This window comes from Scyliorhinus torazame, chromosome 1, assembly GCF_047496885.1.
Source record: "Scyliorhinus torazame isolate Kashiwa2021f chromosome 1, sScyTor2.1, whole genome shotgun sequence".
In the NCBI taxonomy this organism is placed as follows: Eukaryota; Metazoa; Chordata; class Chondrichthyes; order Carcharhiniformes; family Scyliorhinidae; genus Scyliorhinus; species Scyliorhinus torazame.
In genome coordinates this window covers 176,677,250-176,728,666 of record NC_092707.1, presented here as the reverse complement: position 1 = coordinate 176,728,666, position 51,417 = coordinate 176,677,250, and the positions used below count along the sequence as shown (strand labels likewise).

The 51,417-nt window shown below is 45.0% G+C and overlaps 1 protein-coding gene across 2 annotated transcripts; it reads right to left on the bottom strand.

Annotated features, from left to right (window-relative positions):
• Nucleotides 1-24,967: 24,967 nt before the first annotated feature.
• On the bottom strand, nucleotides 24,968-46,567 carry LOC140417668 (zinc finger and BTB domain-containing protein 8A-like). Of its 2 annotated transcripts, none has more exons than XM_072501224.1 (4): nucleotides 46,446-46,567; nucleotides 33,813-34,777; nucleotides 33,142-33,320; nucleotides 24,968-27,550 (listed from the first exon to the last, which is right to left on the bottom strand). In XM_072501224.1, exons 2-4 carry the CDS (start codon nucleotides 34,744-34,746, stop codon nucleotides 27,188-27,190), a joined length of 1,476 nt encoding a protein of 491 aa, XP_072357325.1. In that variant the 5' UTR covers nucleotides 34,747-34,777; nucleotides 46,446-46,567; the 3' UTR covers nucleotides 24,968-27,187. The 2 variants fall into 2 exon arrangements, with proteins under 2 accessions (XP_072357325.1, XP_072357326.1); XM_072501225.1 differs by having other exon boundaries at nucleotides 33,142-33,317.
• Between the last annotated feature and the right edge of the window lie 4,850 nt (nucleotides 46,568-51,417).

The window sequence follows — 51,417 nt, the reverse complement described above, 5'->3', positions numbered from 1 at the left end:
ACCTTGCCTCGAATACCATGGGCCCTTATTTTACTCAGCAGTCTCCCGTGAGGCACCTTATCAAAGGCCTTTTGGAAGTCAAGATAGATAACATCCATTGGCTCTCCTTGGTCTAACCTATTTGTTATCTCTTCAAAGAACTCTAACAGGTTTGTAAGGCATGACCTCCCCTTACTAAATCCATGCTGACTTGTCCTAATCCGACCCTGCACTTCCAAGAATTTAGAAATCTCATCCTTAACAATGGATTCTAGAATCTTGCCAACAACCGAGGTTAGGCTAATTGGCCTATAATTTTCCATCTTTTTCCTTGTTCCCTTCTTGAACAGGGGGGTTACAACAGCGATTTTCCAATCCTCTGGGACTTTCCCTGACTCCAGTGACTTTTGAAAGATCATAACTATCGCCTCCACTATTTCTTCAGCTATCTCCTTTAGAACTCTAGGATGTAGCCCATCTGGGCCTGGATATTTATCAATTTTTAGACCTCTTAGTTTCTCGAGCACTTTCTCCTTTGTGATGGCTACCATATTCAACTCTGCCCCCTGACTCTCCTCAATTGTTGGGATATTACTCATGTCTTCTACTGTGAAGACTGACGCAAAGTACTTATTTAGTTCCTCAGCTATTTCCTTGTCTCCCATCACTAGATTACCAGCGTCATTTTGGAGTGGCCCAATGTCTACTTTTGCCTCCCATTTGTTTTTAATGTATTTAAAGAAACTTTTACTATCATCCCTAATGTTACTGGCTAGCCTACCTTCATATTTGATCCTCTCTTTCCTTATTTCTCTCTTTGTTATCCTCTGTTTGTTTTTGTAGACTTCCCACTACTCTTTGCCACATTATAGGCTTTCTCTTTTGCTTTGATGCATTCCCTAACTTCCTTTGTCAGCCATGGCTGCCTAATCCCCCCTCTGATAACCTTTCTTTTCTTTGGGATGAACCTCTGTACTGTGTCCTCAATTACTCCCAGAAACTCCTGCCATTGCTGTTCTACTGTCTTTCCCACTAGGCTCTGCTCCCAGTCGATTTTCGTCAGTTCCTCCCTCATGCCCCTGTAGTTACCTTTATTTAACTGTAACACCTTTACATCTGATTCTACCTTCTTTCTTTCAAATTGGAGATTGAATTCTACCATATTATGATCACTGCCTCCTAAGTGTTCCCTTACTTTAAGATCTTTAATTAAGTCTGGCTCATTACATAACACTAAGTCCAGAATGGCCTGTTCCCTCGTGGGCTCCATCACAAGCTGTTCAAAAAAGCCCTCCTGTAAACATTCAATGAATTCCCTTTCCTTGGGTCCACTGGCAGCATTATTTACCCAGTCCACCTGCATATTGAAGTCCCCCATGATCACTGTGACCTTGCCTTTCTGACATGCACTTTCTATTTCGTGGTGCATTTTGTGCCCCCGGTCCTGACCACTGTTAGGAGGCCTGTGCATAACTCCCATTATGGTTTTGTTTGGCCACATACAGTCTGAATTCTGACCATCTGACCGTTAGAGGGCCATGTCTGTGAGCATCTTGATCTTATTGCATTTTGCTTCTCAATCAGTGTTGCGTGAGGACATCATTTATGTTAGTTTCAAGTTTAGGCCGTAGCAGAACCTTAGCAATAGGGATCGTGGTCCTGGTGCGCCTGGAAAAGAGTCATTGTGCTGACGAGAGCAGGCCCTGTCATTGTAGACTTCACAAGCTGAGAAGTGCAGCAGAGTAACCTGTGCGAACCTGTGCACATTTCTCTAGAAGATGCTTAACTGGGCATACTGCCCGTTATGTCAGACCGTTTGACTGTGGGTATAGGGGGCTACTCATTTGCTCAAAGTCCCATGTGTGTGTAAAGCTTTGAAATTCTGTGGAGGTGAGTTGGTGAGTGTCGTCTGTCATGAGTCTCTGCGGGGTGCCATATGTGGCAAATGAGCTTGATGATGACTGTGGTATTTGTCATGTTTGGCAGAATCAAGAGACCCACGGAAGAGCGATTCAGGAGGTGGAGAAAAAGGTGTCCCAGCACGAGGAGTACATAACCGTGCTGGAGACCAAGGTGAAGATGATGAACGACCACTAGAAAAGAATGCAGGAGAAGCTGGAGGACCTGGAGAACAGGTCCAGGAGGCAGAATATTAGAATTGTCGGCCTCCCTGAAGGCAGTGAGGGATCGGATGCGAGGGCTTATGTGACGGACATGTTGGCGAAGTTGATGGGGGCTGAGGTGTTCCCTCGGCCCATGGAAGTGGATAGAGCGCACAGAGCCCTCGTGAAAAAGCCCCGAGCGAACGAACCACCGAGGGCGATGGTGGTACCTTTGCACCAATTCCTGGACAAGGAACACGTTCTGCGGTGGGCCAAGAAGGAACGGAGCAGCAAGTGGGAGAATTGTGAGCTGCGCATTTATCAGGACCTGGGCGCGGATTTGGCCAAGAGGCGAGTTGGGTTTAATCGGGCAAAAACGGCCCTCTTTAAGAAGGGGGTGAAGTTCGGGATGTTGTACCCAGCCTGTCTGTGGTTCACACATGAGGAACGGGACTTCTACTTCGAAACACCAGACAAAGTATGGACTTTTATTAAAGAAAAGAGGCTGGAAGCGAACTAAAAGACACTGAAGCCTTGGAGAGTACTGTGGTGGCGATTTGTTGTGCTGGGCTGTATAAGTATAAGTAGTGTTATGTGTAATAAGGGGCTGTTTGGATGGCTAAAGGTAACTTTGTCTTGCAGGGAGCTGGTTAGAGAGGGGGTGGTCTTTGGGGCTGGTTCTGTTTTTGGGTGTTTTTATTCTAAAGTGGCTGTTTCTTCACTGTTTTTTCTGATGTTTGTTTACTGGGGAATGTGATGCTTTTAATATGTTTGTCCAAGTGGGGGGAGGGGGAGAGAACAATGGGGAGACAGACTGCTTGGTGCCATGGGCGGACGCTATCAAGTCAGCATGGGTCAGCTGACTCACGGAAGCACAGTGGGGGGCGAGCAGGTGTTAAGCTGGAGCTTGACTTGGGGGATTGGGTTTCTAGTGTTGTTGCTAGGTGGGGAGGGAGTGTGGGGGGAGCTGCTTTGCTGACAGGGGAGGAACTGTTACTAGGGGACAAATGGGGGGTCGGGAACGGCGAATGCCCCAGGGGGGGCTCGAGGAGGCGGAGGGTGCGAGCTAGAGGCTGGCCTAAAAAGGATGGCTAGTCGGCGGGGGGGGGGGGGGGGGGGGGGGGGGGGGGGGTGCCCCCGACCAGGCTGATTACATGGAACGTCAGAGGGTTGAATGGGCCCATCAAGAAGGCTCGCATGTTTGCGCATTTGAGGGGGCTGAAGGCGGACGTGGCAATGCTACAAGAGACACACCTAAAGGTTACAGACCAGACGAGATTGAGAAAGGGGTGGATTAGCCAAGTATTCCACTCAGGGCTGGACTGAAAGACCAGAGGGAGTAGCGACCTTGATCAACAAGCGCGTGGCATTCGAGGCAGGGAGAATTGTGTCTGACAAGGGGGGGTAGGTACATAATGGCGAGTGGGAAGCTGGAGGGGGTGCGAGTGGTACTCGTGAACATATATGCTCCGAATTGGGACGATGTGGAATTTGTGAGGCGGGTGTTAAGAGTCACATAACCTGATACTGGGAGGAGATTTTAACACAGTCATTGATCTGTAATTGGACCGGTCAAAATCCAGGACAGGGAGGAGGCCGGCCGCGGCAAAGGAATTGAAGGGGTATATGGAACAGATGGGGGGAGTAGACCCATGGAAGTTTGCACAGTCAAGGACGAATGAGTTTTCTTTCTTCTCACATGTCCACAAGGTATACTCTCGCATCAACTTTTTTGTTCTGAGCAGGGCGCTAATACCGGGGCTGGTGGATACGGAGTACTTGGCAATCGTAGTGTCGGATCATGCCCAACATTGGGTGGATCTATGGGTTAGTGTGGAGAGAGGGCAACACCCGCTGTGGAGACTGGATGTGGAGTTTCTAGCGGACGAGGCGGTCTGTGGGTGGGTTAACAAGTCCATCCAGAACTACCTGGAAACAAATGATCTGGGGGAGGTCGCTGCAGCGACGGTTTAGGAAGCTTTGAAGACAGTGGTCAGAGGGGAATGAATCTCGATATGGGCCCACAGAGAAAAGGCGGAACGGGCTGAGAGGGATAGGTTAGTGGAGGTGGACAGGAGATACTCGGAGGCCCCGGACGGGAGCCTCGGAGCGGCAGAGGTTAAAGGCGGAGTTTGGGCTGTTGACCACAGGGATAGCGGTGGAACAGTTGAGGAAGTCAAGGGGGGCGATTTATGAGTACGGGGAAAAGGCAAGCAGAATGTTGGCGCACCAGCTCAGGAAAAGGGAGGCAGCCAGGGAGATAGGTAAAGTAAAGAGTAGAGGTGGGAATACTGTCCTGGACCCAGTGGGGGTGAATGAGGTGTTTAAGGACTTTAATAGTTAATTATATGAGCCGGAACCCCCGGCTGGGGTGGAGGGGATGAGGCAGTTTTTGGATCAGTTGAGGTTTCCAAGGGTAGATGAGGATCTATTAATGATTTGGATGAGGGAACAAAATGTAACATCTCAAAGTTTGCAGATGATACCAGATTAGGTGGGATGGTGAATTGTGACGAGGATGCAAGGATCCTACAGCAAGATCTGGACAGGTTGGGCGAGTGGGCAAACCAATGGCAGATGCAGTATAATTTGGATAAGTGTGAGGTTATTCATTTTGGAAGCAAAAACAGGAAGGCAGATTACTACCCGAATGGTTGTAAATTGGGAGAGGGTGTGTGCAGAGGGACATGGGTGTCCTTGTGCACCATTCGCTGAAGGTAAGCATGCAGGTGCAGCAGGCGGTACAGAAGGCTAATGGTATGTTGGCCTTCATTGCGAGAGGTTTGGAGTATAGAAGCAGGGATGCATTGCTGCAATTGTACAGGGCCTTGGTGAGGCCACACTTGGAGTATTGTGTGCAGTTTTGGTCTCCTTCTCTGAGGAAGGATGTTCTTGCTCTCGAGGGAGTGTAGCAAAGGTTTACCAGACTGATTCCAGGGATGGCGGGACTGTCAAATGAGGAGAGATTGACTAGGTTGGGATTGTTCTCGCTGGAGTTCATAAGAATTAGGGGGGATCTTATAGAGACTTATAAAATTCTAACAGGACTAGACAGGATAGATGCAGGGAAGATGTTACCAATGATGGGTGTGTCCAGGACCAGGGGTCACAGCCTGAGGATTCAGGGTAAACTATTTTGGACAGAGATAAGGAGAGATTGCTTCACACAAAGAGTGGTGAGCCTGTGGAATACATTACCACAGGAAGTAGTTGATGCTAAAATTTGAATATATTCAAGAGGCGGCTGGATGTAGCACTTGGGGAGATTGGGACCAAAGGCTATGGGGAGAAAGCAGGATTAGGCTATTGAGTTGGATGATCGGCCATGATCGTGATGAATGGCGGAGCAAGCTCGAAGGGCCAATCGGCCGCCTCCTGCTCCTATCCTATGTATCTATGGTGGAAGGGCTGGGAGCCCCAATTGAGATTGAGGAAATAATCGAGGGGCTGGAGGGCATGCAATCGAGCAAAGCCCTGGGGCCTGACGGCTACCTGGTGGAATTCTATAAGAAGTTTTCTGAGAAATTGGGCGCGATTCTCCACTCCCGCGCCGGTTGGAAGAATCGCCTGGCGCGCCATTTTTCCCCGCGACGCTGGTCCGACGCCCTCCCGCGATTCACCCAAGCGGCGAAAACGGCCCCGTCGAGTTCTGCACGGCGCAGGCCGGAGAATCGCCCGGGACACCCAAAATAGCGATTCTCTGCTACAACCGCTATTCTCCGGCCCGAATGGGCCGAGCGGCCTGCCCAAAACGACGGCTTCCCGCCGGCGCCATCCACACCTGGTCACTGCCGGTGGGAACAGCGCAGGAACGCTGGGGGTGGCGGCCTGTGGGGGGGCGAGGGGGGTTCTTTCACCGTGGTAGGACTCAAAAGGGGTCTGGTCAACGATCGGTGCCCACCGATCGGCGGGCCGGCCTCTCTGAAGGAGGACCTCCTTTCCTCCGTGCCCCGCAAGATCCATCCGACATCTTCTTGCGGGGCGGCCTCGGGGAGGACGGCAACCACGCATGCGCGGGTGACCAGTTACGCGGCGGATGAGGCGGCACCGCTTTTATGCGGCGCCAATGCCCGGCGCGCGCTGACGACACTGCTTTCGTGACACGCCCCCCCGAGTTTCTCGTGGCCCAGATCCTAGCCCATTTTCAGGCCCTGAATCGGTCGAGATCGGGGTCGTTTCGCGCCGTCGTGAACCTCGACGGCGTTCATGATGGCGTGGGCACTTATTCGCGGGAGCGGAGAATCGCGCCCATTGAGTCCACTGCTGGTGAGGACATTTAATGAAGCAAGAGAGAAGGGAGTCCTCCCCCCAACAATGTCGCAGGCCTCGATTTCATTGATCCTGAAACGGGAGAAGGATCCGGAGCAATGCGGGTCATACAGGCCAATTTCTCCACTGAATGTGGACGCCAAACTGCTGGCTTCGATACTGGCCACAAGGATAGAGGACAGTGTCCCGGGGGTGATGGGGTAGACCAGACGGGATTTGTAAAGGACAGGCAATTGAAGGCCAATGTGTGAAAGCTTTTGAATGTTATTATGATACCCTCAGAAGGAGAGGAGATGGAAGTGGTGGTAGCAATGGATGCAGAGAAGGCTTTTGATCGGGTGGAGTGGAATTACATGTGAGAGGTGCTGGGAAGGTTTGGGTTTGGTGAGGGCTTTATTGACTGGGTGCGGTTGCTCTATCAGGCACCAGTAGCGAGTGTGCGTACGAACCTGCTGAGGTTGGGGTATTTTAAACTACACCGAGGGACGAGGCAAGGGTGCCCCCTCTCCCCGTTACTGTTTGCCCTGGCCACAGAGCCATTGGCCATGGCGTTAAGAGCCTCTCGGAATTGGAAAGGGCTGGTTCGGGGGGGGGGGGGGGGGGGGGGGGGGGGTGGAGCACTGGGTCTCACTTTACGCAGATGACCTGCTCTTGTATATTGCAGACCCGTTGGAGGGGATCGGGGAAGTAATGCAAATCCTGGGGGAATTTGGCCATTTTTCGGGGTATAAATTGAACATGGGGAAAAACAAGATGTTCGCGATCCAAGCAAGAGGACAGGAGAGGAGACTGAGCGAGCTGCCGCTTAGAATTGTAGGAAAGAACTTTTGGTATCTGGGAATCCAGGTGGCCTGGGAATGGGAGGCACTGCACAAGTTAAACCTATCCCGGCTGGTAGAACAAATAGAAGGGGACTTTAAGAGATGGGACATGCTCCCGCTATCATGGGCGGGAAGGGTACAGACCGTGAAAATGACGGTCCTCCCCAGATTTCTGTTTGTCTTTTAGTGCCTCTCCATTTTCATCCCAAAGGCCTTTTTCAAGCGGGCGAATAAGGTTATTTCGGGCTTTGTGTGGGCTGGTAAAACCCCGCGAGTGAAGAAAGTGTTGCTGTAGCGCAGTCGGGGGGAGGGTGGGTTGGCGCTGCCGAATTTCTGCAACTACTGTTGGTGGTACCGAATCATCATGTCTCATGTTGTATCCAACTGGTAGCTGACCAATGATGTCACAGTTGAAGAGGTCTCTGTATGCTACCATTTCTGCATCCTGGTGTTGTTAAGCATGCATTTCTGGACCAAGTAGAATGAGCCCCAATGTAATGCTGTCCCAAAGACCTTATGGTGACCTTACGTTCTGGTCAACTATATAGAAACTTGAAGTTGCCCTGTGTGCAGTGGAGACTGGCTATAACTTTGGTTGCGGATTGCTTGTCCGCCATAAGCCATGAGGTCCACTTGGTGCTGCATATCGGTCTAGTTCCCATGGCATTCGGTTGGTCAATACATTACCCTTTGCTCCAGTGTCAATCTTTACCTTCAGTCTTGTGTTGCTCCAAATCATGTTGAGAGTGATGAAGGTCTCACCCTTTCTACAACAGTGTTGACACTCTAAAGGAATAGAGTATATAAGTAAGGAACTGTTGTTGCAACAGTAGACTACATTGGTGAGACTGCACCTGGAGTACAGTGTACAGTTTTAGTCCCCTTATTTGAGGAAGGATGTAGTGGCAATAGAGGCCATTCAGAGGTGGTTCACTAGATTGATTCCAGAGATGAAGGGTTTGTCTTTTAAAAAGGGTTGAACAGTTTAGGCCTAAACTCTCTCAAGCTTCGAAGAATAAGAGGAGATTTAATTGAGGTATGTAAGATGATAAAAGGTATTGACAAAGTAGACCTAGAACAGATGCTTCCTCTTGTGCGGCAATCTAGATTAAGAAGTCATAGTTGTAGGATAAGGGGCAGCAGATTTAAAACAGAGATGATAATAAATTACTTGTCTCAAAGGGTCATGAATTTGTGGAATTCACTACCCCAGAGTGCAGTGGATACTGGGACACTGAGTAAATGTAAAGAGAGATAGACAGATTTTTACTTTGTAATGGGATGAAGGATTATGGAGCACGGACAGGAAAGTGGAGTTGAAGCCGAGATGAGATCAGCCATGATCGTATTGAATGGCGGAACGGGCTCGAGGGGCTGAATTTCCCACTCCTGCTCCTAATTCTTATTTTATGTTCTTCCAATAGAGTGCTGTAGGAGGATCTGTGGTTTTGCTGCTTTGTCTCCAGTTCATTCACCTTGCTGACCCTCCTATACCTGGAAGACTGACCGGCTGCTGTGGCCATTGATGGCAGAGGAAGGTTGTTGTGGTTTCCATCTGCAGCATTTAGCAAAATGATTCGACTTTCCACATTTAGACTATAAGACATAGAATTAGAATTAGGCCACTCAGCCCATCGAGTCTACTCTGCCATTCAATCATGGCTGACATGTTTCTCATCCTTAATCTCCTGCCCTCTCCCCATAACCCCTGATCACCTTATTAATCAAGAACCTTTCTATCTCTATCTTAAAGACTCTCAGTGACTTGACCTCCACAGCCTTCTGCGGCAATGGGTTCCACAGATTCACCACCCTCTGGTTGAAGAAATTCTTTCTGTTCGCTGTTTTAAAGGATCATCCCTTCAGTCTAAGGTTACTCACACTATGTGTAACAACAGGACTGCTGACTGGGTGCTGGCGTGTAGCTTTGCTAACTGATGGGTGGATCCAAACTCAGAGTAAACCAGACCAGATTAAGGGACTGTGTGTAGAGAGAAGTGCATTATCTCGAGGGACCCCAAAGGGAGCGACACATTGTTCCTCCCTAGAACATTGTGAGGAGTGAGATGCTCTGCCGAGAGAAACAAGTGAGACCCCAAAGGGAGCGACGTACTGCTCCTCTCTAGAGTGGTGGGGGGAGTGAGTTGCTCTGCCTAGAGAAACGAGATAGAGTGGTGAGGTTTCCTGTGAAGGGGAAGCCCCAAATGCGCACAACCTTTCCTTTTCTATAAATCATTCTATCACTGTTAGATACTGCTTGGTCTTTTGACTGGGAATAGTGAAAAAAAATAGACATGTCAGAGTCAGCAAAAGCTAAATCCGGAAAGGTAGAACTTATGTCTGCGATTGTCCCTTTTCTGAAATCATTCTAATTGATAAAATTTAAAAAACAGGGTGGATTCCAACAAACATTCCACTGTGCACATTTTAAAAAGGGCTAGAAAACACAAACAAGCCCTTTCAGGAATATCTAGTGATGCAGTTCTCCTTGGGGTCCCCGCAGTTGAATGATTCCTCCCAGAAATACCAATGATTATGACTTTGAGGGAGAGGCAGCCGGTCTCTACCCCTTGGTACACATAGCCCCTTTTCAACTGGTGGTGAAAGCTCTGCGCAAACATACCCAGACAAGGAAGGGTCGAAACAGTGCCAAATGTCAAAACAAAATTGATCAAGTACAGAATTAATTAAATTGTAGATGAAATCAAGCTTATGTTAAAATATTCTTTAATTCAGTTCTGAGTCAAGGCCAGATTATAAACAGCGGCGGCCCAATTTTCAAAACAAATTAAAAGTGAACTGTGAAGATTTCTTTTAAACTCGGTTAAATAACTGTGGTAGTATGCATTAGGGGTCATGTGGGACTGTGAAGCCGTGATGTCATTGGCTGACAGATCCCGGGTCCTGGTTGGCTGTTGACCTCTAGCTCCGCCCTGAAGGCGGAGTATAAGAACCAGGAGTTCTCCCCCGCAGGCCAGTCTGCTACTGAACATCGGGGAACAAGTCACGCTTAATAAAGCCTCATCGACTTCATCTCTATTCGTCTCTCGTGAGTCTTTGTGCGCTACAATTTATTAAGCGTGCTTAAAAGAACTATGGAGCTCAGGATCATCCCGGAATGCCTGAGGATCAGCCCCAACGCAGTGAACTCAGCAGCAGTTTTCAAACACTGGCAGACTTGTTTCGAGGCCTACCTCAGAACGGCCCCCGGCCGGGTCACAGAAGACCAGAAACTACAGGTCCTGCACTCGACGGTAAGCCCGGAAATTTACCCTCTCATCGAAGACGCAGAGGATTACCAGACGGCGTTCGCAGCACTAAAAAGCATCTATGTTCGCCCAGTGAACCAGATCTACGCACGCTACCAACTCTCAACGAGACGGCAAAGTCCCGGAGAATCGCTAGATGATTTCTACGCCGCGCTACTAATTTTGGGACGGGCCTGCAGCTGCCCACCGGTAAACGCGATGGAACACACGGACATGTTGATGCGTGATGCTTTTGTGGCTGGTATGAACTCTTCCCAAATTCGCCAAAGACTTTTAGAAAAAGAGTCGCTAGGACTCTCAGAGGCACGGGCCCTTGCAGCCTCACTAGATGTGGCCGCGCGAAACGCCCGCGCCTACGGCCCCGACCGCGCGGCAGCCCCTTGGGCTCCGTGGACCCCCGTCACGACAAACCCCCCCCCCACCCCACAGGCTTGCGCGGTTCAGACGCCAAGTCGTCCCGGGGGAGCCCGCTGCTATTTCTGCGGCCAGGCGAAACACCCCCGGCAGCGCTGCCCGGCCCGCGCAGCGATTTGTAAGAGCTGCGGGAAAAAGGGCCATTTCGCGGCTGTGTGCCGGTCCCGGGAGGTCGCCGCTGTCCCCGGCGAACAAGGATTCCTGCGCGCTTCTAACTCTCCCCCAACCCCCCCCCCCCCCCCCCCCCCAGCGCCCCATGTACGACCCGCAGGCGCAACCAGTTTGAGAGAATTTTATTGTGTTATCAAAATCACCCCAGTTGGAGAACAAAGATTCTGTCGGTAGTGATGTGTTTTCATGAGAATATTTTTGAGATTTTCAATCAACAGAGAATAAGTGATGCTCACAAATCCGACATTGGATTAAGTTAAGTTTTATAATGAAGTAGAATGGAGGATTTTATTTTTTATTTTAGTAAAGAGATTGTGAGCTTGCAGCGCTCAGTCTCGTTAAGAGTCTGTAGCTGCGAGAGAAAGCTGATGATTAACTGTTTGAAATTCGTGAGCAGTAAACATCTGTGTGTTAGGCAGCACAGTGGTTAGCACTGCTACCTCACGGCACTGAGGACACGGGTTCAATCCCGGCTCCGGGTCACTGTCTGTGTGGAGTCTGCACATTCTCCCCATGTTTGTGTGGGTCTGACCCCCACAACCCAAAGGTTGTGCGGGATAGGTGAATTGGCCATGCTAAATTGCCCCTTAATTGGGAAAAAGAAATAATTGGGTACTCTAAATTTATTTTAAAAAAAGAATAGGTGTGTTTCATTTGTTTTATGCGGGCGGTCATATAATTGTGTTACCATTGTTTTGGGCTACGTTTGTTAAGGTTCATCTTTCTGGGGAATCAACCTTGTCTGGAGTTTTTAATTACAGACTGAAATTTACAACAAAACCATAGGACGCTTACATAATTCAATTTTGCTGATTGATGTTTTAAAGCAGTTGATATGTTTTGCTGCTTGTGTATGAATGATTTTGTGTGTTTGTTTCAAGTTTTAATGTTTCTGTCTGAAATTGTGATCCTTGAGATCATAGTTTAAGAGATTGAAATCAAACAGTTGACAAAACCTGGAGTGTTTTTCTGCCCTGAGGCACGATTCCAGGATATTTTTGATAAACCTGTGGGGATTTTAATCCAGATGCAAATTCACACATGTAAGAACAAAGATATTTTTAATTCAATAGTGTTGATTGGAATTTGGGATATCTAAAATGATTGTGGCCAATCCTGTGTTGGAGTGATCTTGTGCCAAAACCTCTTGACAGGTTCAAATAAAAATTATTCCTGACAAAGCTGACTCAACAAGAAAGAAAGACAAGGGGGAAAACAATTCTGAGATCGAAAGGAAAAGTGTAAAATAGAGAATATTGAATAAAGGGGTCCACCCCGATTGAATCGCTGCTTGGGTCGAAACAGAAAGGTAGAGGATGACGTAATGACGTCCAGTTGAAACGTTTTACTCCACTCATTTTCAAACGAGCAGCGATTAACCCTTGCCTGGCATCAGCTGAGGATATATTCATATTTTTACAGGAATTGGGAATTACAAATTTTAAGTTGGAATTATCAGATATGTTCCAATTAATTAACCCAATTTGCCCCAAGTAGAATGGATCTTTGTGTTTTGTTTTACAGGTAACTGAAAGTGCAACAAGATTTGCAGCAGCTTCAGGAATTTGATAATTTATTTCATAGAATCATAACATCATAGAATCGCTAGTGAAGAAGGAGGCCATTCGGTCTATCGGGTCTGCACCGACCTTCTGAAAGAGTACTCTGTGGCCACCTAAAATGGCCGCCCGTGGAGATCGATGGGAAATTTGGCCAAAGTCAGAGCACAGACAGGCTGCAGTCTGCAAATATACAAAAGCTGCAGCTCAAACATATGCAGAAACTGACACAGGAAAAGGGCCATTAAAAGGCCATCCCGGCATAATGAGCTCCAGGTAGAAACTGACAATAAGTATCGGTGGATCCTGTTTTCCTTATTTGGGAAGGCCTACACGCCTCGGACACCAACAACCATGGCCGAACGGGACCCGCCCAGCCATCAAGGTGTCTGCCCCCAATTGGTTGAGATCAATCAGGGTGATGGAGACTTGATCGATCCACTGGACCTTCACCTGGGACACCCTAAAGCGCGCAAAATTCCTAAGGGATAAAAGGTGCTGCGCAGCCCACCACTCGCTCTCTCGACTGCAGTCTTCAACAGCCAACAACAATGGTGAACCCTTCACCAGCCAAGAGGAAGACCATCTATGCCATCCACAGAGAGACCAGAGCCGAGAACACAGACGACCAGCAACAGACATCCAGGACTGCCAGATTACAGGAGTCAGATAAGGCCATATCTGCTCTGTACTTGCCAGTCACCTGGAAGTTAAGTTAAGGTCTTTCTAGTGTATTAGGTTAGAGTTCAGCTTGTATGTGTGCATGATTGACTAATATTAACTTTGTGTGTGTGCAATAAATATTATTGTATTAAGCAACTTGTGGTCATTTGTCCATCGTATACGGGTTAAATACACACTGTGGTTTAGAAGATACAACAACCCTACCAAGGCCCGCTCCCCCGTTCGTGACCCATAAACCCACCTAACCTACACATCCTTGGACACTATAGGGCAATTGATCATGGACAATACACCTACCCTACACATTTTGGGGTTATGGGAGGAAACCCACACAGGATGGGGAGAAAGTGGAAACTCCCTACAGACAGACACCCAAGGCTGGAGTTGAGCCGGGGTTCCTGGCACTGTGAGGCAGCAGTGTTAACCACCGTGCCACAACCTTTGTAAGAGTTTCAATTTTGCAGCAATAGTCTGCCTGACTTAACATTTAGTGAAAGGGGAGGGGTGGGTGGGCATTTAGTGAGCAGTTATTAAAGACAAAATAGATGGAGAAGTGTGAGATCGCATTCACCATTCTTAGACAAGTCCTAGCAACATCCTCAGCATTAAGGTCGCCAGATTTGACTTGCCCCCTTCCACACTTATGGCCAGAATAATTGCAGTACATAACATTGCAGTACTGAACCAACAATATAGAGATTATACGCGACCTGTAATCGGGTATATTATGTTTTTTAATATCTTGTTATTCATTTGCTTTCTGCCAGAATGGTCGTATGCTTGATGCTCAGTAACACTCGAAGTCTTCAAATGAAGCAAATACTGTTTATTGAGTAATGATAATAAATTAACTATGAGTTTGTTCACTCTTCAATAACTATAACTGTAGATGAGATTAAAAAGATTAAATATATGTCATGATGATTAACTACACCTGCACACTAAGCTATCTCTCTCTAACTCTGTTCACTAGTCACTCCTAACACAAAGAGGCGGGAACTCTCTCTGAGTTTACCTTTTATACCTATATCTGGTGCTGCCATCTAGTGGATATCTAGAACTTGCTTATGGATGTTAACCTTTTACATACATTGAGATATACAGATCACTTCATCCGCCCTTTTTTTTTCAACACATTTTCTATGTTATAAAGAAAATTGTATAACAAATTAAGCATAAAGAATGGTATGTATCTGTACAAACATAATGGTAATGATGACTATACATAGTGAAATCATATTTATAAGTTCATAATGTATAAGTTAAGTCTGTTGGGTTGTCGTCTCCTTCTTGTTGATCTTCTCAGTTGTTGAAGTGGTGAGTTTGAAATTTTGATATTTTTGTGCATGTCATCTGGTTTCTTGTCATGAAGTAGATGTTGTTGAAAAAGTGATTCATTGACAGTTAAGGTCGGACAAATCTGTGGTTGAAGTTTAATTTTCAGCAAATCTCATCTCTTGTGATGAAAAATTGCTCCATCGGCAGATTTGGCGGTGTAGGATCCTGGTGCTGCTTACCTTATTATAGTAGCTGGAGCAGACCATCCTCCTTCTGGATTCTTGATTCTGACAATGTCATCTTTTGTCAGTGGGTCTAATTGAATTGTGTGTTGGTCATAATATAATCTTTGTTTTGTACGTTGTTCATTGATTTTCTTGAACTGGTAGATGATCAGGATTTTGATCGCTGGTAATGTAGTTCTAATATCTCTGTTGAATAACATTTGAGCTGGTGAAGGTCCTGAAACTAATGGAGTTGCTCAGTATGATAATAAAGCTAAATGTATGTCAGATTGCGAATCATTCGCTTTACTGATTGGTTGTTTAATGATGTGAACACCTTTTTCTATCTTTCCATTGGATTGTGGGTAGTGTGGGCTGGATGTCACATGACGAAAATTGTAGTTGTTTGAAAATTCAGACCATTCCCAACTAGCAAAACATGGACTATTATTCGACATTACTGTTTCCGGAATTCCATGTCGCGAGAATGTTTCTTTACACGCCTTGATGACTGAAGACGATGCAAGATCTGGAAAATTCATAACCTCTGGGTAGTTTGAATAGTAATCCATGATGTGAACGTAGTCACGACCAGTTGCATGGACGAGGTCGACCCCTACTTTTGTCCATGGTGATGTGATGAGTTCATGTTGTTGAAGTGTTTCCTTGCATTGTGCAGGATGGTGTCTTTTAGAGGTTTTGCATGTTATTACCATGTCAATGATATCCTTGTTGATCTCATGCTCTCCTTTTACATTTTTCGATACCGAGGTGTCCCTCATGAATTTTCTGTAGGATTTCTGAATGAAGATTTTGCGGGATAACAATTTGATCTTGTCTTAACATCAGACCATTAACTATTGTTAAATCTGTTTGAATATTGCGGTATTGAGGAAAACGCTCTTTCGGCCACCCATGTTGTAAATGGTGCATTACCCTCAGCAGAGTTGCATCTTTCTTTGTTTCTTGCTGTCTTAACTTCAGTTTTTCATCAGATGCAGGAAGATTCTCCGTGCATGGTTGAGCCTGAACTTCTATGTCTCTGATGAATTCCATTGGTGTGCTCTCTGTGGCAATGGAATGTGATAGAGTGTCTGCAATGATAAGCTCTTTCCCAGGTGTATATATCAAGTTGAAATCATACCTTCGGAATTTCATCAAGATAGGCTCGAGTCGAGGTGTCAATGTTGTGGACTAACGGCCTATGATCTGTCTCCACAGTGAAGGTTGGAAGTCCGTAAACATGGTCATTGCATTTAAGTATTCACATGAGTAATCCGAGACATTCCTTTTCTATCTGTGCATATCTGCACTCTGTTGCAGTCATAGCTCTTGAAGCATATGCTACAGGAATCCAATCAGAGTGTTCATCTTGCTATAAGAGAACTGTGTCTATTCCATCCTGACTTGCATCAGTGGATATTTTAGTTGCTCTTTTTGGGTCGAAGAAAGCGAGTATTGGTGCAGTCATAAGTTGTTGTTTTAGATCTGTCCATTTGTTTTGATGACTTTGTGTCCATTTAAAAGTGGTGGATTTTCTGATCAGATTTCTTAATGCAGATGTTTTTGATGACAGGTTTGATATCAACTTGCCTAAAAAAAGGGCAGCGCAGTGGTTCGCCCTGCTGCCTCTTGGCGCCGAGGTCTCAGGTTCGATCACGGCTCTGGGTCACTGTCCGTGTGCAGTTTGCAAATTCTCCCAGTGTTTGCGTGGGTTTCACCCCCACAACCCAAAGATGTGCAGGGTAGGTGGATTGGTCACGCTAAATTGCCCTTTAATTGGAAAAAAAGTTACTTAAAAAAGCTTGCCCAAAGATTGACCAAACCCAGAAACCTCAGAACAGCTTTCTTATCTTCTGGCGCTTTCATATTTTGAATTGCTGCTATATTTGTATCATCAGGTTTGACACCTTGAGAGAATATTGTATCTCCCAGGAATTGCAATGAGGATTGTGCAAATGTGCACTTTGCCTGATTCAATTTTAATCCGAACTTATTGATTCTCTCAAAAACTTTTCTTAAGCGATCGATGTGATCTTCCTTGATCGTGGACCAAATGATGATGTCGTCAACGTACACCCTCACACCTTCAATTCCCTCTGTCATTTGTTCCATGATCCTATGGAATATTTCGAATGTGGATATCATTCCAAACGGCAAACGGTTGAAGCAAAAGTGTCCAAATGGAGTGTTGAAAGTACATAATAATCTGTTCGAGTCGTCAAGTTGCATTTGCCAAAATCCCGTGAAGCGTCGAGGTTTGTGAAGATGCGAGTATTCGCCATCTCACTTGTGATTTCTTCGTGGATAGCGTTCCCAACGAATATTTTTATTTAAATCTTTCGGATCTATGCAGATTCAAAGATCTCCAGACGGTTTTTTAACGCAAACCAATGAGCTAACCCAGTCAGTTGGTTTTGCGACTCGAGATATAATACCTTGTGATTGAAGTCGGTCAAGTTCTATTTTTAACCTTTCTTGCAAAGGAGCAGGATTTCTCCTAGGCGGATGAATTACTAGTTTGGCATCCTTCCTGAGTAAAATTTTATACTGAAACGGTAATGTGCCCATACCTTTAAATACATCAGGGTACCGTTATTGGATTTGCTGGATTTCTTCCTCCATATTTGATGTATCTTGAGTAGTTGTGTATATTCTTTGAACAAGCTGCAAGTCTTTGCAAGCTTGTGCGCCTCACAATGAAGATTTTTCAATCGTAACAATTTCAAATCGTAGTGTTTTCTTAATTCTTTTGTTGGTGACTTTCAGATGGCATGATCCCATTGAAGCGATCTGATTACCATTGTAGTCATTTAGTCTACATGCAGCTGGAAGCATCTCATGTTCTCCTGGAATCTTATTGAGATCCAAACTTGTCAGTAGATTGGCTGAAGCTCCTGTGTCAAGCTTAAACATTATGAGATAATTGTTAACTTGAACTACAGAATTCCATTCATTGTTGGAATTTATTGTGTTGACTGGTTCAGGATTGCTTCACATCTTTCAATGATTCCCATGAAAAATGTATTTTCGAGTGAGAAGTTGTCTTCTTCTGACGAATAATTTGCTTTGGTTTTCTTCTCCACTGAATCCAAACTTCGAACGTTGATGTTCCTGTGTTTTTGTTTTAGGGTTTGAAATTGTACTGAAGACCTGCATTGTGATGCATAGTGATTGAGTTTTCCACACTTTAAACATTGTTTGCCTTGAGCTGGACATTTCCTTTTTAAGTGGGCAGTTCCACATCGGTATCACGTCATGACATCATCTCTCTGACGCATGAGACACGTATGCGCATGCGCAGATCTTTTTTCTTCCGTCTCACATTTTCTGGCGAAGTGTGCATGTGCAGGGTTCGAGTGCATGCGCGCAAGATGGCTGCCATCCAAAACATGCTTTTTCATTGCTTGCGACACCATTTTAATACACTCAACCTCGTGGTGGATTTTTGCACCATTTTCACGGTGATAATATTCGTTGTACTGGTTTTTACTTTGTTCATGAGCTAAACATTTTTCTATAGCGATTTTTAACGTAAGATTTTGCTGTCTTAATAATTTCTCTCTTAAACTCTCATCACTTATGCCACACACAATTTGATCACAGATTAGCGAGTCATGCAATGCTGCATTGTTACAAGATTGTGCTAGTAATTTTAAATCAGTGACAAAGTTGGTAAACGATTCCCCATTTTTCTGCAAACGTTTGTTGAATCTGAATCTTTCAAAGATTTCATTCATCTAAATTTTGTAGTGGTCATCAAATTTGTTTACTTTAACATCGCATTTGCTTTTGTCCTCTCCTTCAGAGTATAGAAATGAATTATAAATTTCAATTACATGTTGCCCTGCCATTGATAAAAGCAATGCAATCTTCCTAGCATCAGTAGCGGTGGTTAAATCAGTAGCCTCAAACTAAATTTGAAACTGTTGCTTGAACAATTTCCAATTGGAGTTAAGATTACCGGTTGTCTTGAGTTGACGTGGAGCTTGTGCTTGGTCCATCGAGGTGAGTTTTTCTGTGAAGAATCCGATTGCTGCGAAGCTTCCCCAGTTGAATAGTTGCAATGAATTTGTTCTTTTCTTGAATTTTCTAATCAAACTAGTTAGTTTTTCTGAAGCCAAGACCTGGTACCATGTTGTAGCGCAACAATTACTCACTCAAGTCGAGAAGAGATGAAATCAATCGAGGCTTTATTAAGCAAGACTTGTTCCCCAGCAGCTCAGTCACAGAATGCGGCTGCTGGGAGAACTCAAGCTCTTATACTCCGCCTTCAGGGCGGAGCCAGCAGGCGGCAGATCCAACCAGGACCCGGGACCTGTCAGCCAATAGCCTCTCGGCTTCACAGGTACCATACTACCCCTAATACATACCACCACACATGTTATACTACATTTTTAAATATCTTGTTACTCATTTGCTTTCTGCCAGAATGGTCGTATGCTTGATGTTCAGTAACACTTGAAGTCTTCAAATAAAGCAAATACTGTTTATTGAGTAACGATAATAAATTAACTATGAGTTTGTTCACTCTTCAATAACTATAGCTGTAGATGAGATTCATAAGATTATTTATGTATATATATATAAAAAGATGATTAACTACACCTGCACACTAAGCTATCTCTCTAACTCTGTTCACTAGTCACTCCTAATACAAAGAGGCGGGAACTCTCTCTGAGTTTACTTTTTATACCTATATGTGGTGCTGCCACCTAGTGGGTAAGAGCACTTGCTCATGGATGTTAGCCCTTTACATACTCTCAGATATACAGATCACTACATACTCTATTGCTCCAACAGGCAATCAGCAGTTTCTGCTGGATATAGGAAATACATACAGAACATCCCTTAGTGCAGATTCTGAACATGGGAAGATTGAAAAAGAAATCTCAGTTGTAGAATGGCTCAAGGGGAGTTGAGGAATTGAAGAGAGTAGCAGAAGAGCGATTAGAGGAGACCATTGTGACACTGTTTGACAACAGGTTACGTCAGAGTGAAAGAAGAGCCAAGAACAGGATGGACAATGGTTGAACAGAGCGGGATGAAATTAAAGGTGGAATCTATTTAACGAGAACGATGATGAAAAAAATGATATTTAAAGGGATTTTAAGAAGACAATGAAAAAACACACAGTGTAGGTGGCTTCCATGGACATAAGGGCAAACATTCTGTTGTATCTGTCCAATTCAGATACTTCAATCAGCTCCTTAATCAAAGTTTACCCAGGTGTCTTTATTTATGAGGAGAACAAAGTACGGACATAGATATAATGCAACACACTTTATTAAATATAGTTAACCCGTAAATTACCCACCATATATACAAGAAATACCCAGGATTCGACTATACTACTCACAAAGGTGGTTTGGTATCCTGTAGATCCGATCCCCGAATCCCTCTGATTCCTCTTTGCAAAGGTCATTCTCCATGGCTGTTTCTTCCTTGCTTGCTTCCTTCTTTCCTTTCTGGTGTGGTCTGCTCTCGGTCATGTGCCCCCCCCCCCGCCCCTAATAGGAGAACAAGCTTTAAGGCTGATTAACGCCCCCCCCCCCCCCCACCTCGAGCCTCTGCTTCGAATCTTCGCTTCCTGGATGTTCAGACTGCCTATATTTAACCCCCCTGTCGCCACCCACCTCCTTTTCAACAGCCCTTGGCCTTCTGCCAATGGAGTTTCGGGAGGCAGGGTCTTAGCGCCCAATGGTCTAGTTGATGACCTGTTGACAGGGCATCTGAGCCCGCCCTAAGAGGAGCGATGATTGCTTGATGGGTTATCAGGAACTGTGGACAATAGGCCAATGCATCTGAAGTAGGAGCGATAATTACTTGATGAGTTATCAGGGGCTGCTTCAGACATTTTCCGCAGCTTGTCTGAGTTCTGGTACATTCGGACATTCAGATTAGAGTTGGATATTCTGCAGGATTCTCGCTGGAGCGGACTGTAGTTTTAATTTAAAGTGCCCGATTCTTTAATTTAGAATATCCAATTTAATCGGCCTTAAAACTGATTATATTACCACACTTCTTTTGAAGAACGTAGAACAGCACAGCACAGTACAGGCCCTTCGGCCTATGATGTTGTGCCGACTAATCTAAGGTTAACCTAACCCCTTCAATTCACTGCTGTCCATGTGCCTGTCCAAGAGTCGCTTAAATGTCCCTAATGACTCTGACTCCACCACCTCCGCTGGCAGTGCATTCCACGCACCCACCACTCTCTGTGTAAAGAACCTACCTCTGACATCTCCCCTATATCTCCTTCCAGTCACCTTAAAACTATGTGCCCTCGTGACAGCCATTTCTACCCTGGGGAAAAGTCTCTGGCTATCCACTCTATCCATGCCTCTCATCACCCTGTACACCTCTATCAAGTCACCTCTCTTCCTTCTTCACTCCAGTGAGAAAAGCCCCAGCTCCCTCAATCTTTCTTTATAAGACATGTACTCCAGTCCAGGCAGCATCTTGGTAAATCTCCTCTGTACCCTCTCCAAAACATCCACATCCTATAATGAGGCGACCAGAACTGGACACAATATTCCAAGTGTGGTCTAACCAGGGTTTTATAAAGCTGCAGCAAAACCTTGCGGCTCTTAAACTCAATCCCCCTGTTAATGAAAGCCAGCACACCATACGCCTTCTTAACAACCCAATCAACCTGGGTGGCAACTTCGAGGGATCTATGTACGTGGACCCCAAGATCCCTCTGTTCCTCCACACTTCCAAGAATCCTGCCTTTAACCCAGTATTCAGCATTCAAATTCAACCTTCCAAAATGAATCACTTCACATTTATCCAGGTTGAACTTCATCTGCCACTTCTCAGCCCAGCTCTGCATCCTGTCAATATCCTGTTGTAACCTGCAACAGCCCTCAACACTATCTACAACTCCCCCAACCTTTGTGTCATCGGCAAACATACTAACCCACCCTTCCACTTCCTCATCCAAGTCATTTATAAAAACCACAAATGTCCCAGAACAGATCCCTGCGGGACACCATTGGTCATCGACCACCAGGGGGAATACTTTCCATCTACTACCACTCGCTGTCTTCTTTCGGCCAGCCAATTCTGTATCCAGAGAGCCAAATTGCTGTCCTCGACTTCCCTTGTCAGCCATGGTTGGCTTGTTCTCCTATTAGCATGTTTCCTCCTCCTTGAGATGAATTTCTGTTGTGCCTCCCGAATAACCCACAAAATCATCTGCCACTGATGTTCCCCTTCTAATCAACTCTGGCCAGCTCCTCCCTCATGTCTTTGAAGTTACCTTTATTCAATTGTCAAGCCATTACATCTGATTGCAGCTTCTCCCTCTCAAGCTGCAGGGTGAATTCTATCATGTTGTGGTCACGGCTCCCTAAGAGTTTCTTCACATTAAGTTCCCTAATCAAGTTTGTCTCATTACACATCACCAAATCCAGAATTGCTTGTTCCCCAGTGGGCTCTATCACAAGCTGCTCTAAATAAGCATCTGTAGACATTCCACAAATTTGTTTTCATGATCTCTAGATCCCAGCCCTGGTCACCTTGCAGCCACGTCTCTGTGATGCCCACAACATCGTACCCGCCAATTCCAATGTGTGCAACCAGCTCATTTACCTTGTTTTGTACACTGCACGAAATTAGGTATAACACCCTCAGTGTTGGCTAAGTAGTGGCGGATAGGATAGAAGGATGCAATCAGGATTGGTCGCAAGGGACCAAATGGGGTTTTGTAAAGGGCAGGCAGCTTTCCAGCAACATTAAGCGGTTATTCAGTGTGATCATGACTTCATCGAAGGGATGGGTACCCAAGGTAGTGGTCTCGATGGACGCGGAGATGGCTTTTGACTGGGTGGAGTGGCAGTACTTAGGTCTTCATCCAAATCATTAATGTATATTGTGAACAGCTCGGGTCCCTGAACCCTGCAGTACCCCACTAGTCACTGCCAGCCACTCTGAAAAGGATCCGTTTATTCCCATTCCTGTCTGCCAACCAGTTCGCTATCCACGTCAATACATTACCCCCAATACCACGTGCTTTAATTTTGCTCACGAATATCTTGTGTGGGACCTTGTCAAAGGCACAACATTCTTTTGTGCAAACTCCACACAGACAGGGACCCGGGGCCGGGATCGAACCTGGGACCTTGGTGCCATGAGGCAGTAGTGCTAACCGCTGCGCCACCCTGCTGCCCATACCGCTGGATGTTGAGTTCCCGTCCTTGGTCACCCTGGAGCCAGGTCTCCGTGATCCCAATGACATCATATCCGTTAATGATTGTCAGCTCAGTTAATTCATCAACCTTATTACAAATGCTCCTCGCATTGAGTCAAAGAGCCTTCAGGCTTGTTATTTTGCCCTTTTAGAATTAATGATATAATGTGGCCCTTTTTGATTTTTGTCTTTAGTTTCTCTGCCTTCCACTTTTCCATTTACTGCCTTTTGTTTATGCCCTCACCTTGCTTCCCTCTGACTTCCTGCATCGGTTCCCACCCCCCTGCCATAGTAGTTTCCTAGGGGGATGTTGGGGAGAAAGTCTGAGAAGAATAGAAAAGCAGCATATTATTTAAATGGAGAGAGATTTTATAGAACTCTGCATGTCCTGGTACATGACATCACAAAATGTTAGTATGCAGGTACTGCAAGTGATTAGGACGTTAAGTAGAATGTTGTAATTTAAAATAAGGAAAATTGGCTAACGATGTAGGAATGTTTTTCTACAGTTGTACAGGGCATTGGTGAGACCACAACTAGAGTACGGTGTACTGTTTTGACTCCCTTATTTAAGAAAAGACAGAATTGCATGATAAGCAGTTCAGAGAAGATTAACTCATCAGATTCCTGCGATGAGGAGGTTATCTTATGAGGAAAGGTCAGACAGGCTGAGCCTGTGTCTATTGGAGTTCAGAAGTTGAGAGGTGATCTGAATTAAATATATAAGATCCTGAGAAAAGATTAAAGAGTGGATGCTGAAAGGCCATTTCCCCTCGTGGGAACGATCGGGGCTGGATTCTCCTATTCTGGAGCTATGTCCCCAAGCCAGCGTGGAAACGCCAGGAAAACTGGCACAAAACGGCCACCGATTCCCCGTTTTGCTGGGGGCTAGCAGGACGGCAGCGTACAGCTGACCTGCGTGCTTCATGGCGGGTGAAGCCCGCGGACCCAGCCCGCAAAATGGTCCCTCCCTTCGGCCGGCTCACGCGCCCCGGACCAACCCCTCACAGTGTCCTCAGACCCGAATAATGCCCCACCCTGCCCCGCGTATCGGCCCTCCCCCGACTGTTGCGGCGCTGGACTGCCGTAGCCACGCTGAGTTCCCGACGGGTGAGACCATGAGAGACCCACAACGTCGGGAACTCGGCCGGTCGGGGGCGAGGCAATGTCCTGAGGCCATCGATACGTGGCACGGCGTACTCGCAGAGTACACCGCTTTGGAGGGGGCGGCGCATCGCGAAAGTGGCGCTGCCACAATTTGGTCAAAAACCTGGATTCTGCAGCCGTTCGCCGAAAGCGATTTCGGCGTTGGCGGCCGGAGAATCCAGCACCAGAACAATGGGGCACTGTTTAAAATTTAGGGATCTCATGGTTTTTTTTTAAATTTAGAGTACCCAATTAATTTTAATTTTTTCCAATTAAGGGGCAATTTAGCATGGCCAATCCACCTACCTTACACATCTTTTGGGTTGTGGGGGCGAAATCCACGCAAACACGGGGAGAATGTGCAAACTCCACATGGACAGTGATCCAGAGCCGGGATCGAACCTGGGACCTCAGTGCCTTGAGGCAGCAGTGCTAACCACTGTGCTGCCCTCGGGGAGCTCACATTTAAGATGGAGATAAGGAGAAATGCTCCTCTCTCAGAGTCATAAGTCTGTAGAACTCTCTTCCCAAGAGAATGGTAGGGTCATTGAATATTTTAAAGGCAGAAATCGATTCATTCTTCACTAACAAGGGGGTCAAAGGGTATCGGGGTAGGCAGGAAAGTGGCAATGAGGCCACAATCAGCTCAGCCATGATTTTATTGAATGGGGGAGCTGGTTCGATGGGCAAAATTGCCTACACCTGCTACTAATTCATATGTTGGTATATACAGAGGATTAAGGAAAGCGGCACTAAAATAAATTTGAATGAGGTTTACTCTAAAATGTTTCCCTGTCCACTTGCTGGTTTAAAAGTGTCATCTCCAAAGTACAGAAAATTTCCAGTGACTGAAACAGTTTGTGAAAAGTGTTCCATTTTATTTCATTTCTGGTATTTACAGTTGTATTATTTCCTGGTCCACAAAGTACAAAGAAAATCATTTGGGACTTACAACTTGGACATGATTTGAAAACACTGTTGTTCTTAAGCTAATATAATACATTACAAGTCTCAGCTATTAAACTCATACGTATGTAACCATTTAAAACATATCACCCACTCGATCCATACCTTAATTAAATAATCAGTCCCACAACCGAACCTTACTTTTAATTCTGAAGATTTAAATTCAGAACAAAGTACAGTCACACAGAGTAATAAACCATTTTGTAGTGGAGCAAGCTTATCAATGCTTTTAAAATCGAACGTGCCAAACATTTATAAAATACATTTTTTTAAATTCCATTCATTTCAATAGTATACAACTATTCTGGATCGGTCTTATTTAAAAATTTGGACCGTGACATTTTAACCCATGATCATTTAGAAGCAAATCCTGTGTCTTCCTTTTCACACACCTCTGTGACTGGTTCCTCTTGGCACGAAGGCTATTTAATAAATTATACAAAACATATAACCCAGTGCCTACTGGTCGTGGAAGGCAGCCAGTGAGTCAGTAGACACTGCACACTGGTGCTCAAAGTGTCACCTGAACCTGCACCAGAATTGAAAGGTTAGGCATGAGACCACTTCTAGCAATCTTCTACATCTGGGAGGTGGCAGAAAAACTGATAATACCTTGATAACCTTGGATCATGAAGAGGAATTGAGGGTAGTGGTAATAAATCAGTCAATAACGATCTTTGTAGAATGAGTTACTGATTAAGAAGGCAAACCTAGTTTAACCTTGTTAGGCAGCACGGTAGCATTGTGGATAGCCCAATTGCTTCACAGCTCCAGGGTCCCAGGTTCGATTCCGGCTTGGGTCACAGTCTGTGCGGAGTCTGCACATCCTCCCCGTGTCTGCGTGGGTTTCCTCCGGGTGCTCCGGTTTCCTCCCACAGTCCAAAGATGTGCAGGTTAGGTGGATTGGCCATGATAAATTGCCCTTAGTGTCCAAAATTGCCCTTAGTGTTGGGTGGGGTTATTGGGTTATGGGGATAGGGTGGAGGTGTTGACCTTGGGTAGGGTGCTCTTTCCAAGAGCCGGTGCAGACTCGATGGGCCGAATGGCCTCCTTCTGCACTGTAAATTCTATGATCTAAAGGTGCTGCATTGTTGTTATGTGTGTGAATACTATAATTCTGAATTCCAAGGAGTCCAAAAACCAAGGACATTTTGTAAAGTTCCATATATCTTAACGTGATCAATGAGCCCAAGAGATTGAAGGATCTGTACTTGCAACAAACGAAGGAGTAAAAATAGCTAATGACATGGGATGCTAATCCTCTACACTTCAAATTACCAGAAAACAAATAATATGGTTTCAAAGTGAACCTTTGGCAGACTATGCTGACAAAGGTTGATTTGGCAACAGTGATAAGCAAATCAAAATGGGTTTTATTTTTACTCCTGCTTTTGAAATGATTGATCAGAGAGAGAGATTTTGATAGACAAACAAATCAGGGCTGCCTGCAGCACCACTAAACTAGTTGGAATTAATTTGATAGTAATATGTTCCACATATTTTTTCATTTCAGGACAAGCCAAAATATGGGCTTTGTATTTGGCCATGTCAGGCGATTGACACAATTCAAAAGCAACAAATGCTGGCCTTGCCAATGGTGCTCACATTCCATGAATAAAAAAGAATTAAAAAAAATACAATTGCAGGACCACTTGGGAGTACAAAATGTTGATGCTGAATAATTCCAGCCTATATACAATACTATACAAGACAGTTCACCAAACAAACTGAACATCTGGTAGTGAAATATTTGTTCAATATCACAGCATGAAAGAAACCCAGAGATTTATTCAGATCAAATCCTGAGGATCCATTTTCTCTTTAACAAACAAAACTTGGCCAAGAGGCTCTCCACTGTAGAACTGAGTGCCTTGTAATTAAAAAATGTATGTTCATCATAAAACACTAAAATAATTGAAGTTTCAAAACTGTAACTGGACATTTTATATAAGAATTAAGCCCACACCACTGGTACAGGAATGAGAAACAACAATCACAATTGTTGCCTTTAAAATTTTAAGAGGCAAACAAATGTAGAGATTGCTGGAACGTGACTCAAGATCACCTCTTCCTTCTTTTAAAAAAAGTTTGTCTTAAGATAGATATGTTATTCAGTCACTGTTCTCAATTTTCTCATAAATTTGGGCTTTTTCATCTGCATCGTCTAGGATTTCTTGTACTGCATGAACTTCGTTGTTTTCTGGACCTTCTCCTCCTGAGCTCAAGACCTCAGTGTCTCCATCTGGTTCCGTTGATATCCATCCAGATTCTTTGTCACTTTCCTGAAATTCCAAATCCTGGTCCGGCTGTGCATCCAGATCAATAGGCTCATCATCATGACCAGAGTTCATCAGACATGCACAGTTATTGCACAGCCCGTAGCACTTGCCGTCATGTTGCACAATTTTAGCTGCAAGTCCAGTGAATGGCTTTCTGCAGACTTTGCAGATAACAAGCTTTCCAGATTTGTGGATCTGGGAAAAGTTCAAACAAAAGATGAACACGAATGAAACTAAAGCTATACCGAATATCAGGGATTGGTCAAGATATCCACCTAGTAGCAGAATAACTAGAGGACACTGATTTAAGGTCATTTGCAAATGAAGCTGAGGCAGAATGAGGAAACATTTTTTTAATGTTGTTGTGATCAGGGTCGTGGAAGGACATTTGAAATTAATTTTGCAAAAGAAACTGAATAAATACTTGAAGGGACTAAAATGTGACCTGTGCAGAAAGAGCAGGGAAGCAAGATGACATTGATATCGTTGCCAAAGAGCCAGCACTGGCACAATGGATTGAATGGCCACTTTGGTGCTGTTATCATTCTATGAGTCGATTGTTCATAACTTCAGTTCCATTGGGATATCTTCTGGGGAAGGTAGGACCTGTACATGAAGGACGGATTGCACCTAAACTGGAGGGGCACCAATATCCTGGGTGGGAGGTTTGCTAGAGCTCTTCGGGAGGGTTTAAACTAGTTTGGCAAGGGGATGGGAACAAGAGCTATGGATCAGAGGATAGGGTAGCTGTCGAACAGGCAGAAATAGTATGCAGCAAATCTGTGAGGAAGGATAGACAGTTGATAGGGCAAAGTTGCACTCAGTGGAATGGATTAAAGTGTGTCTGTTTCAATGCAAGGAGTGTCAGGAATAAGGTAGATGAACTTAAGAGCATGGATCAGTACTTGGATCTACGATGTTGTGGCCATTACGGAGACATGGATTTCACAGGGGCAAGAATGGTTGTTAGATGTTCCGAGGTTTAGATGTTTTCAGAAGAATAGGGAGGGAGGTAAAAGAGGAGGGGGAGCGGCACTGTTAATTAGGGAGTGCACCACAGCTGCAGAAAAGGAGGTAGTTGAGGAGGGTTTGTCTACTGAGTCAGTATGGGTGGAAGTCAGAAACAAGAAAGGAACAGTCACTCTATTGGGAGTTTTCTATAGATCCCCCAATAGCAGCAGAGAGATAGAGGAACAGATTGGGCGGCAGATCTTGGAAAAGTGCAGAAGTAACAGAGTTGTTGTCATGGGTGACTTCAATTTCCCTAATATTGACTGGAACCTCCTTAGTGCAAATGGTTTGGATGGAGCAGATTTAGTCAGGTGTGTACAGGAAGGATTCCTGACTCAATATGTAGATAGGCCGACTACGGGGGAGGCCATATTGGACTTTCTGCTCGGCAAAGAACCAGGCCAGGTGACAGATGTCTCGGTGGGAGTGCATTTCGGTGACAGTGACAACAACTCCTTGACCTTTACCATAGTCATGGAGAGGGATAGGAACAGACAGTATGGGAAGGTATTTAATTGGAGGAGGGGAAATTATACTGCTATTAGACAGGAGCTGAGGAATATAAAGTGGGAACAATTGTTCTTGGGGAAATGCACAACAGTAATGTGGGGGTTGTTTAAGGAGCACTTGCTGCGAGTGCTGGATAGTTTTGTCCCCCTGAGACAAGGAAGAAATGGTAAGGTGAAGGAGCCTTGGATGACAAGAGAAGTGGAGCTTCTAGTCAAGAGGAAGAAGGAAGCTTATGTAAGGTTGAGGAAGCAAGGATCTGACTCGGCTCTAGAGGGTTACAAGGTAGCCAGGAAGGAACTCAAAAATGGACTGAGGACAGCTAGAAGGGGGCAAGAAAACGCCCTGGCGGGAAGGATTAGGGAAAACCCCAAGGCGTTCTACACTTATGTGAGAAATAAGAGGATGAACAGAGTGAGAGTAGGGTCGATCAGGGATAGTGGAGGGAACTTGTGCCTAGGTCTGAGGAGATTGGGGAGGCACTAAATGAATATTTTGCTTCAGTAGTCACTAGAGAGAGGGACCTTATTGCTCATGAGAACAGTGTGAACCAGGTTAATAGACTCGAACAGGTTGATATTAAGAAGGAGGATGTGCTGGAAATTTTGAAAAGCATCAGGATAGATAAGTCCCTTGGGCCTGACGTGATATACCCAAGGTTACTACGGGAAATGAAGGACGAGATTGCTGCGCCGTTGGTGATGATCTTTGCGTCCTCACTCTCCACTGGAGTAGTACCAGATGGTTGGAGGGAGGCGAATGTTGTTCCCCTGTTCAAGAAAGGGAATAGGGAAATTCCTGGGCATTACAGACCCATCAGTCATACGTCTGTGGTGAGCAAAATATTGGAAAGGATTCTGAGAGATAGGATTTATGATTATTTAGAAAAACATAGTTTGATTAAAGATAATCAGCATGGCTTTGTGAGGGGCAGGTCATGCCTCACAAGCCTCATTGAATTCTTTGAGGATGCGACGAGACACATTGATGAAGGTCGGGCAGTGGATGTGGTGTACATTGATTTCAGCAAGGCATTTGATAAGGTTCCCCATGGTAGGATCATTCAGAAAGTTAGGGGGCATGGGATACAGGGAAATTTGGCTGTCTTGATACAGAATTGGCATGCTGAAAGAAGACAGCGAGTGGTAGTGGATGGAAAGTATTTCGCCTGGAGGTCGGTGACCAGTGGTGTCCCGCAAGGATCTGTTCTGGGACCTCTGCTCTTTGTGGTTTTTATAAATGACTTGGATGAGGAAGTGGAAAGGTGGGTTCGTAAGTTTGACGATAACACGAAGGTTGGGGGAGTTGTAGATAGTGTTGAGGGTTGTTGCAGGTTACAACAGGACATTGACAGGATGCAGAGCTGGGCTGAGAAGTGGCAGATGGAGTTCAACCTTGATAAATGTGAAGTGATTCATTTTGGAAGGTCGAATTTGAATGCTGAATACAGGGTTAAAGGCAGGATTCTTGGAAGTGTGGAGGAACAGAGGGATCTTGGGGTCCACGTACATAGATCCCTCAAAGTTGCCGCCCAGGTTGATAGGATTGTTAAGAAGGCGTATGGTGTGTTGGCTTTCATTAACATTGAGTTTAAGAGCCGCAAGGTTTTGCTACAGCTTTATAAAACCCTAGTTAGACCACACTTGGAATATTGTGTCCAGTTCTGGTCACCTCATTATAGGAAGGATGTGGATGCTTTGGAGAGGGTACAGAGGAGATTTACCAGGATGCTGCCTGTATTGGAGGGCATGTCTTATGAAGAAAGGTTGTGGGAGCTGGGGCTTTTCTCACTGGAGCGAAGAAGGCAGAGAGGCGACTTGATAGAGGTGTACAAGGTGATGAGAGGCATGGATAGAGTGGATAGCCAGAGACGTTTCCCCAGGGTGGAAATGGCCGTCACGAGGGGACATAATTTTAAGGTGATTGGAGGAAGGGTATCGGGGAGATGTCAGAGGTAGGTTCTTTACACAGAGAGTGGTGGATGTGTGGAATGCACTGCCAGCAGAGGTGGTGGAGTCAGAGTCATTAGGGACATTTAAGCGACTCTTAGACAGGCACATGGACAGCAGTAAATTGAAGGGGTGTAGGTTAGGTTGATCTTAGATTAGGATAAATGGTCGGCACAACATCGTGGGCTGAAGGGCCTGTACTGTTCTATGTTCTATGTTATGTTCATTGCACAATTGTAACAAAGTGATGTGTTTCTGAGAAAATGTGGAAAGTCAATGAGCGATGGATGTAAACACTGCCCACTGATCATATTAAGTACTCATCAGTAATGCAATACTAAGATTTTTTTTCTAATCAACAAGCTAGTCTTCAAGTTCAATTCCACCTCTGCTAAATGGAAGTGGCTCTACTGTATAGAGCAGCAGCTTTGAAACACAATGCAAGGGGGTGAATATTAGCAGAGTTCTATCAGATTTAGTAGCTTTGAGTTAATTATAAATTGTCTGTAATCAAAGGAACGTATAATGAATTTACTATAGTCTGTCATTTTGTATGGATATATAAAGTTAAGCAGCGGTCCGGTTAACTCCGTTGACTAGAATGTGATTTATAATAACACAGGTTTGATTCCTGTTCCAGTTGAGGGAGATTTGGGACTGCCTCTTCTCTCTGCCCTTGGAATTGGAAGGCAATGGCAAACCACCACTGACAAAAACAGCCAAGAAAACAGTTCATGATGAAGCATCAGCAGAGAATGAGCCAAGGGCAGAACACACATGAATGAATGAATCGTGTGAAGTCAGGCTTTTTTAAATTAAGAAATAAGAATGAAAATCCAACGTCATGAAAAGGGTCACAGGAGTGAGGGTCATAGTAGCTTCTTCACATTAAATTTGGGTTGTAAAATCCTGTACATGAGAGGAAGAAGATGAAAGGAGGTAAAGCAGGATGCTCCGTTTTGCCGGCGCCCGGGATTTTCCCGACGGCGTGGGGCTGCCCCACAATGGGAAACCCCATTGACCCGCCGGCGTAACGGTCGCCGGCGTGATGAGACAGAAATGTGGCGCGGTGGGGCGGAGCATCCCGCCCAAGGAGTTTCACAATTCAGTGCCTGATTGCAACCAAGTGATCATTCTGGTACTGATCAGTAATACTTCTCCCCATTTCAGCTTTTCTTGAATTCATTTTTACGGGATGTGGGCTTCACTGGCCAGACCAGCATTTTTATTGCATCCCCTAGTTGTCCCTGAGAAGGTGTTGGCGAGGTGCCTTCTTGAACCGCTGCAGTCCCTGGGTTGTAAATACACCCGCAGTGCTGTTCGGAAGGGAGTTCCAGGAATTTGACCCATGACAGTGAAAGAGCAGCGATATATTTCCAAGTCAGGGTGGTGAGTGACTTGGAAGAGAACTTCCATGCGGTGGTGTTCTCAGGTATCTGCTGCTCATGTCCTCCATGATGATCGCGGTTGTGGGTTTGGAAGGTGCTCCCTAAAGGAACTTTGGTGAGTTTCTACAGTGCATCTTATAGATGGTACATACGGCTGCCACTGTTCGCTGGTGGTGGTGGAGGGAGTGAATATTTACGGAAAGGGTAGCAATTAAGTGGGCCAATTTGTCTTGGATGGTGTTGAGCTTCTGGAGTGTTATTGGAGCTTCATTCATCCAGGAAAGTGAAGAATATTCCATCATATTCCTGACTTGTGCCTGTAGATGGTGGGAAGACTTTGAGGGGTCAGGTGAGTTACTCGCTGCAGGATTCCTAGCCTTTGACCTGCTCTGGTAGCCACAGTATTAATGTGACTAGTCCAGTTAAGTTTCTGACCAATGGTAACCCCCGGATGTTGATTGTGGGGGATTCAGTGACGGTAATGCCACGGAATTAGTGATAGTTAGATCCTCTCTTATTGGAGATGGTTATTGCCTGGCACTTGTGTGGCGCGAATGTTACTTGCCACTTTTCAGCCCAAGCCTAGATATTGTCCAGGTCTTGCTACATTTGGACATGGGCTGCTTCATTATCTGAGGAGTCGCAACTGGTGCTGAACATTGTGAAGTCATCAGTGAACATCCCCACTTCTGACCTTATGATGAGAGGAAGGGCATTGATGAACTAACTGAAAATGGCTTGGCCTAGGACACCATCCTGAGGAACTCCTGCAATGATGTCCTGGAGCTGAGGTGATTGACCTCCAACCAGCACACCCATCTACCTTTGTGCCAGGTTTTATACAACCAGCGGAAACTTGCTGTTTATGCTATTGTACAAAAGAGATTGGCCCTACAGAAGTTATAGGAATTCAAGGTGATTTCACACTCACAGTTAGAACATGGCTACGGAGATGCTCAAGTCGTGTGAATCTCTTCCCACAGGAGTCGCAAGGATAAGGACGCTCCCCCGTGTGTGATCGAAGATGCCGCTTCAGGTCAGATTTCCGCTTCACTGTATGCGTACAGAAGGGGCACTTAAATCTCATTTTTGGTAACATATTGCAGTCTCCTTAGAAAAAATGCAAATGTTTACAATTATACAAAAATTAACATATTAACCAGGTGAGAGAATGCAAATGTAAAGCTTATATTTTTAAAAAGCTGGTAAGCAGCATTTAAGTTGTTGATAATCTTGGAATAAGGAAAATGTCTTAATGCTACATTTAAAACTGTACTCTCAATCTAATCTTTTGCACTTTTTGAATTCATACACAAAAAGAGACAATACATAGCATCTTACCTGTTTTTCCTGTATATCTGAAATTTACAATTAGACATCAATTAAAATAAGCAGAAGGACCTTTCAACTGACTGAACTATTAAAATACCTACACACAGCCAGAACTTACACAGAATTGATCTCATATGTGGGGTTTACTGTCTTCAGATAATAAAGGAAATAGATAAAGCAGCTTTACACAAGGAGACAAAAATACATTATAACACCCTAGAACTGTAACCTCCACTCCATTCCCACACGAAGGACATGCAGCGCTTTTACCTGCACCTTCTCCACTCCAGTCGCCCACAACTTCCAGAATTGTAGGCATTGGAGGATACCAGTCTTCAGCCTTTCGACCTCTACCTCGAGATGGCTGCCGTATTGAGTCACCATTTCTTCGTGGCAAAGGCCAGTCTCTGGGCAAAACATCTGGCTCATGCCTGAACTGATAACTCACATGAGGGCCACTCAGTTCAGAATCCAGCGTCCTCTTCTCCTCGGCTTGGGAAACGGTGTCTATGTTTCCAGACGCTCTTGCATTCACACCAGAACCGCACAGACTACTGACTTTGAAAACGGAGAGTTCAGGGATTTCCTGATGCACTCGATTATTAACAAGAGAGTTTGTCAGCTGATCTCTGGGAGAATGTTGAAGGTTGGCGACTGGCTGGTGAAAGTTAAAGTTTCTCCAGGAGTGCCCAACAATGCCCCCCAGATCTGTGTTTTTCTGAACATGACCAGAGCTAGTTTCCAGATTTCGGCTGCTGGTATACAGTGATGATAGATCCCCACACTTAGTCTCACCATTACTGGAATAATTGAAGTATCTCTCTTTCTCACTGATGTCCAGGGATGATTTGATGAAGCTTTTGCAGACACTGATCACATCAGTCATTTGCAGGTAGCTGGCAGCCGACATCACTTCAATCACATTTTGGCTCGTGAGGGATAGCCTCCCTGAATATATGAAATCCAAAATAACCATAAAGGCATCAGCAGAAAAGACGTCAAAAGTGGCTACGGTGGGCTGTCCCACATCCTGTGCATTATGCAGGAGAAGCATTCTAAAGTAGCCGCTGCTGGCAAATAAAACATTACGATGACCCTTGAACACTCTTCCCTCCACAATGATGCTGCAGTCACAAAACATTTCTTGTTTGCGCTGCTCATTTAACTGTTGAAGCAAACGGGCTTGGTGAGAGGAGATCTCCATTTTGAGAGCAGTCTGCAGTGACCTTGGCCTGCTGTGGACATGAAGAACATCATTTTATTAAGGATAGAATTAAGTCCCAATCCATTCCAAGTAACATCCTTAAAAAAATCCATATTAGGTAATAAGGAAGAGCGATTTGCACCACAGTTTGTTCTGCTGCAAAGAGGAGGAGTAAAAGGTGTGGGAATGCAATAGTTACAGGGGATTCAATTGCAAGGGGAATAGATAGGCGTTTCTGTGGTCCCAAACGAGACCTCAGGATGGTGTTTTGCCACCCTGGTGCTAGGGTCAAGAATGTCTCGGACCAGTTACAGGACATTCTGGAGGGGGAGGGTGAACAACCTGTGGTCGTGGTGCATATTGGTACAAACGAAATAGATGAAAAAAGGGATGAGGTCCTAAAAGCACAATATAGGAAGTTAAGAAGAAGGTTGAGAAATCAGACCCCAAAAGGTAGTGATCCCAGGATTACTACTAGTGCTGCGTGCTAGTCAGAGTAGAAATAGCAGGATATGTCGGATGAATACATGATTGAAGAGATGGTGTGAGGGGGAGGGTTTCAGATTCCTGGAGCATTGGGACCTGTTCGGACGTCCTTGGGATGGTACTTGTCAGAGTGTTGGAGGATAGGGATGGGGACCTGTATAAGGATTCAGATCAGGGGGAATCAAGAACAAGAGAAAAAGACAGCAAGGAGAATAAGAAAGGTAATAGACAGAAGAATCAAGGGCCTGGATCAGATAATGACACTGTAAAAAAAAAAAAAAGTAGGGTCGGGACAACAAGGAATGTTGAAAGGACTAGCCCAAGTTTTGTACCTGAATGCTCGGAGCGTTCAAAATAAAATGGATGAATTAGTTGCGCAGATAGATGTAAAGGAGTATGATATAGTTGGGATTACAGGAACATGGCTCCAAGGTGACCAAGGATGGGAACTAAACTTTGAGGGATATTCAGTTTTTAGGAAGGACAGACAGAAAGGAAAAGGTGGTGGAGTTGCATTGTTGATTAAAGAAAATATTGAGGAAAGATATTAGCACAATATGGACTCTGTATGGGTCAAGTTAAGAAACACCAAGGGACAAAAAATATTCGTAGGAGTGGTATACAGATCGCTAAACTGCAGTGGGAATGTTGGGGATAGCATTAGACAGGAAATCAGAGATGCATACGATGCATGTGAATGCTAAGGAGCTGGTCATTGACTTCAGGAAGCGAAGTATCGTACACACCCCTATGCATCAATGGTGCCGAGGTGGAGATGGTTGGCAGCTTGAAATTCCTGGGTGTGAACATCACCAACAATCTGTCCTGGTCCACCCACACCGGACGCTACGACCAGGAAAGCACAACAGCACCTATACTTCCTCAGGAAGCTAAGAAAATTCAACACATTGACTACACCAATTTTTACAGTTGCGCCATAGAAAGCATCCTATCTGGCTGCATCCCAGCTTAGTATGGCAACTGCTCAGCCCAAGATCGTAAGAAACAACAGAGAGTCGTGAACACAGCCCAGTCCTTCACACGAGCCTGCCTCCCATCCATTGACTCCGTCTACACCTCCCGCTGCCTTGGGAAAGCGGGCAGCATAATCAAAGACCCCTCCCACCTGGGTTATTCGCTCTTCCAACCTCTCCTATGGGGCAGGAGATACAAAAGTCTGAGAACACACACCAACAGATTCAAAAACAGTTTCTTCTCCGCTGTTACCAGACTACTGAATGACCCGCTTATGGACTGAACTGATCTCTCCACGCACCTTCTCTACTGAGTGGCATTACACTCTGTATGCTTCATCCAATGTGTATGTATTTACTTTGTGTATTTATCGTATGTCCTATATTTTTCATGTATGGAACGATCTGTCTGGACGGTATACAGAACAATAATTTTCACTGTACCTCGGTACACTTGACAATTAATCCAAACCCAAATATCTATGATTGTGGGTGACTTTAATCTATATATAGATTTGGTGAGTCAAATTAATTACGGTACAAAAGAGGAATTTCTGGAGTGAATACGGGATGGTTTTCTGGACCAATACATTGAGGAACCGACAAGAGAACAGGCCTTCTTGGACTGGATGTTCTGCAATGAGAATGGATTAGTTGGCAACCTAGTTGCGAAAGAACTCTTGGGGATGAGTGACCATAATATGATATAATTCTTTATCAGGATGGAAAGTGAGGTAGTTGATTCTGAGACCAGGGTCCTGAATCTCAATAAAGGTAACTGTGACGGTATGAGGATTGAGTGGCTATGATGACTGAGAAACATTATTGAAAGGACAGGGGACAGGCAATGGCAGGCATTCAAGGAACAAATAGGCGAACTCCAAAAGTTCTTTATTTCTGTTTGACGGAAGAGTAAAAAGGGAACTGTGACCAAACCATGGCAGACAGCGGAATTAGAGATAGTATTTGATTCAAAGAAGAGGCATACAAATTAGCAAGAAAAAGCAATAGACCCGAAGATTGGAAAAAATTTCAATTCAGCAAAGTCAGACCAAGGGATTGATCATGAAGGGGAAAATACAATATGAAAGTAAGCTAGCAGGGAACATAAAAACTGACTGTAAAAGTTTCTATAGGTATGTAAAGAGAAAAAGATCGATAAAAACGAATGTAGGGCCCTTAGTCAGAAATGGGGGAATTCATAACGGGGAACAAAGAAATGGCTGAGGAACTAAATTCATACTTTGCTTCTGTCTTTAAAGAGGAAGACATGAATAATGTAGCGGAAGTTCTGAGAAACACAAGTTTAAGTGAGGAGCTGAAGAAAATTAGTATTAGTAGAGAAATGGTTTTCGGGAAATTAATAGGATTGAAGGCGGATAAATCGCCAGGTCCTGATAATCTTCACCAGACTGCACTTATGGTAGTGGCCCTAGAAACATTAGATCCAATGGTGGTCATTTTCCAAAATTCTTTAGACTATGAAATGGTTCCTACAGATTGGAGGGTAGCTAATATACCCCACTATTCAAAAAAGGGAGGTAGAGAGAAAAACAGGGAACTATAGACCAGTGAGCCTAAAGTCAGTAGTAGGGGAGTTTCTAGATTCCTTATCAAGGATTTCATAGCACAGTATTTGGAAAGTGTAATGATCAGACAAAGTCAGCATGGATTTTCTGAAAAGGGAAATCATGTTTGACAAATCTACTCAAATTCTTTGAAGATGTGACTAGTAGAATGGACATGGAGAAACTGGTGGATGTGGTTTATTTAGACTTTTAGAAGGCTTTCAACAAGGTCTCACATAGCAGATTATTATGTAAAGTTAAAGTGCACAGGATTACAGGTAGTGTCTTCAGATGGATAGAAATCTGGGTAGCAGACAGGAAGCAAAAGTTGAAATGGTTATTTTTTTGATTGGGAGGCAGTGACTAGTCGGGTACCACAGGGATCTGTGCTAGGACCTCAACTGTTCAAATTACATATTAATGATTTGGATGAGGGAACAAAATGTTTTATCTCCAAATTTGCAGATGATACAAAATTGAGTGGATGGGTGAGCTGTGAGGAGGATGCAAAGATGCTTCAGCAGGATTTGGACAGGCTGAGTGAGTGGGCATATGCATGACAGATGCAGTATAATGTGGATAAAGGTGAGGTTATCTGCTTCGGTAGCAAGAATAGGAAGGCAGATTATTATTTGATTGGGTGTAAATTGAGAGAGGTGGATACTCAGCGAGACCTTGGTGTCCTTGTGCATCAGTCACTGAAAGTAAGCACGCAGGTACAGCAGGCAGTAAAGAAGGCAAATGGTATGTTGGCCTTCATAACAAGAGGATTTGAGTATAGGAATAGGGATGTTTTACTGCAATTGTATAGGGCATTGGTGAGGCCACATCTGGAGTATTGTGTGCAGTTTGGGTGTCCTTATCTGGAGGAAGTATGTTCTTGCAATAGAGGGAGTACAGCGAAGATTTACCAGGCTGCTTCCTGGGATGCAGAACTGTCATATGAGGAGAGACTAAGTCGGTTGGGATTATATTCATTTAGAAGAGTGAGAGGGGATCTCATAGAAACTTATAAAATAGACAGGGTAGATTCTGAAAGAATGTTTAGATGGTGGGGGGAGTCCAGAACTAGGGTTCATAGTTTGAGGATAAGGGGTAAAGAATTTGGGACTGAGATGAGGAGAAATTTCTTCACCCAGAGAGTGGTGAATTTGTGGAATTCCCGACCACAAAAAATAGTTGAGGCCAAAACATTTATGTAATTTCAAGAAGGAATTGGATATAGCTCTTGGATCAGGGTATTGAACTTGATGATCAGCCATGATCATAATGAATGGCAGAGCCGATTTGAAGGGCCGAATGGCCTCCTCCTGCTTCTATTTACTATGTATGAGTCCATGTAGTTGTGGGGTGTTTTTATGGAGACAATAGAGGTGCACGATGAGGTTCTTGCAATAGAGAGAGCACTGTCCTGGTGGGAGCCCGCCTCCATACGATCGAGTTCCTGCTGCATGGCCTGTCTTGATGGGAGTTACGAGAGGGAACAGGAGAGGAGTGCTGCTGAACCCAGTCTCTGCTGAACCCAGTCTCTGAGGGAAGGTGGTGGAGATGTTCCCAGCTGAGTTCGAGAATTTGGTGTCAAATTTCGGGAATCTCAATCTGGAGGCTGGGCAAATTAAATTTGATTGAGCACATCTAATCCTGTCTTCGAGGCCTGAGGTTGGTATGGCCTTCCAACCACTGGTCCTGTGTTGTCCTGTTCCGGATGTCGATCAGGAGGGATTGGCCAAACCATTCAAGTGATTTCCGCCCCCCCCCAAGCCATGCCTAAATTGTTAACCACCTGGGTTCCGGTGAGATGGTATGGTGGAAGTAATGTGTCCCATGCTTCAATCGTTGGAAGCCTAGAGAGATCCTGAAGAATGGTCATTGATCTTGATCCTGCCTCTTCCTTGAATTTGGTTTTCTTTGTGCATCATGAAGAAGTCGTTATCCTGAGGACTGCCTTGCATTTCTTTTGTCTTTTCTTGGTTTACATAATTTTTAAAAATTAAGTTATGGGATGTGGGCCTCGCTGGTTAGGCCAGCATTTATTGCCCATCCGTAGTTGCCCTTCAGAGGGTGGTGGTTAGTTGCCTTCCTGAACCGCTGCAGTCCTTGAGGTGTAGGTACACCCACTGTGCTGTTAGGGAGGGAGTTCCAAGATGTTGCCCCAGCGACAGTGAAGGAGCGGCGATATATTTCCAAGTCAGGGTGGTGAGTGACTTGGAGGGGAACCTCCAGGTGGTGGGGTTCCCAGCTATCTGCTGCTCTTGTCCTTCCAGATGGTAGTGGTCGTGGGTTTGGAAGGTGTTGTCTAGGGAACCTTGGTGAGTTACTGCTGTGCATCTTGTAGATGATACACATGGCTGCCATTGTTCGTCGGGAGTGGAGGGAACAATCAAGCGGGCAGCTTTGTCCTGGATGGTGTTGAGCTTCTTGAGTGTTGTTGGAGCTGCACTCATCCAGCCAAGTGGAGAGTATTCCATTGCACTCCTTACTTGTGTCTTGTAGAGGGTGGACAGGCTTTGGGGGGTCAGGATGCGAGTTACTCGCCGTAAGATTCCTAGCTTTTGATCAGCCCTGGTAGCCACAGTATTAATATAGCTAGTCCAGTTCAGTTTCTGATCTATGGTAATCCCCAGATGTTGTATGTGGGGGTTTCAGTGATGGTAATGCCATTGAATGTCCAGGGCGGTGGTACACGGTAGCAGTGGGTAGCACTGCTAAATCACAGCTCCAGGGTCCCAGGTTCGATTTCCAGCTTGGGTTACTGTCTGTGTGGAGTCTGCACGTTCTCCCTGTGTCTGCGTGGGTTTCCTCCGTGTGCTCCGGTTTCCTCCCACAAGTCCCGAAAGACGTGCTGCTAGGTGAATTGGACATTCTGAATTCTCCCTCTGTGTACCCGAACAGGCGCCGGAATGTGGCGACTAGGGGCTTTTCACAGTAACTTAATTGCAGTGTTAATGTAAGCCTACTTGTGACAATAAAGATTATTATTATTTTGTAGGAAGAGATGGTCACTGCCTGGCACTTGTGTGGCGCGAATGTAACTTGCCCAAGCCTGGATACTCTCCAGGTCTTGCTGCATTTGAACACGGACTGTTTCATTACCTGCGCAGTCGCAAATGGTGAACATCGTGCAAGCATCAGTGAACATCCCCATTTCTGACCTTATGATGGAAGGGAGGTGATGAAGCAGCTGAACATCGTTAAACTATGTCCCAAGAATTCTTGGTCAGTGTCTTGGCATGATAAGAATCGAGTTAGAATGTTTAAATCCTCCCTTGTTCATGGTGATTGGAAGGAGTTGGGGTGGGGTCCTGCCTTTAGTGACGCAGTTGGATTTTAGGGGGCTCCCGACCTGACAGTGCGGCGGGCATCGACGGATGATGGCTGCCAATGAAAATGTTGGTCTGGCTGGAAATCTTGGCTCAGAGGTATAAGTCGTTGAGGCCCAATTCCAAGAGTTGTGGGGTGTTTTCATGGAGACAGTGGAGGTGCACGAGGAGGTTCTTGCAAGACAGCACTGTCTCTGGCGAGAGCCTGCCTCCATCTCGGTTGTTATCCTGGACTTTGCTCCCTGTTGATCATGTTGTTGTCTGCTCGATGTTATCAATTTTTTCTGTTTACAGGGAAGTAAATAATGTGGGTGTGATGGGCTGTACCATTGAATATCCTGATTTGTCAAGTTTATATCATGTTAAGCCAAAATGTTGAATGTGAGATTTGTGCAGTTTTTAATCTTTACCCTCAATGTATTCGGGCCTTGTATTGAATGACAAACCCTGTGGTTGAGGGAAGGGAGTGCTTTTTGATGTGTGTATCCCCCCCCCCCCCCCCCCCCCGCCGTCTCGCTTAGATGGAAGATGAGTGGAGCCGGAGCTGGGTGAAGGGTTGGAGTTAGTAGTGGTGATTTGTCCATGCTGTGATCTCAGAATGTCCCCCCAGTTAGAGCTAACCAGTTTGGGGCTTTTTTTCATTCTTTTTCTTGGAGAGCATCCGTGCTTTTTTTCTTTTTGTGTCCAGGCAGACTGCATGTTATCCTGACGATGACTGTGTTCCATTTGACTCTTCCATGGGGTTGAATGAGTCTTTTCTTCTGATATGGGTCTCCCTCTCTGGCAGTTTCCGTGTTGTTGGGGCTTCACTGAAGGCGAGGGTAGCCTTGAGTATCCTTTTTAATGACGCTAGTTCCCATGATCCGGCTGGCTGTCCCCTCCTCAATGTGGGCGGGGGGGGGGGTTCTTCTTCTTTTCTTCTCTTCTCCCATCTGGGTGGGTGTGGTCATAGAATCATAGAATTTACAGTGCAGAAGGAGGCCATTCTGTCCATTGAGTCTGCAGCAGCCCCTAGAAAGAGCACCCTACTTAAGCTCATGCCTCCACCCTATCCCCATAACCCAATAACTCCACCCAGCCTTTTGGACACTAAAGGGGCAATTTATCATGGCCAATCCACCTAACCTGCACATCTTTGGACAATGGGAGCAAACCAGAGCACCCAGAGGAAACCCAAGCAGACACTGGGAGAAAGTGCAAACTCCACACAGATGGTGACCCAAGGCAGGATTTGAACACGGATCCCTGAAGCTGTGAGACATCAGTGCTAACCACTGTGCCACCGTGCTGCCCCGAGCTAAAAGCTAGATTAATTAAAAAATAAAAATAAATTTTAATTAAAAAATAAACTTAATACATAACACTACAATTTCTTATTTTATACATTGCATATTCATCTATGAACAAAGAGGCATATTATATCAGTAAACATTCTAAGTTTGTCTAACAACATAGAGATGCAGAAATTGGTTTAAAACTGAAGTTGAGTTTGAGTGTTCAGTAGTGAGGGAGAACAAGGAGAGGTAAATGAAGATGGCAACATCAGCACAAGGGGAGGAGCTGATTGTTGGACAGCTAGTGAACATTTTGTTTAAACTCTTAAGATTGTTTCTGTTCAGTTAGTTTAATAATGCCAGTCGGGGAACACTTGTGTTGACAGCCTTCTATCTACGGGACAGGGTGGACCCGCAGCAAATAACCCGTTTAGATGGAGAGTCTTAGATGGAGTGCCTCTTTGATGATTGTGATTGTGGACTCTGAAGCATCGCACCAGGTCTCTGATGATCTTACTCTCCATCTCGCTGCTGTCACCACCGGTTTATCCTCGATGCTGGTCTCATGTTATTTGCTCTCACTGCTCCTTTATCCTCCCTACTGATCTGTCGATCGCTGCTCTCACGTCTCTTTTATGCTTCCTGCTTGGTCTCGGTGACATTTAGGGAACAGGTTCTGGTACAGATTTGGCGTGATGGGAGGCCCCTGGATGTCACGGAGGGGGTGTTGGAATGGACCGGCTTTTTCCTCCAGGGTGCCCGCGATGTGGGTGTTTTGACGGTCCTTCTACCTCGGGGCTGGGTCCCCCATTGGTTAGGGTCAATTTCTATGTCCTTTCTTGTAGGGTAGGGGAGGAGTGCCCTGTCCTGATTAGGACTGGGTTGGTGCAACCTCAGTGGGGTGTAACGGTTGGGGCTGCGTGGATGTTCCTGGGGTCAGGTTATAATAATATGATTCTTTGAAACGATGCTAGGCGAGGCCAGGCCCGGTGCCATGGTCGGTATCCTGTTGTGGTTGGGTCTGGGAGCCAGGTTCGCAATGATTTTGGGACAGACCCAGCGTGTGCCAGAGTAATCGTTCCTTTTCTTTCTCCCTCAGGGTTAGGAGGTCCCAGTGTGGTTTAGTTGGCAGTCTCTCATCCATTTTGGAGTTCCTCGGGTGGTAGCTCAGGTAGTCGTGTTATCCAAGTGATTATTTCTGATAGTTCTTGCTCTTTCTCTTTATCCTTTTTCTTCCTTCTGAGAGACCCCGGAGATGTGGCTTCTGCTGTGCCCTTCACTTTTTACCTGATTTTCTTCCGAGCTACTTGTGGTGTTGCTAAGATGGCGGGTCTTGAGACTGTGGTTAATTGAGTGGGCCTATCTGATAAGTTGTCTTATGGAAGCCCTATGCCTTTTTCCTGAGTGGTCCTGGCCTCTAGAGCGGGTTCCCTAGTGCTGGGGGAGTTGGGCACCCAGGGCACCTGCCCTTTTTACGGGTGGGGAGGTTCCCCTGATGTGGGGTTCCCCCTTTTCAGCTGGAATCTGATGATACCCTTCCTAACCTTGGGCTTCCTGGCTATCCTGGTGTCCCAATAGGGATGTTGGTCCAGTGGCCTGTTCCTCTTTTGGGTCTGGGACACGGTGGATGGGGTTTGATAGCTCGGGTCTTTGCCCCTTACTTTTAATTTTCTATGGGAGATCCTGGCTGTGAGGCCTGAGATTTCCTTGGGCTTGTGGTACCTGGTCCTCTTCTTGTAATTAGATTATTGTCTGCTCTGTCCTGGGCCTGGAAGGGAGTTGGATTGCATTGTGGGTATCAGTTTTCCCTTAGCTCTGGGATTCTTGGTGGTGTCCTCTGTTATTTTCCTTTGAAGCTATGGGTATGATGTAAATCTGCGCTGTTGTCTGTAGCCTGCTTTGATGCAGTAGGATCTTGTATCCGTGGAGGGAACCCGTTGGAGATTTTGTCCCCAACTCAACCATTCCTATTTGTTCCAATGCTACAATGACTTCTATTGTGTGCTGTACCTGCTTGCATTGATAATTGTAAAAACTTTAAAACTTCAATAAAAATACATTTTTTTAAAATCATGAGGCCTTTTGAAGGAGAAACTGTTTCCTCTGGCAACAGAACACCATTAACCAAAGGTTATAGCTTTAAAATAATTGTCAAAACTATAAGGGAAAGGAGCATATATTTGTCCACAGAGGGCTTTTAAGATCTGGAACACCCTACTTTAAAGTATGGGGAAGCAGATTTCACAGAAACTTTCAAATGGAAATTGGGATATATACTTGAAGAGGACTAATTTGCAGGGCTATGGGGAAAAGACTGGGGTGTGGTTAAATTGGTTAGTTCTCCCAAAGACCTAATACAGACACAATGGACTTTCGGCCTCCGTCTTTGCTGCATGATTCTAAGCATCTATATTTCTATCCTGGAGCCTATCCCAAATTTCTCCATTCCTTGAAGATGGATAGTGACAAAGTTTGACAAACGTTTCCTCTGTACCATCTACAAAATCCAACTTATTATCTTCATTGTGATTAATTCCAATCCACATTTATAGGGGGAACTGATTAACGTATCACACTGTAGTTACGCTCTTGCCACTTTTACAGTGCTGGATTGCCCAAGTTTAGCATTTCCCCACCTGCAGTAGAGAAACTACAATTCTCCATCAACTTTACTTCTCTGTTTACCAAATTACGATAAGTTTCAATAGCTAATAACGTGCAAAATGAAAAAGTCCTGGGAAATAGACCTTCAATTCAGTTACACAATCTGGTGGATAGTCAGAGGCTTTTTCCCAGGGTAGAGGGGTCAATTACTAGGAGGCATAGGTTTAAGGTGCGAGGGGCAAGGTTTAGAGGAGATGTACGAGGCATGTTTTTTTACACAGAGGGTAGTGGGTGCCTGGAACTCGCTGCCGAAGGAGGTGGTGGAAGCAGGGACGATAGTGACGTTTAAGGGGCATCTTGACAAATACATGAATAGGATGGGAATAGAGGGATACGGACCCCGGAAGTGTAGAAGATTTTAGTTTAGTCGGGCAGCATGGTCGGCACGGGCTTGGAGGGCTGAAGGGCCGGTTCCTGTGCTATACTTTTCTTTTGTTTGTTCTATCCTCTGTCCTCCAAACTCGCTTCAGGCGATCTTAAATCCTTCTATGCAACATCACACATATATATATTTTAAAATAGGTAGCCCCGTCCTCCCAAGATATTTAAAAATAAAGCATACACTTTAAAAGCAATGAAATCGATTGTTAGCTTTAGGTAAACCAGCATATTTCCCTATTCGTCTCAACTCAGTTTTTGTGAACTGGGCTCAGGTTCCCAGCTCCCATCTGATTTGAAAGCAGCTCAGGGGCAGGACTGCCTTTGCTGGGATGCCCCGCCACACACAAACAGCCTACACATTAACCACAATCACTTGAGGAGCACTTGGAGTGACTGGTGCCCTGAAAGCCGTGATTGCTCAATGCGGGGAATGCAGTTTTTAAAAAAATGTTCCTATCCCAAAATACAATCTACCCCAAAACGAAGTAAAAACAAAACGCACAGCTCCAATTGCAAATGTGGCGGGGAGCCCAAACTCATTGCGCGCGCAGCGTCGCGCTGAGAACCCGCCCGGTTTCTGCATCCGATTGTAATTGGTCGGTTCAGGTGCCAATCAAGCAACAGCCAGACAATGGATGACAATAACTCGGAACGCCCGGATCCAGCCCGCCGGCTCAGAGCGCGCGCAGCCCGGATTAACCGCCCGCGCTCGAGACTAACTGCCGCCTCCTCAGCGCTGCTTGGCACCAACCGCCCGCCCGGGACCATCCGCTCGCCCGCAACCATCCACCCGCCTCCGCCCGTGCTTGAAACGAGGCCAGCCCCAAACCAAAACGCCCGTTGACTGAAACACCCCCCCCCCCCTCTTCCCCCACCCCCGGAGTCACCGCGGCGGTGGCAACGGACCCCTCTGCACGGGAGCCGCCGATGGGGGTGACTGATGGAGACGACCCGGGGGCTGTTTTCCCCTGAATGTTTCTCAATGAATCCCGAGCAGAAAGCTCCCCCACCCTCCCCGAACCCTTTCCTTACCCACGACCGACGCTGCACTCCGCCCGGTCCGACCCGGACGTGCTTTTTAACGCCCGGATTTACACCCGGAGGCACTTAAAGGCGAAATACAACACGAACCATTCAAATGCAATTTTCAGTCCGATTCAGTGATTGTACTTGTTCTGGCCGCTTTTGAGTTTCTTGGCAATGTCGAGGTTATAATATTTTTTTAAAGGGTTAATCTTGAAAACGGTAGCCAGCCGCTATTTTGCATTGGTCTGCGGACTTTCCAGGTTGGTTTTACATTGCAGGAGTAACGGCTGTTAGAGCTGGATAGTTGGCATTTTATAGCTATTTCAGAGGACATTATCCTTCATGCACATATATCCAGTGGGGCTATTAACAAAAAAGACTACAAACCTAAGCACAAAGCTGAAAAAGACTTGGGGTCTTCAGCTCCCTGGTGTAACGCCCAACGAAGGTAGTTCAGGAGAGCATATTACAATAAATCGTTCACAAATTGTGGACTATTTGTATTCGGTTTCAAACTTCAGGAATACAGGACCAGGATGGTATTGAATAATGCTCGAAACAAAGTAAATTTAATACATTAACATTGCAGGATTTTAAGACAAGGTTAGGTTTTTCAACCTTTCTTAAAATCTATATGGACAACGTGTATTCTATTCCTTTAATTGATTGATTTGATTTATTGTCACATGTACCGAAGTAGTGAAAAGTATTTTTCTGCAGCCAAGGGGGAACGTACACAGTACGTACATCGTAGACAAAAGAATAATCAACAGAGAACATTGACAAATGGTACATCGACAAAACAGTGATTGGATACAGGGGTGAAACAAAGCATATAGATGAGCAAGAGCAGCATAGGGCGTCGTGAATAGTGTTCTTACAAGGAACACATCAGTCCGAGGGGGAGCTGTTGAGTCTTGTAGCTGTGGGGAAGAAGCTGTTCTTTTGTCTGCGTGTGCGGGTCTTCAGATTTATTAATCAACTTTCTCTTACTTCAAAAATCCATCAGTTAGGTCATGTCTTTAATAAATCCATTCTTTAATTAATTCAACCCTTTTTTGTGCCTGTTGATTGTATTCCCAATTATCGTTTCTAAAACTATGACTGTTATAGTGTCATGTGAGAGTACCCTTTAAGAAATGGGTGTTTAAGAAATGGAGCTGCTCATGTTACTGGAGTGATGTCAGAGTGTGGGTGGAGCTAAGCTCTACTGCTTTTTTAGTTTCAGTTTGAGAAAGCTTGGGTGTGTGTGTTTTTCAGTGAGCTGAATCTGAAGTTAAAAGTGAGCTGCACTGCTGTTGATCTCTGCCATCCAAAAACTATGGATCATTTGGTGAATTCAGAAGAAGTATAAATGTTTTCAGTCTTGAATGTAAACCCTGATGTGCTGTTTGGAGGTTTGTTAAGTCTTTTGGATGTTAAAAGAATAGCATACAGATTACTTAGCGTTGTATTCTTTTTTGGGGGCGTGTATTTGATTTACTGGTTGCTAAGATGTTCACTGCTTGTTTTAGAAAGGTTAACTTGATTTCATAGAATAAACGTTTTGTTTTAAAAACCACTGGTCCATTTTCTGCTCTACCATACCTGTAGAGTGAGCCGTGTGCTCCCCATACAACAATCTATTAAAAGTTGTGGGTCAGGTGAACTCCATGATACACTTTGGGATTCTCTAAACCCTGACCATAATAGTAAGTACTGGCCAGTCAGAGTGTGCTTGCACCCTCTTTCCACTCCATCCTCTAGCACAGGGTTTTCCACTGCGTGATACATCCAAGAGTTCCACAGGAGTCCAGCCTGATGTATAAAATTTGAACAGTGCTATGAAGGTACCTGTCTAATCAGAAGGTGGTTTCTCTCTGCATTGGCTGCTGATAGGCTCATTAGTGATTAAGACAAGCTGGAATCCGCAGGAAAGTCTGTCCTCCAAGGTCGGTGAAGCAGGAGGGGCAAGGGCCATGGATCAAGGAAGAGAGAATGTGTGTGAGAGAGAGGGAGGTGTGTTAGTGTGTGTGTAAGAGGTCTGCAAGAGAGGTGGAAATTTGTATGTATCTGAAATGAGAATCCAGCTCTCCAGCAGCACTCCTAACACTCAACAAATTTGTGAGCAGAAGCATCACTCCATGAACCATGACAAAAAGATAAGACTTAAGTACTTTGTTGAGTAAGATAACTTAAATTATAATAACTGGAAAAGATATAAAAAATACTTTCTTAAATTAGTTTTTGTACATAATGCACAGAAACATCTCAACATAATATTTCTCAGGGGTTCGATCAGTATTCTTTGAAGTCGAAAGGGTTGTGTGGCTCAAAAAAGTTGGGAATCCCTGCTCTAACAGTTCTCCCATATTTGTAGAAAATTGGAAGATTATGGTCAAACCTTCTGCTTTCTCTACCTCCACTTTCCTTTGCAATCTGGGATGGTAGCCATTCAGACCAGACAACTTACCCACATTTCACCCATCAATTTTCAATCCATCCATTACCTGTGCCACTTGCACTTCTACCAATATTTTGTCAGCATCTTAGGAAACACCAATACAAAAATGCATTTTATTCTAGCATTGCCCTGTGCCTCATTGCACACATCCCTTTCTATGCCCATAATGGGACTCACTTCACCTATACATTCATACCTGCTTACTATTTACATATTTAGGTTCTGTGCTACCTTGTATGCAATCCTTTGATCCCATTCAGCCCTGACAGTTCATCCCAGTCTGGTTCCTCGAACCAGACTGGGATGAACTGTCAGGGCTGAATGGGATCAAAGCATTGCATACATGGTAGCGCAGTGGTTAGCACTGTCGCTTCGCAGCAGCAAGGATCTGGGTTCGATTCCTGGCTTGGGTCACTGTGCGGAGTCTGCAAGTTCTCTCCGTGTCTGCGTGGGTTTCCTCCGGGCGCTCTGGTTTCCTCCCACAAGTCCCGAAACATGTGCTTCACTATACCCGAACAGGCACCGGAGTGAGGCGACTAGGGGATTTTCACAGTAACTTCATTGCAGTGTTAATGTAAGCCTACTCTTTGCCAGTCTTATTTTACTCTCCATTACCCCTCAGCTTTTTGTATTTGGCCAACTTCTCACTTGGATTTGGAATTTGTTCATTGTCAAGTACTGAGGTCCTTAAGTCTCCCATTTCTAGTTCCTTTCTCTAGTATCATCCAACACAGTTTATTATGAGCCTTGTTGCTCATTTCTACTTCTATATGCTGGTGCCCATCCCTCTGCTAATTTAGACTTGCCCCAACCAAATGAACCTCCCCATGAGGACATTGGACGCAGTGCAACCCATCCCTTTTGAATAAGTGCCTCCAGCCCCAGAACTAGTCCCAATGCCTCCAGTATCTGAAGCCCTCCCGCTTTATCTTATCTTCCTATTTCTATTATTGCTAACGCTTTGCACTGGGTTACTCCAGAGAGTTACGACCTTTTAGGTCTTAATTTATCTTCCACCTTAGCTCCCGAAAGTATGACCATAGGACCTCAATAGAACATTGAACATACAGTGCAGAAGGAGGCCCTTCGGCCCATCGCGTCTGCACCGACCCACTTAAGCCTTTATTTCCACCCTATCCCTGTAACCCAATAACCCCTACTAACCTTTTTGGTCACTAAGGGCAATTTACCATGGCCAATCCATCTAACCTGCATGTCTTTGGACTGTGGGAGGAAACTGGAGCATCCGGAGGAAACCCACGCAGACACGGGGAGAACATGCAGACTCTGCACAGACAGTGACCCAGCCGGGAATTGAACCTGGGATTCTTTATGTAATTACGTCCCCTCTTTATGTAATTGCTATCGAAGTGTACCACAACCTCTGGCTCACACCCTTCCCCCTACAGAATATTCTCTACCCTTTCTAATGATATCCTTTACTCTGGCACTAGGGAGGCAAAACAACATGTGGGGAATGACAGTTACAAAGATGTCTGTCCTTCCAACTGTGGAATCTCATTTAATGACAGTATTTCACCTCTTTGCTAGTCCTTCCTGTGCAGTACTGGTATTATCCACTTGAATTCAAGTTGTAAGCCTTCAAATTTACTACATCCAATATATAATCTCTCATTTACCATATTTCTTTGGAAATTTATGTTCACTCCATCCCTGAGAAAGCAACCGTACCATTGTCCTTAAAATAGTACTTCCTATGATACTTTAAATTATTGTTGACTCTCAAATTATGTATCACCATGATAGCTTTAGCTTAATCTATAATCAGTGATTTTGCCATGGCTTTTCCAGTGATCTTGTTGTACTATTCTTCATATCCAGGACATTTTGCAAGCCTTTGACAGTATTTGCACCACACAATTTTAGTTCCCATCATATGCCCTTGCACCAGAACTATGTTCACAGCTAACCATGTTCCATTAAATCACATTATCGCTGCAATTGATATTTCAAATTGCTGTCTTGTTAAATTATGGGCTCTCAGGTTTCTGTCCTATCTTCATATCAATGATATATCGATCATATCTTCCACATTTCACCCAGAGTGTAAGATGTGGGCATGGTTCTTAATTGAATATTTTGCATATTTTCCAAAAAAGAAAGGGACAATGGGGGCATTACAATTGAGAAGATGGAGTGTGCAATATTGGAGAGGATAAACATAATGAAAGAGAAAATATTTAGTTTAGCGTCTTGGAAAGTAGATAAATATCCGGGCCCAGGTGAAATCCATCCCAGGCTGTTTAGATAAGCAAGGGAGAAAATAGTGAAGGCTCCGACCATTTTCCAATGCTCTCTAGCTTGCTGGAAAATTGAAGGACTGCTAACATTGTACCATTGTACAAGGGAGAAAGAGATGGTCCACGTAATTACTGCCCAGTAAACCTAAACTCAGTGGTGGGGAAATCATGGGACAAAAACCAAGGGACCATATTAATCATTGTTAAGATAGTGTCCAAGGATCTTAGAATCACAGAATCTTTACAGTGTAGGAGGCCATTCGGCCCATTGAGT

What these genes read in the sequence shown, in the direction of transcription:
- LOC140417668 (XM_072501224.1), bottom strand. Translation starts at nt 34,746, where the DNA reads ATGGAGATCTCCTCTCACCAAGCCCGTTTGCTTCAACAGTTAAATGAG. An exon ending in CTGGAGTGGAGAAGGTGCAG is followed by an intron (nt 33,321 to 33,812) that starts GTAAAAGCGCTG and finishes ATTTTTTCTAAG; the next exon opens with GAGACTGCAATATGTTACCA. An exon ending in TCCGTAGCCATGTTCTAACT is followed by an intron (nt 27,551 to 33,141) that starts GTGAGTGTGAAA and finishes AACTTTTCCCAG; the next exon opens with ATCCACAAATCTGGAAAGCT.